We start from the raw sequence: 72089 nt of genomic DNA on the forward strand, positions 1-72089 counted from the left end.
CAAAGGAGAGAGCGAGAGACAAATAGGCGGCTAACGCTCGAGTCCGATTTTCTCCGCAGTACTCAAATGAGCTAAGGAAATACCAGAAAAAATTCCAGCTTTCGTGAGTGAATTCCGACGTACTCCGTTAGCCGCCGCGAAAAGTATAAACAATTTACACATTCGGTGTGTTCGTTTGGCATTTGAATAGTGACACCATAATTTATAATAATAATAATAATAATTTGTTGTTTTTTTTCCTTTTTTGAACGGAAAATAGTAACACCACAATTAAAATTGTACCAAACTATTTTTCTTCATGTATTTTCTTGTTTTTAAAATACAATTCTAGATTTAAGGTTACCTATTTTACTGAAATTAGAGTGGCTAGAGTGTTTGTCCTATAATCTCCAGTCCAACCGTGTGTTACAGTCCTGTTCATTAAGTTTTCATTTTTTTTCTAGTCTATTGATATTTTTCAAAGAAAATTATTCTTCGGAAGCACAGTGGTTAGAGTGTACGACTCCGATGATTGCAGCACCGGTTCGGAGCTGAATTTCCAAGTTTAACTAATTGTGAAAAGTATGTGTGTATAAATAACTTCCAGGTAATTAAGTAGACTAAGTACTACAAAAAAAGGTAAGAAATAAATTTAAACAATCAACAATTTATATTGTTGAATACATTTTTTTTCGGACTTTTTTAAGTCCAGCTTTGCAGAAGAATCGCTCAGACTCTGTCGATGTTGCGGAAACACATAAAATTATGGGTATTAAACTTTTTAAACTTTTTTTTTCAAAATGGTATAGAGTTGAAGAGGATCTACTTTTTCACCCGACTGCTTTAAATTAAAGTATTGTCGAAGGTCAACAATTGCATCTACCCTTTTTGTATAGGGCCATTCATCAATATTTTTTTTAAACAAACTGAAATAGAGTTTGGCGGTTTTAATGTGGTGGCTTTACTGCATGGAGTAAGGAATCATCTAAGGATCTTTTGAAGACGGTCAACTCATTTTCTAATAACTTTTAGGCATGCGCAGCGTGATATCGTCACTCATGTTATAGGAGATACTTGTTTCGTAGCAGTCTTAAACGAAGCAAGCAACATTGAAAGATGTGATAAGATGTCTAATTCTTCCACAGTAAATGGTTGTGGTGATGTTGTAGTAATTAGGAAGACTTTGCCAATAGCCTCATGCGTTTTAGAATCCTCTATCATGAGGTATGCGCGGTTCCATCGAGTATGAACTTGCCGTTTCAGACCGTCTTCTGTCTTTCAGCTTTATATATGATGACGCCTTGGTTTTAGAATATGCCACGGTGCTTTTACATTTTGTAAGTATAGGGATCAAACAATCTAGGTTTAGACGGCCCCTAAATCTAGTAGTATTTATAGAATGTTTTTAAGGCAATTCCCACACGCTTTTATCATTTAGCTAGCATTATCGGTAACTACTGCAACAATTTTGGAAGATATGTCCCACTTGTCGAAAACGGCTTCTAATGTTTCTTTTGTATTATGTGCACGTTCACAAAGCAACTTATATGTTGACTAAAAGGCAGCTTGCTGTTTAAAATCGTTTAAAACGAAAGCACATGTCACAGATATACATTTTTCGTTAGCCTGCGATGTCCATAGATCCGTGGTTATAGCGCAAAACTCAATTTTTTTTAAATATTTCGATCAATTCAATTATTTTTTCCTCGTATTACTCTGCCACTTACACATTTTGCAATGTCTTACAAGATGGTAATTAACGCAATCCAGTGTCTTCCACAACTGAAAACGGACGACTTTATGTATGTGGCTATGTATCGCATGTCAACTTTATCAAGTTCAGTTTTTCGACGAGAATTCGAGTCATATATTGTATTTAAAAAGGAATCAATATTTTATAAAGACGCCGCCAAATATTCCTCGTTCAATGTTGGATGTACATGCTTTAGATGGTCGAAGATATTTGATGTGTTTCAGCTTGTTTTGTATACTTTTTCGCAAGAGGTACACCTCGCAGTCTTACCGTCATCAAATTTAACAGAATAAGTCCTCACTTTCGACTTTCCAACTGCTTGGTAAGATGTAGTGGTTTAGCTTCTACATATTGTGTGGATCATTCTCAACTTAAAAAAAGATATTACAAAATATTGGTAAGTGTGTTAAGTGTTGGTTTAGCTTGTACAGATTGTGTGGATCATACTCAACTTAATAAAAGATATTACAAAATATTGGTAAGTGTGTTAAGTGTTGGCCCCATTTGCTTTGAAGAATTCGCAGCTTTAATTGTTTAATTAGTTAATTTTAAACAAGAGGAGAGGAAAAAAACATTTTGTTTGGGAATTGTAAACAGATAAACATATATGCTAGCATGGTTGGGTTAAGGCACTTTTTCTACTGCCTGAAGCAAAAATTTAATTTGCTAGAATGCAGAAGGCCAATATATCCATTTTGTTTTCTAGGAGACGCCTTTGCGTTCCTTTTGTTGTTTTATTTTAAAAATTTCAAATAATCGGCACAGGGAAGCCATTGCTTCAAAATGAGTTTTATTTTGATCAAAGAACAATAAATCAGAAATAATCTTTATTATATATCAGAAATAATTATTATGTTTGATTTTTATTTTTTTCGCTTAGGAATAATTATTTTTGATTTTTATCACTGTGGACGGCAGTACACGTAGTGGCGAAGCGCGCAAGAGAGCGTGCGAAGACAACTACTATATATAGCCGCAGAATTAAAACTTTTGCTATTATGGTCCGATTGAACGAGTGATACACCAATCGAAAGGTATCGCAAAAACTAAGAAGATTGCATACCAAGACTTTCGAAATATAGATTTTTATGGGAGAAAAGGCGGTGAAAGCCCAAAATGAAAATGTTTGTCCCTTTGTTTGTGGGTTTGTATGCATCCCATCTTAGTTTTAGGGTTTTAAAAACTCTATGGGTGTATAAAGTAGCTTGAAATAGAAAAACCCGCTAGTTTAGCGGAAAATAAAAAAAAGGGCCAGATTTAAAATCTCTGATAAGATAATTTAATTGTCTAAATATAATAGATTTAGAGTTATGACAAAAATTAATTTATTAAAACCACTTTTTGACTATTTTCTCAAAATTGAGTCGAACGATTTCTTTTTAAATATAAAACCTATAGCCCTTGAGATTCCTCAACTTTTGATATGTAACACTTTTTGCCCTAAAAATTACCGTTTGGAAGATATTAAGCGATAAAAAGTGCAACTCGTTTCAGCTCCGTATACGAAATATTTCATACCTTTTGGAATAAACAAGAAAAAAACCAATTTGATGAAAAATATTCTTATTCGATTTTTTTAAACGGAAAATCTGTTATGGTTTTAGGGTCCTTTACTTGCATGAAGCTAATCGAAATAGGAATCTTGATCTATTTGTTCTACCACTTTGGGAAAACCCGCTGGTTCGGCGGGAAATGTAAGAAACGACAGATTTCTCTTGGAATCTGAAACTATACAACCCTTGAGGTACCAAACTTGTGCTATTAAAATAGGTAATTGGAGCGATACAGATTTGTTGTGCCTAATTTAAGGTGGCGTTCAGCTAAGATTAGGGGTAGAATCTGTGTGTTTGGTTTTTTAATAGCCAAGCAATATGTTGACGACTTCTAGTCATGGTATTGGGGTACTTAAACTCTTGAGCAAAAAAAACTTCTGATATCAAACAAAAACACCTCTTAACGAGGTAAAAAGTAGTGGCAAACGCGCCTTTTACAAAAGTTTCTGATATCAACAATTGTGACGAAAAATGATATTACATTCGATAAAATAAATAAACTATATTAAATTTATGTATTCGGCACGTTACAACAGAAAATTTACGTGTAGGTAAATAAATATTTACTGTTTCGGGACGAAATCATCACCTATCGATTTACCCAAAAAAATTTGCCACGCCCACTGCAACGTCCATAACGCTTAAATCTGTCTACCGCACACATAACCATATATTGAGATCACGGGTAGGTGGCTCATTTCAATCTCGCTTTGTTGCTTGCATATCTCGATTTCCCGTGTAACTGGCAGAAGGAAGCTTTTCCGACCCCATGAAGTATTTATTTTCTTGATCAGGATCACTACCCGAGTCGATCTAGCCATGTCTGTCTGTCTGTCCGTATGAACGCTGAAATCTCGGAGACTATAAGAGCTAGGCTATTGGGACTTAGCATGCAGATTCCTGAGCTTCCTGCGCGGCGCAAGTTTGTTTCAGCAAGGTGCCACGCCCACTGTAACGCCCACAAGCCGCCCAAAACTGTGGCTCCTACAGTTTTGATACTAAAATAAAACTTTTATCTGAAATGTATTGTCCTCATCAATACCTATCGATTGGCCCAAACCAAACTTCAAAAAATCGTATATATGAACGCGGATATATCGGAAACTATAAAATATAGAGAATTTGGATTTCAGGTTTAAATTCCGTAGTCTTGAACGCAGCGCAAATTTGTTTCAACAAGGTGCCACGCCCACTCTAACGCCCACAAACCGCCCAAAGCTGTGGCTTCTACAGTGTTAATGCTAGAATACAAATTTCAACTGAAATGTATTGTTCTTATCAATACCCATCGATTGACTCAAAAAAAGCTTGCCACGCCCACTCTAACGTCCACAACGCTTAAATCTGTCTACCGCCGGTAGGCGCATTTCAATTTCGCTTCGCTGCTTGCATATCTGCATTTTCCTTTGGTCCCTTTAGCTGAGTAACGGGTATCTGATAGTCGAGGAACTCGACTATAGCGTTCTTCTTCCTTGTTTAATTTTGTTTTCTTGAAACATTTTTATTTCATTCAAAAGTAATCTGAAAAAATAAATAGCTTTTGCTCGTCGGTATCGTTATAATCGATGGTTCAGACTTTCACCATCGAAAACATTGAGTGGAGGCACTATCCAGTATTAACACCTCTACTATGATCCAACCGTAGAGTGCCGCCATGATTGTTCAACATCCGTCGTTAAAACAAGAAAGAAAGTTAGCTTCGGCAAGCCGAAGTTTGTATACCCTTGCAGTTATAAGAAATAATCAATGTTAGTAACACCATGTTAAATTTTATAGGATTGTTGCTAGCTTCAGTGATATTTGTGTAAAATTAAATTCGTAATGCTGAAAAGTTAAAATATTCTATATCATAGAGTAAAAGAATATACGATCGAAACCAACAAAGCAACATTTTTTAAAAAATAATTATTTCATTATTTCTCTGACCGTTGCTTTGACAGCTATATGTTAGAGTCGTCCGATTTTTATAATTGATAAGATAATTGTCGATAAGATAATATGTCAAAAGACACAGAAGCTATAATTTGTTTCATATTATTTTCCCACCAATTTTCCGATCGGCAGCTATATGATATAGTCGTCCGATTTTGATAAAATTAAATTCGAAATTCAGAACTAATTATAAAATGTTATTTCCAAGCGTTGTTGAAAAACACCAAAGAAATAATTAAAACAAATTTTTTTTTCGACTATTCCTATGGAAGCTATAAGATATAGAAGTCCGATGCGGCTGGTTCCACCTTATACACTACCTGCAAAAGAAAATAATATTTTCGGAAAGTTTCTGCCCGATAGCTTTAAAACTGAGAGACTAGTTTGCGTAGAAACGGAAGGACAGACGGACATGGCTAGATTGACTCGTCTAATGATTAAGAATATATATACTTTATGGGGTCGGAAACGTCTCCTTCACTGCGTTGCAAACTTCTGACTGAACCCTCTGCAAGGGTATAATCGCACAAAAGGCATGGTACCCCTTGTGGGACTACGCGAGGGACGTTTGGCTAGCTTTTGGGTAACAAAAAATCGAATTTATAAGGTGAAATCCCTTTATATGTATTCCTCGCAAAAGCTTATAGATATTTTTTTTTGAAAGCATTATGGTGCATCCGGGATACAGTTTACAGGCGCATTCTGAATATAAGCATTCTAGAATGTGTTTAATTGGTGTATACAAGATAAGGTATTATATAATGCAGCAAAGTGGTTGTCCACAATATCCTCCGCCTGCACAGCTTTCGCAGGAGGTTGGCACCGTGGCACGTCGCTGCTCACGGAGTTGTTGGTTCTGAAAAGGGCGTTGCGGCAAGTTGCTGCCCACAGCGATCGGTCACTTTGTGACTGCCTCGGTAGCCATAGAGTGATACAGAGTGCAGATCGAGACCAGGTGATGGCCACGATCAGTGACGATAGTGCTGCTGACCTCCCTCTTGTAAGCTAATAGCTGAGTCGTAGATTCGGCTGTTATGTTCGCAGCGGTTGACAAAAAATGATAACGCTGGATTTAGAGGAAGTGCCTAATTAACTAATTACCAGAGTAAAAGAGAACTTAATCGTAACCCTAGCTCGCACAGATCACGGCCGACGACCAGCGTCCGTCGTAAGATTTCGTGTGGCGTCCGTTGTCGTGCACTTATTTGTTCTTAGTTCAGTTCACCGTTGTATTGTTAACTACTCCCCTACTTTTCAAAAAAAGGAAGGGTTTGCGTGACCGCTACCGAGGCTCCGCATCGCCGCCTGTAGGTAAGCCTGATAAATCTCTATCTTTATCAATACGCAGAACGCGAAGCAGGTTGACGCTGCTGCAGTTGGCATATGATTCGCCCCACCAAATTTTTATGACGTGACTGCCCCGTAGATCAGTGAGAAAACACGGGGTTCGAATGGTAACAGTGGGTTTTATTCTCGTGTTATTAATAAAGCGGGTGTGTTGTGGGCTGGCCTCGGTATCTCCTCGCGCTGGTTCCGCAGGCTGCTGATGTTCCTCGTCCTGGCTTGTCGACGCGTTGACTCGACGACCGCTGGCTCCTGTGTCTCGTAGTGACCCGCCTCCGATCGTTTGCCGACGCGCTTCCTCGGGGTCGCTTGTCGCGCCCCGGACTCGCAGAGAGTTCGGCCTTGCGGGCTTAGGGAAGCGTCACCGTTCTCAGACTAGGGTGAACAAGCTTGGCTCTCTGGGGCAACGCTTTCGAGGCAATACCTGACCCTGACATTCAAGGCTAACGCCAGGAAGCTGCCTAGCCATTCACTTTGCTTTACGCCTAGCGCAGACGAACGTTCCACCCGGCTTCACCCTAATGCTTGACGTCCGCGACGCGAGCGCAGGCGCTCCCCAATAAGCTCCGCGCGGCGATGGTAACGTGGCTGCCGGAAATGTCTGCTGGCGTCGCTGCCGATGTCCTCTGCGCTGTTTCTTGTCTTGTCATGAAGTATATATATTCTTAATCAGGATCATTGGCAGAGTCGATCAAGCCAAGTTCGTTTGTCCGGATGAATGCTGAGATCTCGGAAACTATAAGAGCTAGGCTATTGAGACTTGGAGTGCATATTCCTGAGCTTCTTACGCAGCGCAAGTTTGTGCCACGCCCACTCTAACTCCCACAAACCGCCCAAAACTGTGGCTCCTACAGATTTGATGCTAGAATAAAAATTTTAACTGAAATTTATTGCTCTCGTCAATACCTATCGAATGACCCAAAAGTTTGCCACGCCCACTTTGACGCCCACATACTTCAAAAAATCGTAAGTTTGAACGTGGATATCTCGGAAACTGTCAAAGATAGATGATGGGATTTTAGATTGAGATTGCGTAGCCTTATACGCAGCGCAAGTTTGTTATGCGAATATGCCACGCCCAGTCCAACGCCCACAAACCGCCCAAGCCTGTGGCGACCACAATTTTCATGCTAGATACAAAATTTTAACTGAAATGTATTGGGCTCTTCAATACCTATCGATTGATCCAAAAAAAATTTGACACGCCTCCTCTAACGCCCATAACACTTAAATCTGTCTACCGGCGGTAGGTGGGCATTTCAATCTCGCCTTGCTGCTTGCATATCTCCATTTCCCTTTGGTCCCTTTAGGCTGAGTAACGGGTATCTGAAAGTCGAGGTACTCGACTATAGCGTTCTTCCTTGTTCCTAAATTATGTTGTGACGAACTGTTTTCGACCGTTCTACGCGCTACTTAAACGGTCACACTAAAAAGAATACGACTTTTTGACTAGTGAAACTCTTAGCCGATCTGAGTACTAGGCTTGAAACGGACAATTTATGGCTGCAAACCAGTGGCTTCTGGACTGATTGAATTATTTCCTTTGTATAACCGAAGAATGATATCTTTTTATACCCGTTAGTCGTAGAGTAAAAGGGTATACTAGATTCGTCGGAAAGTATGTAACAGGCAGAAGGAAGCGTTTCCGACCCCATAAAGTATATATATTCTTGATCAGGATCACTAGCCGAGTCGATCTAGCCATGTCCGTCTGTCCGTCTGTCTGTCCGTCCGGATGAACGTTGAGATATAGATATAAGAGCTAGGCTATTGAGATTTGGCGTGCAGATTCCTGAGCTTCTTACGCACTCTAACGCCCACAAACCGCCCAAAGCTGTGGCTCCTACAGTTTTGATGCTAGAATAAAAATTTTAACTGAAATGTATTGTTCCCATCAATACATATCGATTGACCCAAAAAAAGTTTGCCACGCCCACTGTAACGCCTACAACGCTTTAATCTGTCTACCGCCGGTAGGTGGCGCATTTCAATCTCGCTTTGCTGCTTGCATAGCTCCATTTTCCTTTGGTCCCTTTAGGTGAGTAACGGGTATCTGATAGTCGAGGTACTCGACTATAGCGTTCTTCCTTGTTTTTTCTTGTTAACTGGTGGTGCGATGCGTGTTTCTGTCTTGTGTGTCCAGCTGGATACGGTGTAGATCTGAATTTGCACCGTCCCCCCTTTCCTCGGGTAACAACTAGACGAGCTCTTCCGGCGCATTCCGTATAGAATCTTTGGATGCTACGGTGTGTGTCTGGTCTGCGCGACTTGTGTTGCTTGCCTCCCTCCGCGCATACTCCCTTCTACGTGGAGTAATCGGTTGACTCTGGCTCGCGCCCGACGCTGAAACCGTTGCCTCGTCGTCGTGGTCAACGAACACCCTTTATATCCTATTCTTATGATTTTCCTTTCTGCGTGGCGTGTGGATGACTCTCGCTTAGGCCTGACGCATAATCCTGTGGCCTCGCAGTCTGGATCAATGTGAAATCCTAGTGTATATATTTCCTGCGTTACGCCTGGATGACTCTCGCTTCCGCCTGACGCTTTATCCTGTCGCCTTGTACCTCTTGTTAGTCATCTTTTGTGTCTGCCGTCTGCTCGTTTTGTTGTTGCTTAAGCTTGCCAACGTGAACGGTCAGTTTTTTCTTTGAATGGTGTGGCGTATTTTGCAGATCACAGGAGAGACGAAATCTACAACCTGTAAAGGGTCATCGTACCTCGGGGCTAGTTTCGCAGCTAATCCTTCAGCCGCTTTGGACAGGCGATGTTCCTTGGCCCACACTATGTCGCCCACCGCTGGGGTCCATTGCCTCCTTCTCAGATTATAGTGTCTGGCTAGGTCCTGGGATGCCTCTTCCACATTTCGCGGTACGATCTCAAATACCTCCCTCATTTTGTTGGAGACTTCCTCTGGGGTCTCCGTCGCTCGTCCAGTGCCTAGGGTTTTCTTACCATATAGGCTGCTGGGAAGACGCGGTTCCCTGCCCTGGGTAAGAAATGCGGGTGTATGGCCTGTGGATTCCGATGTGCTCGTGTTTCCTGCTAGCATAATCTCCGGCCACTTCTCGTCCTAGTTTCTTTGGTCCTGCTCTGCGAGTTGCGCAATCATAGTCTTGACTGTTCTGTTTGCTCGTTCGGTCGGATTCTCTTGTGGTGTGTATGGTGCGGTGAATTGTTGTCTGATACCCATCTCAGCCAGGAAAGTTTTGAAGATACGGCCTGCAAACTGCACTCCGTTGTCCGTTATGACCACCTTCGGGACCCCGTACCTTGCGAACTTACGCTCCCTAAACGCCTTCTTGAGCGACTCTGCTGTCGCACTGCGCAGGGGCACCAGTTCCGTCCATTTCGAAACTCTGTCCAGCAGCATTTGGTTGCCGTGCTTAGATCTTGGTAGGGGTCCAACGAAGTCTGCACATACCGTGGCCCATGGTTCCTCCGGCACCTGGGTCAACATCTTTACGGTCACCTGCATTTTATTGGGCTTAAGCCGCATGCATGTCTGGCATTTTCTTAAATGGGTTTGGACGTCTCTCTGCATGCCTGACTAGTAGTATCGGGCTGCCAACCGTGCAATTGTCCTCCGGCTTCCTATGTCTCCCGCCGATGGCGCGTCGTGGTTTTCCCTCAACAATGTTTCTCATAGCGACTTTGGGACGTACATCTTCCATGACGCGACGTCTTCAGTGCCTGCTCGATGTGGTATGTTTCTGTACAGTGTCTCACCTTCCATTACATAGTCCGGGTACTTCTGCGGTTGAGTCCTTATCTTTTCGCCCATGTCATTGATCCAGCTGCACCCTCCTGCAGCTATTGTCGCCGTTTAGTCCTCGTAGCGTCTCTGGTAGAGGTTGCCTTGATAATGCGTTTCTTCCAGTGGGATCTGCCGGTATCCATCCTTCAGGTCCAAACTGCTGATGTACCGCGCTTCCCTTACTTGATATAGGATGTAGTTTATGCGGGGCATTTGGTAGGCATCCTTCACTGACTTCGCGTTGATCTGTCTGAAGTCGACACACAGTTTCCATTTGCCTGTCTTCTTTTTCACCATCACGATGGAGGAGCTGTATGGGCTCTTTGAATTCTCTATGAACCCCATTGCGTTGATTTCCACCTTTGCGTTGATTTCCCCTTGGATTTTTGGGTTCTTGGAGTAGAATCTCTGCTTGATTGGCTTGCCATCCTTCATTTTGATCTGGTGCTCTGACATAATCGATGTTCCCGTCATTGTGCAGAAGTCTGCCAGCTCTGTTTCCAGGAATGCTGTAGTATCGTCCAAATCCTTTACCTGTTGAACGACTGCTACCGAAAGCTTATTCTCGAGCTGGTATTTTTATCTCGTGTCCAGCACACCTTATCTCGGTTCCGACTTGTTTCAGGAAGTTCCATCCCAACACCAACGGATCCACTACTCCGGGTAAAATCAACAGGCTCATAGTCACTTGTTTGTTGCCGAATTTGACCTCCACCTCGAGCTGCGCATTAATTCCGCCGCATCTTCAGTCTGCCAACCTAACTTGCCGTCTCGTCCTTGTAATCCTTCCTAGAGCAGTAATACCGTTGCTCCGGTGTCGATTGTGGCTATGAAGCTGTTCCCACCAATCAAAACAGCTTCGAACAACTGCTGCTCCTCCTCGATTAGCTTGCCCATTAGTTTGGAGAGGTAGCATTGTGCGATCCCCGCTCGCCTCTCTGCGGCTGAGATCGCTGGGCATTTCCCGATATCCAGCAGAACAACAGCCATTGGTCTCGACACTCTCTAGCCTAGTGTCCGTTCCCACCACATTTCCGACAGGCCTCCTGCGGGTCTGTGATGTGGGTGGCATCTTGTGGCCTCTGTGTGTTGCTTGGCGGCCTCCACAAGGTATTGTTTGGCTGTCTCTGTTGCTGTGGGGGTGGTGTCCATTGGCCTCCGCGTGGTGGCTCTATTGCCTGCGGCCGTCTGACTTGGTGTGGTGGTAACCATTGGTCATTTCACCGTGTCTCTCCTCTTCTGCATGTGACCTGCGTTGGTGAGGCTGACTTGGTCTTCGAGAACTTGTTCTCCTGTGCGAACGCTTCCCGTTCCTTTTCGAGTTCTTCGTACTCACCGGCTTAGATCATTTGCGTAACCAGGTCCGACACTTTGTACGCTCTTAGGAAGATCCTTAGACTTGGGGTGCAGTTCTCTTTAATGATCCTTAATGTCTCTTTCGTATAAGCCGCCCCGTCGAACCTGAACGACCATTCGCGGACCTGTTAAGCGACCTTTGCATAGTTTGACTGGCTGGGTCTCGTGGTCAGCGCTGCTGTTTTTTTTATCTTGGCTTGACTCTCTCCTGTGGGCCTCTTTTCAAGTTGTCAATGCTCGGGCTTGCCACCAGGTTGTCCCCTTCAGTGTTCGTTAACGTGATGCTTGGGCCGGCTCTGTAGTGGTATGTTGCTTCCAGCTCAGCCCAGATGTCGACGAGTTGTGGGTAGTGATGTAAAAAAACATCGATGCATCGAGCATCGATGATTTTTTGGCGATGTTTTTCGATGTTTTTCGATGTTTTATGTTATGCCGATGTTTATCGATGCATCGATGTTTAACCAAAACATCGGGCGTCGAGTTGCACAACATTGCAGAACATATGGTTTCAGTGCCGCACAGACAAATTCGCGGTTTTTGTTTTAGTTTACCGTGTTTGCAATGCCAAAGTAAGTATTATGTGAAATATATATGTATATAAATATAGTTATTTGCAATTACAAATGTATTCATTCTAGAATAACAACAAAGACAAGCTTTTGTTGGAGGCACTTTACAAAAGTTGACGGAAATAGCGCAAAATGCAATATTTGTGGCAAAGTTCTGAAGACTGCGGGTAACACGACCAATATGAAGGACCACCTGCGTTCCCTTCATAAAATTGATCAACATGTTGGAGTGCGTGCAGTACCTGATTCTAGTGTTGCGGCACAAGTTTCCATTGCTGAAAGCTTTAGAAATATAGCGGATTATGGCATCGATGGGGATAAGAACAAAAAAATCAACGATGCCATTATATACATGATATCAAAAGATGTTCAACCATTTTCCATAGTCGAAAACCCAGGCTTGTTGTTAGAAATTGATAAGCGTTTGGGTTCAATAGAGCAGGTATGCTTCAAATGTCATTATTCATTTATTTCTTTACATATTTTATTTTAAATTTATGGTTTCAGGTCTCAATTCTGGCAATGGCTACAGTTCTTGACCCAAGATTTAAGAAACTGCATTTTAAAGACCCTCAGGCCTACTCAAACTCTATTATAAAAATCAAGTCTATGGTAAAACCGATGGGCAACGACAACAATAGTAATGATGACCTGACAAGCACAACTAAATCCAATTATTTTTGGGACCACCATCACCAGCTGGCACAATCTCATAAGCCTAAGGGGGATATTGATGTGGAGATGATAGCGTACCTGCGAATGCCATTAGCGTCATTTGAAAGCAACCCTCTACAAGTATGGGAAGGTATGAAAAACACATATCCCAATTTACATAAAATGGCGCTGCAATTTTTACCGGTAGTAGGATCGTCGGTTCCTTCTGAACGGGTTTTTTCAGCGGCATCATATGTCTTAAGTCAGAGAAGAAACAGGTTAAGACCAGACCGACTAAGCCGCATTTTATTTTTGCAAAGCATCGACAAAAAATACTTTTTTGGAAAAATTTAATTACTTATTATAATTATAATAATTAATATTGCTTTAAAAGCATAACAAAAAGACAGCTAAGGAAGCACTTATTGTTACATTATTTTGTTTTTATTATTATTTTTGATTCTGAATGTAATGAAAAATAGTGCTAAGGAAGCATTTATTTTTATATTATTATTTTATTATTTTTGATTCTCAATGTAATGAAAAAGACTGCTGAATGCTCATGAATTGATATAGTTTTAAGTTCGTTTATAAAATTGTTAACAAAACCCTTCAATGAAGAAATAAAAAAGAAAAAACTAAGAAAGCTTTTATTTTTGTAGTCTTAATTCCTTCTTATTTAAATATTAAAAAATCTCAATAAAAAATTTAATAGGCTTCTACAAATTGAATTAACGAAAAATAACGGAATGGGTTGAAAACATCGATGCATCGATGTTTCTAGCCGATGTTTCACAAAACATCGATGTATCATTTTGCAAACAACGATGAAGATCGACATCGATGTTTCGACCCAAATTTACATCACTAGTTGTGGGTCGTTCTCCGTTTCTGAGTAATATTCCGACAGTGCCTTCCTCATTTCGTCTAGCCTGGGACGTGGCGAAGTCCTCCTTTTTAAGGCAGTAAATCCACTTATTTTTCACTTTTGGGACAATTACGTTGGGCGCCAGATGTAAAGGACTGATTTTGATGGTCTGCTCGCTACGAGATCCGTGCGGCTAGCTCAGAAGATAGTGTGTTCGTCCCACCAAACTTATATGACGTGAATGCCCCGTAGATCAGTGAGAAAGCACGGGGCTCGAATGGTAACAGTGTGTTTTATTCTCGTGTTATTAATACAGCGGGTGTGTTGTGGGCTGGCTTCAGTATCTCCTCGCACTGGTTCCGCAGGCTGCTGATGTTCCTCGTCCTGGCTTGTCGACGCGTTGACTTGACGGCCGCTGGCTCCTGTGTCTCGTAGAGACCCGCCTCCGATCGTTTGCTGACGCGCTTCCTCGGGGTCGCTTGTCGCGCCTTGGATTCGCAGAGAGTTCGGCCTTGCGGGCTTAGGGAAGCGTCACCGTTCTCAGACTAGGGTGAACAAGCCTTGCTTTCCAGGGCAACGCCTTTCTAGGCAATGCCTGTCCCTGGCAGTCAAGGCTAACGCCAGGAAGCTGCGTAGCCCTTCACTTTGCCTTACGATTAGCGCAGACGAACGTTCCACCCGGCTTCACCCAAATGCTTGACATTCGCGACGATCCTGCGCTCCCCAATGAGCTCCGCGTGGCGATGGTGACATGGCTGCCGGTGATGTCTGCTGGCGTCGCTGCCGATGTCCTCTGCGCTGTTTCTTGTCTTGCGTGTCCTTGGGCAACCGCTGTTCCGGGACTTGCTGAACCGCTGGGCTTCTCCAACGCCTCTTGAATGCCTCAACGGGTCCATCGCTCGCCTGACTGGTAGTTTGGCGTCCTGGCACTTGGGGCTTTGGGCAGTTGCTGTTCGGAACCTTCGCCGGTAATCGCAGGGCTCTCTAGGACATCGCCTCTTGAAACCGCAAGTCCTGCTTGGTCGGGCAAGGTACGCTGGGTCTTAGACAACTTTCCCCCCAAGCGCACGGTTCCTTGTCGCAAGTCTCTATTGCTTGACTCTGACAGACCCGCCGGGCGATTCGCCGGGGTGTGGTCGTGACAAAATCGGAAACCAAACCCCTTGACTTAGCCGTGTGTTGCCTTCCGGACCTCAGCCAACTGTGTCTCCATTCGGAGATTCCTGATGTCCCAATCCCGAAGTCACATCGCGACCGCTGAAGAGAGCGGACGTGTCTTGTGCGAGCTCCGCGAAAAGTGCAAGAAAGTTGATAAATTAAATGCAAACAAAACACAAAAGCTAAACTGGTTAATTTCAAATAAGCGAAAAGACGCTAAAACCCAAAGAAATTTAGGTTTCAACTCACAAAATCGGTGTAATGACTTTAACTAGCACATAAATTTTTTCATCTTATAATAATAAATAAGTGCCACGCTAATAAAAGCTCAATGAGCTACGAACAGAAAAAAGAGCGACTCAGCTTCGCGAGCCGAAGAGACGGTTACTTTTCGTATGTCTCAACGCGTGATAGCGAAGTGCAAAACAAAGAGCACGAGCTTGCTCACCATGCTTTCTTACGGCTACCCCTACTCCGACGGCGTGGAGTCAACAACGCCAAACCCCCCCACCATCAGTTTCGACCCCTGGCTCACCAACAACATGCAACGGTAAAACTTCTGCATCCGCACTAAATTTGTCAGCAACAACTACAGCTACGGCAAAAAAAACCAACAACAACCACAGCTACGACTATTATTTCGGAATCGACTGCAACCGCAGCTCTAAATACAAGGGCAACAAAAACCACGACAACAAATCAAAACCAAAACAAAATTTAGCAAGCGGGTCCGGCCATACAGACCGGACTAGATCGGTACATCCATATCAAGCGTAAGCTTAGCCCGCAGAACACCGCGGTAGGTAACAAGGCAAAAATAAACCGTGTCCAAATAAAAGATAAATTACCCGGGAGATCCAACAGCAATAGATTTGCGCTTCTAGCGGAAAATGAACCAGAACGGGCTCAGGAGACCCACCCGAAACCTAAGCCCCCACCAATTTACATTAGGGAGAAAATCTCGAACGCCCTGGTCAATAAAATTATTGCGCTGACCGGGGACGGAAACTTTCATGTTGTTCCGGTCACAAAAGGGGATATCCATGAAACCAAGCTTCAGACCAAATCTGAAGAACATTTCCGAGCAGTATCCAAATACCTGGAGGAAGCTAGGAAAAGCTACTACACGTACCAACTAAAAAGCAGCAAGGGCCTGCAAGTAGTACTAAAAAGAATCGAGCCCGAAGTATCCGCCAAGAAAGTTATCGATGCTCTCAAGGAAAAAGGGTTTTCTGCAAAGAACGTCAGTAACATTATAAACAGGAAAAAAGAGCCGCAACCACTCTTCAGGGTCGAGCTGGAGCCAGACAGCAGAGTCTTAAAGAAAAATGAAGTGCACCCCTTTTATAACCTGCAATACTTATTTCACCGAAGAATTAACGTGGAAGAGCCACATAAAAGGAACGGCCCAGTGCAATGCACAAATTGTCAGGAGTATGGACACACCAGGGCATACTGTTCACTTTGAACAGTCTGTGTAGCTTGTGGAGACTTCCACAATTCGGCTAAATGCCCTGCCAACAAAGAAGAATCCAAAAAGAAAAAATGCGTTAACGCCAAGGTAACCACACGGCAAACTACAGGGGCTGTCCGATCTACAAGGAGATGAAGGACCGCATGCGAAAAGTGATAGCAACGCGTCATCAGAATACCCAAAATGCGTACACTTACTCGCGTTCGACGCCGGAAGTATTTTTCGGCACGGCTGCAAGATCCTCATTTGGTCAACTAAATACCCAGAAGGGATTCTCGTACGCCGATGCCCTTCGATCGGGGTCGGAAAACCCACTCCAGTCTAATCTAGGAATCGCTCAGCAGATCCAAGTACAGTCGCAAAGCACTCTGGAAACTATGATGGTCACCATGCAACAAAGTATGATGGAACTCATGTCATTCATAAAAACGACCATGCAAACACTGGTTCAAAACCAGAACATGGTGTTACAGCTACTTGCAACTAATCAGTCCAAATAATCAGATGGAAAATCTGCGAATAACAATGTGGAACGCCAATGGCGATTTACGGCACAACCTTGAAGTAACACAGTTCCTGAATGATAATCATATCGACATTATGCTACTGCTAGAGACGCACCTCACAAACAAATACAACTTCCAAGTAAGAGGCTACACTTTCTACCGCACAGACCATCCAGATATTAAACCCCACGGCGGAACCGGCATCCTAATCAGGGAACGCATCAAGCACCACTTTCACCAAAGGTTTTCAACTAATTACTTGCCAGCCACGTCTATCAAAGTGCAGTCAGGCAACGGAAACCTCACCATAGCCGCTGTCTACTACCCGCCTCGCTTTACAATTTCTGAAGGACAATTCACGGACTTCTACAACTTGCTTGGAGATCGCTTTATAGCCGCAGGGGACTATAATGCCAAACACACGCACTGGGGATCACGCCTTGTGACTCCCAAAGGAAGGCAATTATACAATGCAATCATAAAACCGAACAACAAATTAGACTATGTTTTCCCTGGCAGCCCCACATGCTGGCCAACAGACCCCAGGAAAGTTCCAGACCTAATAGACTTTGCGGTGACAAAAAACATTCCCCGCAATATAATAGCGCCAAAGCGCTTTCGGACCTGTCGTCAGACCATTCGCCAGTGCTAATAACTCTTCTTCAAAGCACAAAAACCACAGATCACCCCCTCAGGCTGACGTCGCACAGAACCAACTGGTTAAAATATAAAAAGTATGTAAGCTCACACATCAAATTAACCCCTCACTTTAACATCGAAGCGGACATCGACTGCTCTACCGATGCTCTTGAAGAAGTATTCGTGGAGGCAACCACTATCTCAACACCACAAGGCAGGGACGTGCAAACCAACCACTTCAAAACTAATCTGCAAATTGAACGGTTAGAAAAGAGGCGCCTGCGACATGCCTGGCAAACCAACAGATCGCCGTCATCAAAACAACGTCTTAAGGAAGCCACTCGCACACTAAATCGAGCTCTAAAGCAAGAAACAGAAAATGCACAGCTGCATTACATTAAAAAACTTTCGCCAACCAGTACAAAAAATTCTCTGTGGAGGGCTCACCCAAATCTGAGCTCTCCAATCGAAACAGTCACTCCGATAAGAAACTCATCTGGCATCTGGGTCCGCAGCGACGAAGATGGAGCCGATTGTTATCCCTGCTCATCAATTTGGATTTCGTCAAAACCATGGAACAATCGAACAAGTTAACAGAATAACATTAGAAATACGCGCAGCCTTTGAGCATCGGGAATACTGCAGCGCAATATTCCTCGATGTATCTCAAGCCTTCGATCGAGTATGGCTAGATGGCGTCATGCACAAAATCAAAACACACTTGCCTGATTACACTCACAAGCTTCTTGAGTCGTATCTATACAACAGGACCTTCGCAGTAAGGTGCAATACAACAACATCCGACGACTACATTATCAAAGCTGGAGTCCCGCAAGGAAGCGCGCTAGGGCCTACTCTGTTCCTCCTATACAAAGGGGATATTCCCGCGAACGAGCAGCTAACAACATCTACAATCGCTGATGACACCGCAATTTTAAGTCGCTCGAGTTGCCCAGGCCGAGCCACAACACAGCTAGCAAACCACCTCCTCGTAGTAGAGAGGTGACTATCTGATTGGCGGATTAAAATAAATGAACAAAAATGTAAACACATAACGTTTACTCTCAACAGGCAAACATGGCCTCCACTATTAATTCCCCAAGTCAACGATGTAACGTATCTCGGCGTCCACCTTGACAGACGACAACCCTGGAGAAGACACATCGAACGCTAGAAAGTACACCTAAAACTAAAGACCAGCAGCTTCCACTGGATTCTTAACGCTCGTTCGCCCCTGCGTCTGGACTACAAGGTTTTGCTCCACAACTCCACTCTCAAGCCCATCTGGACATATGGCTCCCAGCTATGGGGGAACGCCAGCAGAAGCAACATAGACATTATACAGCGCGTTCAATCGAAAATCCTGCGAACTATCACTGGGGCACCATGGTATATTCGCAACCAAAACATCCACAGGGACCTAAGCATTCTTACCGTAAAAGATGAAATAGACAAACAAAAAGCGTCCTACAACGAAAAACTCTCTGTGCACCCCAAACGCCTCGCAAGAGGCTTGACTTGGGTTTCCAGCCGATCCCGTCTACAACGCAACGACCTGTCAAGCCAGCTATAACTTTCGGGCCCCTTTAGCACAACATCAGTCATATGACTGTTAGTTAGTTAAATAAGTCTAAGATTTTATACACTTATTGTTAGTATCCAAAGAGAGAAGATTCAATAAATAAATAGCAAAGCATTTAAAAAAAAAAAAAATCCCGAACGTCTCAACGTAGCTTGCTCCTTTTAGGCATCCCCCGGCGCTGCTTCCGATGACTGGATCTGTTGTTGCTGACTTGCTGCTGGTTGACTTGGTACCTTGACTTTAACAATTCACTAATCCTGGTGAATTGACTCCTCATGATCGACTGATCCAGCTGCCAGTGCTCCGCGTCCTCATATAGGGCCTCTGGGAACCGTTATTTCCCTTTTGCGCACGGCCCGCTGAATCTCTCCACTTCGGGTCCAAGGTCCATGGCTCCTGTTTGACCCACTTGTCCTTTACGCACAGCTTCTAACCGAAGTTCTGGCTAAGGCTGCCGTCCCGTTGGTTCCCGTGATGCATGTGGCACGCCTGTGTGCCGCTACCCTGCCGAGATGTGGCACTTCTTCTCCCGGTCCAAAGTTCACGGCAGAGTCCAAAGTCCGGTGGAGTTCCGTTATTCCCCTTTGCACACGGCACTCTCGCTCTGCCCGCCAAGAGTCAACTCTCTCATTCTCCGCACATTGGTCTCCAAACTCTCTCATTCTCCATCCTTGGTCTTCAACCTCTCTTCCTCTCCATCTGCTTCTCGCCGCGCTGTTACTACGCGAATTCGCGTAGCGATCTGTTGTTGCTGCTGATGAGATTTGTGGGGAGTTATCCAACTCCTCACAAAGGCAGTGGGTTCTGAGAGCGTTTCGTTGCGGTGGCGAGCATGCATGGATGATCGCTGAGTAGCTGCTAATGGTTAATCGTAGCTCGTTCCATGACGTGACAGCGTGTGATATCTGCCTGTTGTGCGCGACTGAAAAAAACTCGTATTTTTTACCATACAAACTAAAACAAAAAATAAGTGTACAAAATTCAATGATTTCTAAATAGCTAGTATATTCATCTTAGCCACATTAAGCAGCTGTCTGTTAACATTTGTGAAACCTTTTCTCAGAATCGCCTCTAAATAATTCACAACATTTGCTTTTGATAGAGTGAGGACAGTTAAGTTATTTTCAATTTAAATTTAACATTTAACGCTTCCGTTGAAAAGAAACTTCATAAATGTCGAGATTCAATCCATTAATTTGTAGTTTCCTTTATAATTTTATTGACTATGGTTGTGTGAGCGTTCTTCTGAGCCTGCATTTCGAAATCGATGGAAAGACTCCACCTTTGCAAGTTTTCTGAGTTAAGGGTACCTACCACAATTTGGTCCAGTAAGCCTAGGAAACAATTTTTTTTTATCGAATATTGTCCTTTTGGACCACATTCCTAATTCCTGCTTTAATGGGTGCCTATTATATATTGCCTTTTGACAAATCCTGCAGCTTAGAACGATTTCGGCCACAATTTTACCCATTTTTGAAAAATATTAGTCAAGCAGCACTTGTTTAATATTATCCTGAGCAGCTCTGTGAGCCCTGTAATGCTCCACAACTAATATTTCTTTATTCGCCCGGTTTGATAACGTCCGCCACCCAAGACTTGCAATGCCAAAATTTAGTGGCGGGGAAGAGCCGAACCAGACTATCTTGAATACGGGCCAAGACTGGAAGCTTACAATGTATGGAATTCACGACGTTGGGCGTTACTACGTCTTTCACAAAGTCCACTAATGTCTCCCAGCGAGTCTTAGTACAAAACACTATAAATAGTCGCTTATTTGGCGTAGAAGCTTCCTCCAATACGATCTGGTTTTGAAAACAGTTAAGTGGCTTTTCCGTGGCCTCAATGACAAGTGTTGATGACTCTTCACTGTGATTAGTGGCTCGATCTGACTCTGCTGAGATTTGCAAAGAGTAAATATCTTGTCGCGACAAAGCGTCCGCCACACAGTTTCCTTTCCCTGGCGTATACATAATCTTTGCACCGCTTTTTTCAATGCGGGCTTTCTTACTTATCAGAGACCGCAAATATCAGGGGCTGATGGTCCGTAAATATGTTTATGTCACTTTTTTCATAGAGGTAGTGACGGAGATTACCCAAGGCCCATACAATTGCTAGTAACTCTCTTTCATTCGTGGCATAATTTAATTCCCTATCTTTCAGCGTTATGGATATCATCGTTATAGACCTATTTCCCTGAGAAAAGACCAAAGGATGATGCCTCAATCTCTCACCGGAGAGACGAAATCTACTACATGGTAAGGGCCATCGTATCTCGGGGCTAGTTTCGCAGCGAATCCTTCAGCCGCTTTGGACAGGTGATGTTCCTTGGCTCACACTACGTCGCCCACCGCTGGCGTCCATAGCCTCCTCCTCAGAGTATAGTGTCCGGCTTGGTCCTGAGATGCCTTTTCACTATTTCGCGGTACGATCCCAAATACCTCTCTCATTTTGTTCGAGATTTCCTCTGGGGTCTCCGTAGCTCGTTGTTGTCTGATACCCATCTCAGCCAGAAGAGTTTTGAAGATACGGCCTGCAAACTGCACTCCGTTGTCCGTTATGACCACCTTCGGGACCCCGTACCTTGCAAATTTACGCTCCCTAAACGCCTTCTTGAGCGACCCTGCTGTCGCACTGCGCAGGGGCACCAGTTCCGTCCATTTCGAAACTCTGTCCAGCAGCATTTGGTTGCCGTGCTTAGATCTTGGTAGGGGTCCAACGAAGTCTGCACATACCGTGGCCCATGGTTCCTCCGGCACTTGGGTCAACATCTTTCCGGTCACCTGCAATTTATTGGGCTTAAGCCGCATGCATGTCTGGCATTTTCTTAAATGGGTTACGTCTCTCTGCATGCCTGACCAGTAGTATCGGGCTGCCAACCGTGCAATTGTCCTCCGGCTTCCTATGTGTCCCGCCGATGGCGCGTCGTGGTTTTCCCTCAACAATGTTTCTCATAGCGACTTTGGGACGCACATCTTCCATGACGCGACGTCTTCAGTGCCTGCTCGGTGTGGTATTTCATTTTGATCTGGTGCTCTGCCATATTCGATGTTCCCGTCATTGTGCAGAAGTCTGCCAGCTCTGTTTCCAGGAATGCTGTAGTATCGTCCAACTCGTTTACCTGTTGAACGACTGCTACCGAAAGCTTCTTCTCGAGCTGGTATTTTTATCTCGTGTCCAGCACACCTTATCTCGGTTCCGACTTGTTTCAGGAAGTTCCATCCCAACACCAACGGATCCACTACTCCGGGTAAAATCAACAGGCTCATGGTCACTTGTTTGTTGCCGAATTTGACCTCCACCTCGAGCTGCGCATTAATTCCGCCGCATCTTCAGTCTGCCAACCTAACTTGCCGTCTCGTCCTTGTAATCCTTCCTAGAGCAGTAATACCGCTGCTCAGGTGTCGATTGTGGCTATGTAGCTGTTCCCACCAATCAAAACAGCTTCGAACAACTGCTGCTCCTCCTCGGTAAGCTTGCCCATTAGTTTGGAGAGGTAGCATTGTGCGATCTCGCACCGCTCGCCTCTCTGCGGCTGAGATCGCTGGCCATTTCCCGATATCCAGCAGAACAACAGCCATTGGTCTCGACACTCTCTAGCCCAGTGTCCGTTCCCACCACATTTCCGACAGGCCTCCTGCGGGTCTGTGATGTGGGTGGCATCTTGTGGCCTCTGTGTGTTGCTTGGCGGCCTCCACAAGGTATTGTTTGGCTGCCTCTGTTGCTGTGGGGGTGGTGTCCATTGGCCTCCGCGTGGTGGCTCTATTGCCTGCGGCCGTCTTACTTGGTGTGGTGGTAACCATTGGTCATTTCCCCGTGTCTCCTGGTTGTCTGTCTCTTCGCATCTTCTGCATGTGACCTGCGTTGGTGAGGCTGACTTGGTCTTCGAGAACTTGTTCTCCTGTGCGAACGCTTCCCGTTCTTTTTCGAGTTCTTCGTACTCATCGGCTTAGATCATTTGCGTATCCAGGTCCGACACTATGTACGCTCTTAGGAAGATCCTTAGACTTGGCGTGCAGTTTTCTTTAATGATCCTTAATGTCTCTTTCGTAGAAGAGCTAAGTGGCCTCACCATCGTGTGCATGTCGATCATATAGTCCTAGAACGACTCGCTAAAGCCCTGCTTCCGTTGCCGGACCTGATCCGCCAGCCTGATGCAGAAATTTCTCGGCAGAAAATAGGTGTGGAAGCTTTCCATGAACTCCGCCCAGGTTTCCCATTGCTTGTTGTTGGCGATGAATCACTTTAAAGCGCTTCCCTTAAGCAATTCTGGCATCGCTTGGGGGATCATGTCTTAATCCAAGCCGTACGTGTTGGCGGACCAATCTATCTGCTCCAGGAACTCCGCCCCGTCGAACCTGAACGACCATTTGCGGACCTGTTAAGCGCCCTTTGCTTTGTCTGACTGGCTAGGTCTCGTGGTCAGCGCTGCTGTTTTTTATCTTGGCTTGACTCTCTCTTGTGGGCCTCTTTTTGCAAGTTGTCAATGCTCAGGCTTGCCACTAGGTTGTCCCCTTCAGCGTTCGTTAACGTGATGCTTGGGCCGGCTCTGTCGTGGTATGTTGCTTCCAGCTCAGCCCAGATGTCGACGAGTTGTGGGTCGTTCTCCGTTTCTGAGTAATATTCCGACAGTGCCTTAATCATTTCGTCTAGCCTGCCGTCCAGGGCGACAGTAATCCTCTGCGCGACATGGGAGAAGTCCTCCTTTTTAAGGCAGTAAATCCACTTCTTTCTCACTTTTGGGACAATTACGTTGGGCGCCAGATGTAAAGGACTGATTTTGTTGGTCTGCTCGCTACGAGATCCGTGCGGCTAGCTCAGAAGATAGTGTGTTCGTCCCACCAAACTTATATGACGTGAATGCCCCGTAGATCAGTGGGAAAACACGGGGTTCGAATGGTAACAGTGTGTTTTATTCTCGTGTTATTAATACAGTGTCTCAATTCGGAGATTCCTGTTGTCCCAATCCCAAGCGTCTCAAAGTAGCGATCTTGCTCCTTGTAGGCTTCCCACGGCGCTGCTTCCGATGACTGGATCTGTTGTTGCTGACTTGCTGCTGGTTGACTTGGTACTTTGACTTTAACAATTCACTAGTCGTGGTGAATTGACACCTCGTGATCGACTGATCCAGCTGCCAGTGCTCCGCGTCCTCACATAGGGCCTCTGGGAACCGTTATTTCCCTTTTGCGCACGGCCCGCTGAATCTCTCCACTCCGGGTCCAAAGTCCATGGCTCCTGTTTGACCCACTTGTTCTTTACGCACAGCTTCTAACAGAAGTTCTGGCTAAGGCTGCCGTCCCGTTGGTTCCCGTGATGCATGTGGCACGCCTGTGTGTCGCTACCCTGTGGCACTTCTTCTCCCGGTCCAAAGTTCACGGCAGAGTCCAAAGTCCGGTGGAGTTCCGTTATTCCCCTTTGCACACGGCACTCTCGCTCTGCCCGCCAAGAGTCAACTCTCTCATTCTCCGCACATTGGTCTCCAAACTCTCTCATTCTCCATCCTTGGTCTCCAACCTCTCTTCCTCTCCAAATGCTCCTCGCCGCGCCGTTACTACGCGAATTCGCGTAGCCATCTGTTGTTGCTGCTGGTGAGATGTGTGGGGTGTTATCCAACTCCTCACAAAGGGAATGGAGTCTGAGAGCGTTTCGTTGCGGTGGTGAGCATGCATGCTCGTTCCATGACGTGACAGCGTGTGATATCTGGCTGTTGTGTGCGACTGAAAAAACTCGTATTTTTTACCATACAAACTAAATATTAAGTGTACAAAATTCAATGATTTCTTACTAGCTAGTATATTCATCTTAGCCATATTAAGCAGCTGTCTGTTAACCTTTGTGAAACCTTTTTTTAGAATCGCCTTTACATTAGTGCCAACTTTAAATGATTCACAACATTTGCTTTTGATTGAGTGAGGACAGCTCAGTTATTTTTAATTTAAGTTTAACATTTAACGCTTCCGCAGAAAAGAAACTGCATAAATGACGAGATTCAATCCATTAATTTGTAGTTTCCTTTATAATTTTATTGACTTTGGTTGTGTGAGCGTTCTTCTGAGCCTGCATTTAGAAATCGATGGTAAAACTCTACCTTTGCAAGTTTTAAGGGTTTAGGGTACCTACCACAATTTAATTCAGTAAGCCTAGGAAACAATTTTTTAGGTTGCCCTTATTTTGTCTATATTGTATATTGTCCTTGTGGACCACCCTCCCCTTAATTAGGACCGTTGTCCCAGTATCAGCATCGACTCTGTTCTCCATAAACAGAGGCGTAAGCTTATCGCCAAATCTCTTGTTGGTTCTTACTACAATTTTCTCACCTACATCAAATAACCTATTCTGCCGAGCTGGATTGTTCCGATCTAACTGCTCCTGCTGTGCCCTTTTAAGGTTCATAATTATATCCGGGGTAAAGTCAGCACTAGCATGGATGATCTCAACAGGTTTCCTGTTTTCAACAAGTTCACCAGCTGAAGGATTGGGATCTTTACATCTAATATAGCACGCGATGCTATTGACTGGATCACCGCAAACTTTCTAAATTTATCGACAGCCGTGAGGAAGAACTTGGCCCCTGTTGAGAAGATGTAACATCTCTCCCACCCGCGATGGTTTTTGTTTAAATTCTAATTCCAGCTTTAATGGGTGCCTATTATATTTTGCCTTCTGACAAATCCTGCAGCTTAGAACGATTTCGGCCGCGATTTTACCCATTTGTGGAAAATAATAGTTAATCAGCACTTGTTTAATATTCTCCTGAGCAGCTCTGTGAGCCCTGTTATGCTCCAAAATTAATATTTATTTTTGTTCGTCCGGCTTGATAACGTTCGCCACCCAAGACTTGCAATGCCAAAATTTAGTGGTGGGGAAGAGCCGAATTAGACTATCTTGAATACGGGCCAAGACTGGAAGCATTGGCATTCACGACGTTGGCGTTACTACGTCTTCACAAAGTCCACTAATGTCTCCCAGTCCGAAAAATCAATTTAATGGCGAGTCTTAGTACCAAACACTATAAATAGTCGCTTATTTGGCGTAGAAGCCTCCTCCAATACGATCTGGTTTTGAAAACAGTTAAGTGGCTTTTCCGTGGCCTCAATGACAAGTGTTGATGACTCTTCACTGTGAATTGTGGCTTGATCTGACTCTGCTGAGCTTTGCAAAGAGTAAATATCTTCTCGCGACAAAGCGTCCGCCACACAGTTTTTCTTTCCCTGGCGTATACATAATCTTTGCCCCGCTTTCTTCAATGTGGGTGTTCGTACCCAAAGGTACTCAACATGACCACACCCAACAAATCAAGCAGTAGCCAAGTTGGGAACAGTACCAGGCGCTCAGTAGCACTCACTGCAGATGAGAATTGCTGGTCAGCATATTATATGTCTCACTAACTCACCATCTCACCGTCACTACGATACGCTGACCCGCCAATGCAGTCAGCACATTTGCGGTGTCAGCCGAGCCAACTACGCAACTGCTACCATAATCAGAATTCCCTGGCCTACTTTAGAATATAGCTTACTTCACTAATCATTACACTTAACTTCCGTGTTCCAAGTAGTATATAATAATGTACAAATGAAGAATAAATCAGTTATCAACACACCTCATAACTCCGCGGTTCTACTTCCTACCTCTAGGAATAGGGCTCGTAATACACTATCTCAACTAGCAGCTAACCACGTTAGCTCACCCTCAGCGCAGTTCAGCATCGCCTGTGGTCCGGCATTGTAGTAACCATCGTTACCATTGCCGCGACGCGATCGTCCTGCAGGTGTCTACTTCGGTTAGGCACAAACATTGGTGACCCCGACGTGATCCTTTAACAACAAAGGATCACACTCAAGCAACCCCCTTCCCACTAAAGGAACTTCAGCTTCATCCAGCTTCAAAGGATACGCTTCGTCTTCCAGCGTCACAGGAACTTCAGCTTAATCCAGCTTCACAGGATACGCTTCGTCTTCCAGCGTCACAGGAACTTCAGCTTTATCCAGCTTCACAGGATTCGCTTCTTCCTCCAGCGTCACAGGAACTTCAGCTTAATCCAGCTTCACAGGATACGCTTCTTCTTCCAGCGTCACAGGAACTTCAGCTTAATCCAGCTTCACAGGATACGCTTCGTCTTCCAGCGTCACAGGAACTTCAGCTTTATCCAGCTTCACAGGATTCGCTTCTTCTTCCAGCGTCACAGGAACTTCAGCTTAATCCAGCTTCACAGGATACGCTTCTTCTTCCAGCGTCACAGGAACTTCAGCTTAATCCAGCTTCACAGGATACGCTTCGTCTTCCAGCGTCACAGGAACTTCAGCTTTATCCAGCTTCACAGGATACGCTTCTTCTTCCAGCGTCACAGGAACTTCAGCTTAATCCAGCTTCACAGGATTCGCTTCTTCTTCCAGCGTCACAGGAACTTCAGCTTCATCCAGCTTCACAGGATACGCTTCTTCTTCCAGCGTCACAGGAACTTCAGCTTCATCCAGCTTAACAGGATACTCAGCTTCATCCAGCTTCACAGGATACTCAGCTTCATCCAGCTTCACAAGATTCTTTGTTTCCAAGACACACAGTATATCTACTTCATTCATTGAGGAAACAAGTCACACAAGAATCGATTTACACAATCGATTACTAGACACCCAAAACGAGCTACAAGGGAAAATCCAACAGCTCATTAAGAATTATGGCAAGGATTCTGCCGACCGACGCCACCGAGACGGATATTATTCCGGTAAACTAACTCAGTTAAACGATCTCTGGCAGCAGTTTTGCGACCTAGATGAAGAGGTCCAGCAAGCGGCACTACCCACTGGAAGTGAGTACTCTTCACGACTAGTAGCACTTAAAGAGCTGGTCGAAAAATATCAGAATATCTTTCTGGACAACATGCCGACTGGAAGCGGGCTTCCGAAGGCCCCCAGACGAACTTCGGCCAACATCAAGCTCGCAACAAGAGATCAAGTCAAAGGAGATTCCACAATTGACACGGTGATCCGACAGTTGCAGAGAAGATGCAACGAATTGGAGTCATCATTAACATTAGCCTCGAACGCTCCAACTGTCACCCCAGCCCTACAAAGGCACCTGGATCTCCATTGGGCGTTACTAAGGCAAGCCCACGACGAATTGGATAGCACACCTGGGGCCGCAGCTCTGGCAGAAGCAGAGCTAGCCCAATTCCACACATTATACGAGGAATACGAAATGAACCTGCTACGAGAAAACGACGCGCCAATGAGCCTAAACTTGGCACTTCCGCCAATTAGCATTCCGGAGTTCAACGGCGAGTATCTAGACTGGCCACGGTTCCATGATCTCTTTGTGGAATTGGTACATAACAAACCATATTCGGCCAGTCAAAAACTACATATTCTACAGAGTTCGCTTCGTGGTGAAGCGAGAAACGTCTTGACAGACACAGCCTTCTCACAGGGTGGCTATGACGACACCTGGTTGCGTTTAAAGGCCAGGTACCAGAACGGAAAAATACTAGTATTCGCCGCCATTGCAAAAATTATTGACCATAAGCCTATAGACGGCTCCTCGCGCCAACTAAGGGCCTTGCATGACACTATAAAAAATTCAATGAGTACTCTTAAAAACCTTGATATCAGCACAAAATCCTGGGATCCAATCCTATGTTTTCTTATCAGAAGAAAACTAGACCAGCAGTCTCTAGCTGCTCTTGAAAATTCAGCGGATGCACCAACGGAAATTCCAACGTTATGGAGTGTACTGACGTTTATTGAGCGGCGCGCTTGCATGCTGGAGACGATAAGCGTTCACAACGAAGAGAGCTGTAAGATTTGTCATCTAGGACCACATCATATTAGAGCATGCAGCCGTTTCCAGGAAATGGACCCCAAAACACGGCGCCAAGCCATTATTCAAGTAGGAGCATGCACAAATTGTTTGTCTACAGCTCATAAGGTTGAAAACTGTGGATCACCGACCACTTGTCGAATCTGCCAGCAACGGCATCATTCACTGTTACACCAAGGACCGACTAGCAATCCAGTGGCCGGCGCAGTAACCGTTGCAGGCTACGACCACGAAGGAGGATATACTTTGCTCGCGACCGCCAAGGTCTCATTACAAGGGCCAAACGGTCAATTACAAACATGTCGCGCTGTAATAGATGGTGGATCACAGGTGAATCTTATTTCAAGGAGAATGGCAGATCTGCTATCTCTTAAACAAAGGTCACCGATTGAAATATCTGGAATCGGAGGAAAGATATCAACAGCAATTAGATCAACACTAAAGCTCTCATCCTGTACATCAGGGTTTGAAAAACTATTAGAGGTATTTATTATGCCCACAGTCATTACAGACCAACCGTCAGTACCGATTACAACCGATCTTAATATTCCCGAGGGACTGCCGTTAGCAGATCCTGACTTTCGGCAACCAGGACCCATTGACCTAACTTTAGGGGCTGAAGTATTTTCTCGTGTAATTACCGGTGAATGTCTTGAACTAGGACCTAATAAACCTTTGGCACAAGGCACAAGGCTTGGTTATGTAATCACAGGTTATTTCAATAAAGAAACCTCATCTGATACGGAAATCAACCCCAATCTAATAGAAAACAGAGATGATTTTGCAGGACCGAACGCTGCTTATGAGCCAACGAAAGATAAAAATCCGATGAATATAGAACCGACGTCTCATCAATTCAAAACCTACAAGAAGGCTGACTTTGGTTCAACATTTCTAAACTTAACCAAGAAAGATCTTAGTTTTGTTGCAGAACGTCCACATACCATAGACGTGCCAAATGATCAAATTCTACGAGGGCACAATTTCAGTCCCCACGGTAATGTAAATTTTATCGCAAAGGGGAGTGTTCAGCAGCATCAAGAAGATGTGAAGGACCTGAATCACAAACCGGAACCGCCGCAGTTGAAGGAAAGATCCCCCGTGGTCAATGATTTGTTAGGTGCTTTCTATACAATGCGGCCAAGGGCTGACCGACATCACGCCTTTAATTGAGGGTACCCCTCAATGGGGGGGAGAATGTTCGTACCCAAAGGTACTCAACATGACCACACCCAACAAATCAAGCAGTAGCCAAGTTGGGAACAGTACCAGGCGCTCAGTAGCACTCACTGCAGATGAGAATTGCTGGTCAGCATATTATATGTCTCACTAACTCACCATCTCACCGTCACTACGATACGCTGACCCGCCAATGCAGTCAGCACATTTGCGGTGTCAGCCGAGCCAACTACGCAACTGCTACCATAATAAGAATTCCCTGGCCTACTTTAGAATATAGCTTACTTCACTAATCATTACACTTAACTTCCGTGTTCCAAGTATTATATAATAATGTACAAATGAAGAATAAATCAGTTATCAACACACCTCATAACTCCGCGGTTCTACTTCCTACCTCTAGGAATAGGGCTCGTAATACACTATCTCAACTAGCAGCTAACCACGTTAGCTCACCCTCAGCGCAGTTCAGCATCGCCTGTGGTCCGGCATTGTAGTAACCATCGTTACCATTGCCGCGACGCGATCGTCCTGCAGGTGTCTACTTCGGTTAGGCACAAACAGTGGGCTTTCCAACGCTTAAGTTTTCAATTTGGATTCTTATCAGAGACCGAAAATATAAGGGGCTGATGGTCCGTAAATATGTTTATGTCACTTTTTTCATAGAGGTAGTGACGGAGACTAACCAAGGCCCATACAATTGCTAGTAACTCCCTTTCATTCGTGGCATAATTTAATTCCCTATCTTTCAGCGTTATGGATATCACTGTGGACGGCAGTACACGTAATGACGAAGCGCGCAAAAGAGCGTGCGAAGGTAAAAAGTAGTGGCGAACGCGCCTTTAACAAAAAATTCTGATATCGACAATTGTGACGAAAAATGATATTACATTCGATAAAATAAATAAACTATATTAAATTTATGTATTCGGCACGCTACAACAGAAAAATTACGTGTAGGTAAATAAATATGTACTGTTGCGGGCCGAAATCATAAATTGAATGTAGTTTATTTATTTTATCGAATGTAATATCATTTTTCGTCACAATTGTTGATATCAGAAATTTTTGTTAAAGGCGCGTTCGCCACTACTTTCTACCTCGTTAAGAGGTGTTTTTGTTTGATCATCGTTATAGGCCTATTTCCCTGAGACAAGACCAAAGGATGATGCCTCAATCTCTCACCGGAGAGACGAAATCTACAACCTGGTAGGGGCCATCGTATCTCGGGGCTAGTTTCGCAGCGAATCCTTCAGCCGCTTTGGATAGGTGATGTTCCTTGGCTCACACTACGTCGGCCCACCGCTGGCGTCCATAGCCTCTTCCTCAGATTATAGTGTCCGGCTTGGTCCTGGGATGCCTTTTCACTATTTCGTGGTACGATCTCAAATACCTCCGTCATTTTGTTGGAGACTTCCTCTGGGGTCTCCGTAGCTCGTCCAGTGCCTAGGGTTTCCATACCATATAGGCTGCTGGGTAGACGCAGTTCCCTGCCCTGGGTAAGAAATGCGGGTGTATGGCCTGTGGACTCCGATGTGCTCGTGTTTCCTGCTAGCATAATCTCCGGCCACTTCTCGTCCTAGTTTCTCTAGTCCTGCTCTGCGAGTTGTCATAGTCATAGTCATCATAGTCTTGACTGTTCTGTTTGCTCGTTCGGTCGGATTCTCTTGTGGTGTGTATGGTGCGGTGAATTGTTGTCTGATACCCATCTCAGACAGGAAAGTTTTGAAGATACGGCCTGCAAACTGCACTCCGTTGTCCGTTATGACCACCTTCGGGACCCCTTACCTTGCGAATTTACGCTCCCTAAACGCCTTCTTGAGCGACCCTGCTGTCGCACTGCGCAGGGGCACCAGTTCCGTCCATTTCGAAACTCTGTCCAGCAGCATTTGGTTGCCGTGCTTAGATCTTGGTAGGGGTCCAACGAAGTCTGCACATACCGTGGCCCATGGTTCCTCCGGCACTTGGGTCAACATCTTTCCGGTCACCTGCATTTTATTGGGCTTAAGCCGCATGCATGTCTGGCATTTTCTTAAATGGGTTACGTCTTTCAGCATGCCTGACCAGTAGTATCGGGCTGCCAACATGCAATTGTCCTCCGGCTTCCTATGTGTCCCGCCGATGGCGCGTCGTGGTTTTCCCTCAACAATGTTTCTCATAGCGACTTTGGGACGCACATCTTCCATGACGCGACGTCTTCAGTGCCTGCTCGGTGTGGTATTTCATTTTGATCTGGTGCTCTGCCATATTCGATGTTCCCGTCATTGTGCAGAAGTCTGCCAGCTCTGTTTCCAGGAATGCTGTAGTATGGTCCAACTCGTTTACCTGTTGAACGACTGCTACCGAAAGCTTCTTCTCGAGCTGGTATTTTCATCTCGTGTCCAGCACACCTTATCTCGGTTCCGACTTGTTTCAGGAAGTTCCATCCCAACACCAACGGATCCACTACTCCGGGTAAAATCAACAGGCTCATAGTCATTTGTTTGTTGCCGAATTTGACCTCCACCTCGAGCTGCGCATTAATTCCGCCGCATCTTCAGTCTGCCAACCTAACTTGCCGTCTCGTCCTTGTAATCCTTCCTAGAGCAGTAATACCGCTGCTCCGGTGTCGATTGTGGCTATGTAGCTGTTCCCACCAATCAAAACAGCTTCGAACAACTGCTGCTCCTCCTCGATAAGCTTGCCCATTAGTTTGGAGAGGTAGCATTGTGCGATCCCCGCTCGCCTCTCTGCGGCTGAGATCGCTGGCCATTTCCCGATATCCAGCAGAACAACAGCCATTGGTCTCGACACTCTCTAGCCCAGTGTCCGTTCCCACCACATTTCCGACAGGCCTCCTGCGGGTCTGTGATGTGGGTGGCATCTTGTGGCCTCTGTGTGTTGCTTGGCGGCCTCCACAAGGTATTGTTTGGCTGCCTCTGTTGCTGTGGGGGTGGTGTCCATTGGCCTCCGCGTGGTGGCTCTATTGCCTGCGGCCGTCTGACTTGGTGTGGTGGTAACCATTGGTCATTTCCCCGTGTCTCTCCTATTCTGCATGTGACCTGCGTTGGTGAGGCTGACTTGGTCTTCGAGAACTTGTTCTCCTGTGCGAACGCTTCCAGTTCTTTTTCGAGTTCTTCGTACTCATCGGCTTAGATCATTTGCGTATCCAGGTCCGACAGTTTGTACGCTCTTAGGAAGATCCTTAGACTTGGCGTGCAGTTTTCTTTAATGATCCTAAATGTCTCTTTCGTAGAAGAGCTAAGTGGCCTCACCATCGTCTGCATGTCGATCATATAGTCCTAGAACGACTAGCTGAAGCCCTGCTTCCGTTGCCGGACCTGATCCGCCAGCCTGATGAAGAAATTTCTCGCCAGAAAATCTGTGTGGAAGCTTTCCATGAACTCCGCCCAGGTTCCCCATTGCTTGTTGTTGGCGATGAATCACTTTAAAGCGCTTCCCTTAAGCAATTCTGGCATCGCTTGGGGGATCATGTCTTAATCCAAGCCGTACGTGCTGGCGGACCAATCTACCTGCTCCAGGAACTCAAATGGTTTTTCCGCCCCGTCGAACCTGAACGACCATTCGCGGACCTGTTAAGCGCCCTTTGCTTTGTCTGACTGGCTAGGTCTCGTGGTCAGCGCTGCTGTTTTTTATCTTGGCTTGACTCTCTCTTGTGGGCCTCTTTTTGCAAGTTGTCAATGCTCAGGCTTGCCACTAGGTTGTCCCCTTCAGCGTTCGTTAACGTGATGCTTGGGCCGGCTCTGTCGTGGTATGTTGCTTCCAGCTCAGCCCAGATGTCGACGAGTTGTGGGTCGTTCTCCGTTTCTGAGTAATATTCCGACAGTGCCTTAATCATTTCGTCTAGCCTGCCGTCCAGGGCGACAGTAATCCTCTGCGCGACATGGGAGAAGTCCTCCTTTTTAAGGCAGTAAATCCACTTCTTTCTCACTTTTGGGACAATTACGTTGGGCGCCAGATGTAAAGGACTGATTTTGTTGGTCTGCTCGCTACGAGATCCGTGCGGCTAGCTCAGAAGATAGTGTGTTCGTCCCACCAAACTTATATGACGTGAATGCCCCGTAGATCAGTGGGAAAACACGGGGTTCGAATGGTAACAGTGTGTTTTATTCTCGTGTTATTAATACAGCGGGTGTGTTGTGGGCTGGCTTCAGTATCTCCTCGCGCTGGTTCCGCAGGCTGTTGATGTTCCTCGTCCTGGCTTGTCGACGCGTTGACTTGACGGCCGCTGGCTCCTGTGTCTCGTAGAGACCCGCCTCCGATCGTTTGCCGACGCTTTTCCTCGGGGTCGCTGGTCGCGCCTTGGACTCGCAGAGAGTTCGGCCTTGCGGGCATAGGTAAGCGTCACCGTTCTCAGACTAGGGTGAACAAGCCTTGCTCTCCAGGGCAACGCCTTTCTAGGCAATACCTGTCCCTGACTGTCAAGGCTAACTCCAGGAAGCTGCCTAGCCATTCACTTTGCTTTACGACTAGCGCAGACGAATGTTCCACCCGGCTTCACCCTAATGCTTGACGTCCGCGACTTTCCTGCGCTCCCCAATGAGCTCCGCGCGGCGATGGTGACGTGGCTGCCGGTGATGTCTGCTGGCGTCGCTGCCGATGTCCTCTGCCCTGTTTCTTGTCTTGCGTGTCCTTGGGCAACCGCTGGGTTGGGTTGGGTTCCTTGTCGCAGGTCTCTATTGCTTGACTCTGACAGACCCGCCGGTCGATTCGCCAGGGTGTGGTCGTGACAAAATCGGAAACCAAACCCCTTGACTTAGCCGTGTGATGTTTTCCGGACCTCAGCCACCTGTGTCTCAATTCGGAGATTCCTGTTGTCCCAATCCCAAACGTCTCAAAGTAGCGATCTTGCTCCTTGTAGGCTTCCCGCGGCGCTGCTTCCGATGACTGGATCTGTTGTTGCTGACTTGCTGCTGGTTGACTTGGTACTTTGACTTTAACAATTCACTAATCGTGGTGAATTGACACCTCGTGATCGACTGATCCAGCTGCCAGTGCTCCGCGTCCTCCCATGCCTCTGGGAACCGTTATTTCCCTTTTGCGCACGGCCCGCTGTATCTCTCCACTCCGGGTCCAAAGTCCATGGCTCCTGTTTGACCCACTTGTTCTTTACGCACAGTTTCTAACAGAAGTTCTGGCTAAGGCTGCCGTCCCGTTGGTTCCCGTGATGCATGTGGCACGCCTGTGTGTCGCTACCCTGTGGCACTTCTTCTCCCGGTCCAAAGTTCACGGCAGAGTCCAAAGTCCGGTGGAGTTCCGTTATTCCCCTTTGCACACGGCACTCTCGCTCTGCCCGCCAAGAGTCAACTCTCTCATTCTCCGCACATTGGTCTCCAAACTCTCTCATTCTCCATCCTTGGTCTCCAACCTCTCTTCCTCTCCAACTGCTCCTCGCCGTGCCGTTACTACGCGAATTCGCGTAGCCATCTGTTGTTGCTGCTGGTGAGATGTGTGGGGTGTTATCCAACTCCTCACAAAGGGAATGGAGTCTGAGAGCGTTTCGTTGCGGTGGTGAGCATGCATGCTCGTTCCATGACGTGACAGCGTGTGATATCTGGCTGTTGTGTGCGACTGAAAAAACTCGTATTTTTTACCATACAAACTAAATATTAAGTGTACATCACCGCAAATTTTCTAAATTTATCGACAGCCGTGAGGAAGAACTTGGCCCCTGTTGAGAATATGTAACATCTCTCCCACCCGCGATGGTTTTTGTTTAAATTCTAATTCCTGCTTTAATGGGTGCCTGTTATATTTTGCCTTCTGACAAATCCTGCTGCTTAGAACGATTTCGGCCGCGATTTTACCCATTTGTGGAACATAATAGTTAATCAGCACTTGTTTAATATTCTCCTGAGCAGCTCTGTGAGCCCTGTTATGCTCCAAAATTAATATTTATTTTTGTTCGTCCGGCTTGATAACGTTCGCCACCGAAGACTTGCAATGCCAAAATTTAGTGGCGGGGAAGAGCCGAACCAGACTATCTTGAATACGGGCCAAGACTGGAAGCATTGGCATTCACGACGTTGGGCGTTACTACGTCTTCACAAAGTCCACTAATGTCTCCCAGTCCCAAAAATCAATTTAATGGCGAGTCTTAGTACCAAACACTATAAATAGTCGCTTATTTGGCGTAGAAGCCTCCTCCAATACGATCTGGTTTTGAAAACAGTTAAGTGGCTTTTCCGTGGCCTCAATGACAAGTGTTGATGACTCTTCACTGTGAATTGTGGCTTGATCTGACTCTGCTGAGCTTTGCAAAGAGTAAATATCTTGTCGCGACAAAGCGTCCGCCACACAGTTTCCTTTCCCTGGCGTATACATAATCTTTGCCCCGCTTTCTTCAATGTGGGCTTTCCAACGCTTAAGTTTTCAATTTGGATTCTTATCGGAGACCGAAAATATAAGGGGCTGATGGTCCGTAAATATGTTTATGTCACTTTTTTCATAGAGGTAGTGACGGAGACTAACCAAGGCCCATACAATTGCTAGTAACTCCCTTTCATTCGTGGCATAATTTAATTCCCTATCTTTCAGCGTTATGGATATCACTGTGGACGGCAGTGCACGTAATGGCGAAGCGCGCAAAAGAGCGTGCGAAGGTAAAAAGTAGTGGCAAACGCGCCTTTAACAAAAATTTCTGATATCAACAATTGTGACGAAAAATGATATTACATTCGATAAAATAAATAAACTATATTAAATTTATGTATTCGGCACGCTACAACAGAAAAATTACGTGTAGGTAAATAAATATGTACTGTTGCGGGCCGAAATCATAAATTGAATGTAGTTTATTTATTTTATCGAATGTAATATCATTTTTCGTCACAATTGTTGATATCAGAAATTTTTGTTAAAGGCGCGTTCGCCACTACTTTCTACCTCGTTAAGAGGTGTTTTTGTTTGATCATCGGCCTATTTCCCTGAGACAAGACCAAAGGATGATGCCTCAATCTCTCACCGGAGAGACGAAATCTACAACCTGGTAGGGGTCATCGTATCTCGGGGCTAGTTTCGCAGCGAATCCTTCAGCCGCTTTGGATAGGTGATGTTCCTTGGCTCACACTACGTCGCCCACCGCTGGCGTCCATAGCCTCTTCCTCAGATTATAGTGTCCGGCTTGGTCCTGGGATGCCTTTTCACTATTTCGCGGTACGATCTCAAATACCTCCCTCATTTTGTTGGAGACTTCCTCTGGGGTCTCCGTAGCTCGTCCAGTGACTAGGGTTTCCATACCATATAGGCTGCTGGGTAGACGCAGTTCCCTGCCCTGGGTAAGAAATGCGGGTGTATGGCCTGTGGACTCCGATGTGCTCGTGTTTCCTGCTAGCATAATCTCCGGCCACTTCTCGTCCTGGTTTCTCTAGTCCTGCTCTGCGAGTTGCGCAATCATAGTCTTGACTGTTCTGTTTGCTCGTTCGGTCGGATTCTCTTGTGGTGTGTATGGTGCGGTGAATTGTTGTCTGATACCCATCTCAGCCAGGAAAGTTTTGAAGATACGGCCTGCAAACTGCACTCCGTTGTCCGTTATGACCACCTTCGGGACCCCGTACCTTGCGAATTTACGCTCCCTAAACGCCTTCTTGAGCGACTCTGCTGTCGCACTGCGCAGGGGCAGCAGCATTTGGTTGCCGTGCTTAGATCTTGGTAGGAGTCCAACGAAGTCTGCACATACCGTGGCCCATGGTTCCTCCGGCACTTGGGTCAACATCTTTCCGGTCACCTGCATTTTATTGGGCTTAAGCCGCATGCATGTCTGGCATTTTCTTAAATGGGTTACGTCTCTCAGCATGCATGACCAGTAGTATCGGGCTGCCAACCGTGCAATTGTCCTCCGGCTTCCTATGTGTCCCGCCGATGGCGCGTCGTGGTTTTCCCTCAACAATGTTTCTCATAGCGACTTTGGGACGCACATCTTCCATGACGCGACGTCTTCAGTGCCTGCTCGGTGTGGTATTTCATTTTGATCTGGTGCTCTGCCATATTCGATGTTCCCGTCATTGTGCAGAAGTCTGCCAGCTCTGTTTCCAGGAATGCTGTAGTATCGTCCAACTCGTTTACCTGTTGAACGACTGCTACCGAAAGCTTCTTCTCGAGCTGGTATTTTTATCTCGTGTCCAGCACACCTTATCTCGGTTCCGACTTGTTTCAGGAAGTTCCATCCCAACACCAACGGATCCACTACTCCGGGTAAAATCAACAGGCTCATGGTCACTTGTTTGTTGCCGAATTTGACCTCCACCTCGAGCTGCGCATTAATTCCGCCGCATCTTCAGTCTGCCAACCTAACTTGCCGTCTCGTCCTTGTAATCCTTCCTAGAGCATTAATACCGCTGCTCAGGTGTCGATTGTGGCTATGTAGCTGTTCCCACCAATCAAAACAGCTTCGAACAACTGCTGCTCCTCCTCGGTAAGCTTGCCCATTAGTTTGGAGAGGTAGCATTGTGCGATCTCGCACCGCTCGCCTCTCTGCGGCTGAGATCGCTGGCCATTTCCCGATATCCAGCAGAACAACAGCCATTGGTCTCGACACTCTCTAGCCCAGTGTCCGTTCCCACCACATTTCCGACAGGCCTCCTGCGGGTCTGTGATGTGGGTGGCATCTTGTGGCCTCTGTGTGTTGCTTGGCGGCCTCCACAAGGTATTGTTTGGCTGCCTCTGTTGCTGTGGGGGTGGTGTCCATTGGCCTCCGCGTGGTGGCTCTATTGCCTGCGGCCGTCTGACTTGGTGTGGTGGTAACCATTGGTCATTTCCCCGTGTCTCCTGGTTGTCTGTCTCTTCGCATCTTCTGCATGTGACCTGCGTTGGTGAGGCTGACTTGGTCTTCGAGAACTTGTTCTCCTGTGCGAACGCTTCCCGTTCTTTTTCGAGTTCTTCGTACTCATCGGCTTAGATCATTTGCGTATCCAGGTCCGACACTATGTACGCTCTTAGGAAGATCCTTAGACTTGGCGTGCAGTTTTCTTTAATGATCCTTAATGTCTCTTTCGTAGAAGAGCTAAGTGGCCTCACCATCGTGTGCATGTCGATCATATAGTCCTAGAACGACTCGCTAAAGCCCTGCTTCCGTTGCCGGACCTGATCCGCCAGCCTGATGCAGAAATTTCTCGGCAGAAAATAGGTGTGGAAGCTTTCCATGAACTCCGCCCAGGTTTCCCATTGCTTGTTGTTGGCGATGAATCACTTTAAAGCGCTTCCCTTAAGCAATTCTGGCATCGCTTGGGGGATCATGTCTAAATCCAAGCCGTACGTGTTGGCGGACCAATCTACCTGCTCCAGGAACTCAAATGGTTTTTCCGCCCCGTCGAACCTGAACGACCATTCGCGGACCTGTTAAGCGACCTTTGCATAGTCTGACTGGCTGTGGGCCTCTTTTCAAGTTGTCAATGCTCAGGCTTGCCACTAGGTTGTCCCCTTCAGCGTTTGTTAGCGTGATGCTTGGGCCGGCTCTGTCGTGGTATGTTGCTTCCAGCTCAGCCCAGATGACGACGAGTTGTGGGTCGTTCTCCGTTTCCGAGTAATATTCCGACAGTGCCTTCCTCATTTCGTCTAGCCTGCCGTCCAGGGCGACAGTAATCCTCTGCGCGACATGGGCGAAGTCGTTGGGCGCCAGATGCAACGAACTGATTTTATTGGTCTGCTCGCTACGAGATTCGTGCGGCTAGCTCAGAAGATAGTGTGTTCGTCCCACCAAACTTATATGACGTGAATGCCCCGTAGATCAGTGAGAAAACACGGGGTTCGAATGGTAACAGTGTGTTTTATTCTCGTGTTATTAACAGAGCGGGTGTGTTGTGGGCTGGCCTCAGTATCTCCTCGCGCTGGTTCCGCAGGCTGCTGATGTTCCTCGTCCTGGCTTGTCGACGCGTTGACTTGACGGCCGCTGGCTCCTGTGTCTCGTAGAGACCCGCCTCCGATCGTTTGCCGACGCTTTTCCTCGGGGTCGCTGGTCGCGCCTTGGACTCGCAGAGAGTTCGGCCTTGCGGGCATAGGTAAGCGTCACCGTTCTCAGACTAGGGTGAACAAGCCTTGCTCTCCAGGGCAACGCCTTTCTAGGCAATACCTGTCCCTGACTGTCAAGGCTAACTCCAGGAAGCTGCCTAGCCATTCACTTTGCTTTACGACTAGCGCAGACGAACGTTCCACCCGGCTTCACCCTAATGCTTGACGTCCGCGACTTTCCTGCGCTCCCCAATGAGCTCCGAGCTGCCAGTGCTCCGCTTCCTCATATAGGGCCTCTGGGAACCGTTATTTCCCTTTTGCGCACGGCCCGCTGAATCTCTCCACTCCGGGTCCAAAGTCCATGGCTCCTGTTTGACCCACTTGTCCTTTACGCACAGCTTCTAACCGAAGTTCTGGCTAAGACTGCCGTCCCGTTGGTTCCCCTGATGCATGTGGCACGCCTGTGTGCCGCTACCCTGCCGAGATGTGGCACTTCTTCTCCCGGTCCAAAGTTGACGGCAGAGTCCAAAGTCCGGTGGAGTTCCGTTATTCCCCTTTGCACACTTCACTCTCGCTCTGCCCGCCAAGAGTCAACTCTCTCATTCTCCGCACATTGGTCTCCAAACTCTCTCATTCTCCATCCTTGGTCTCCAACCTCTCTTTCTCTCCAACTGCTCCTCGCCGCGCCGTTACTACGCGAATTCGCGTAGCCATCTGTTGTTGCTGCTGGTGAGATGTGGGGGTGTTATCCAACTCCTCACAAAGGGAGTGGAGTCTGAGAGCGTTTCGTTGCGGTGGCGAGCATGCATGGATGATCGCCGAGTCGCTCGTTCATCGTAGCTCGTTCCATGACGTGACAGCGTGTGATATCTGGCTGTTGTGTGCGACCATACAATCTAAATATTAAGTGTACAAAATTCAATGATTTCTAACTAGCTAGTATATTCATCTTAGTCATATTAAGCAGCTGTCTGTTAACCTTTGTGAAACCTTTTTTCAGAATCGGCTTTACATTAGTGCCAACTTTAAATGATTCACAGCATTTGCTTTTGATAGAGTGAGGACAGTTCAGTTATTTTTAATTTAAGTTTAACATTTAACGCTTCCGCTGAAAAGAAACTGCATAAATTACGAGATTCAATCCATTAATTTGTAGTTTCCTTTATAATTTTATTGACTTTGGTTGTGTGAGCGTTCTTCTGAGCCTGCATTTCGAAATCGATGGTAAGACTCTACCTTTGCAAGTTTTCAGGGTTTAGGGTACCTACCACAATTTAATTCAGTAAGCCTAGGAAACAATTTTTTAGGTAGCCCTTATTTTGTCTATATTGTATATTGTCCTAGTGGACCACCCTCCCCTTAATTAGGACACGTTGTCCCAGTATCAGCATCGACTCTGTTCTCCATAAACAAAGGCGTAAGCTTATCGCCAAATCTCTTGTTGGTTTTTACTACAATTTTCTCACCTACATCAAATAACCTATTCTGCCGAGCTGGATTGTTCCGATCCAACTGCTCCTGCTGTGCCTTTTTAAGGTTCATAATTATATCCGGGGTAAAGTCAGCACTAGCAAGGATGATCTCAACAGGTTTCCTGTTTTCAACAGGTTCACCAGCTGAAGGGTTGGGATTTTTACATCTAATATAGCACGCAATGCTATTGACTGGATCACCGCAAACTTTCTAAATTTATCGACAGCCGTGAGGAAGAACTTGGCCCCTGTTGAGAATATGTAACATCTCTCCCACCCGCGATGGTTTTTGTTTTGCCTTCTGACAAATCCTGCAGCTTAGAACGAATTTCGGTCGCGATTTTACCCATTTGTGGAAAATAATAGTTAATCAGCACTTGTTTAATATTCTCCTGAGCAGCTCCTATGCTCCAAAACTAATATTTATTTTTGTTCGTCCGGCTTGATAACGTCCGCCACCCAAGACTTGCAATGCCAAAATTTAGTGGCAAAAAAGAGTCGAACCAGACTATCTTGAATACGGGCCAAGACTGGAAGCTTACAATGTATGGCATTCACGACGTTGGGCGTTACTAAGTCTTTCACAAAGTCCACTAATGTCTCCCAGTCAGAAAAATCAATTTGATGGTGAGTTTTAGTACCAAGCACTATAAATAGTCATTTATTTGGCGTGGACGCCTTCTCCAATACGATCTGGTTTTGACAACAGTTAAGTGGCTATTCCGTGGCCTCAATGACATGTGTTGATGACTCTTCACTGTGAATAGTGGCTCGACCTGACTCTGCTGAGCTTTGCAAAGAGTAAATATCTTGTCGCGACAAAGCGTCCGCCACAAAGTTTTCTTTCTCTGGCGTATACATAATCTTTGCACCGCTTTTTTCAATGCGGGCTTTCTTACTTATCAGAGACCGCAAGTATCAGGGGCTGATGGTCCGTAAATATGTTTATGTCACTTTTTTCATAGAGGTAGTGACGGAGATTACCCAAGGCCCATACAATTGCTAGTAACTCCCTTTCATTCGTGGCATAATTTAACTCCCTATCTTTCAGCGTTATGGATATTATCGTTATAGGCCTATTTCCCTGAGACAAGACTGCACCTATGCCAGAGGATGAAGCATCAGTTGTCAAATCAAATGGTCGCGTAAAATCTGGCTAATGAAGGATAACGTCCTCTGAAACAAGGATATTTCTAATCTTGTCAAATGCGCTTAACTGGGGCTTATCAAAGCTCGCCGAAATGCCTTTTGAATGGTATTCGCTAACCGTGCCACCTTCACCCTTCAGTATATTTGTCAAAGGTCTCGTTATTGATGCGAAATCTTTGATGAAGCATCAAAAGTAACTTGCTAAGCCCAAGAACTATCTCAGCTCGAACAAATTACTTGACTGTCTGAACTCCTTGATGGCTTTTACATTGTCCGGGCTTGTCCTAGTACCCTCCTTTGTGACAACAAAAGCAAGGAAGTCGACACTTTCTTTAAAAAAATGTGACTATTGCCTGGGGCTCTTACCCAATTTATAAACAACTTTTAGCCGAGAGCTAATTTCCAAATAACTCTGACAGACCCGAGATAATTCCTTGGTTAGCTATTACTTTCAACCAGGCCTCCAAATCATTCCCACCCAGATCAGATTTACGCAGTCCGCATCAAATGGATGCTGTAAACATCCAAGCCGATATTGTAAACATCGGAGTCCCAGAGCGAGCCCCGAGTCCGCTAACGTAAACGAAAAGATCCCCAAAGCGAGCCCTGAGTCCGCTAACGTTAACATAAAGATCCTCAAAGCGATCCCTAAAGTCCGCCAATGTAAAAACCAATTTCCGGCCAAGTTTTTACTTCAAATTTAATTGGCAAATTGCATCATCCTATTTTCCGAATCTCTTGAGTCATTCCCTTTATAAATATTTGGGGATAAATCTCTTAAGCCGAGGTTTGATTATTGATCATTGAACTAGAGAGCAGGCAGTCCGTTCTTGAGATCCGAATCAAGCAGTAGAGTAAATCGAGAAAAAGTAAAAGCGCAGTGAATAAAATATGTTTGATCTATTGAAAAATTGTAATAATGAATAAGTGTTTATAAAAAACAAAACAATTCACAAATTCTAAATCAAAGCCTTAAAATCTCGGCTGAAGAACTTGTGAGATGGTTCCAAGGTCACCTAGCTAGGGCAACCCAGCGGGTCGCAGGTTGCGGATAGCGGACGACCTCTTTCGAGGCCAACTGTGAATAAGCTGGTGGGAGAAGTCAAACGCGGATTCGTGGACGGAAACCCCAGTAAATAAGCAGACCCGGACAGCCTGGGGGTATATTGCAACGAAGCAATACCGACGATGCGAGTTGTTCAGCCGCATCTAAATAGTTGCTTTACACAAACCCACTCCCAACACAACACCTATCCATCTCCCATGGCGACCCCCTGTTCTAACTATCGCCTTATCCGGGCATCGCGGATCTCTGCCCGGGCGGACTTTTCCCCTTCTCCGCAACTCGCGGGACCAATTATGGAACATAAAAAGAAAATTAACAACACAACACAAAACACAGAGACGGGAACTCTCAAAAAACCCTCGGATAAGCTGAACACTAGTTCCACCATCCGCACCAGCACGGTCTCGAAAGGGCCGCATACCAAACTGGGGATGACGGGTGGCAGAAAGCCTGCCGCGAACGCCTCCGCCACGGGCGCATCTGCGCCTAAAGCAGCGGTAGGCACTGCAAATGCGCTCGGGCCACCCGCTGGAGCAAACAAATACTGGTACCAGGGCAGCGTCAAGGTGGTGGCCTGCGACAGTCAGCGGTCGGCTGACTTGTATAAACAGGCGACGAGCAAGCTCGGTGAGGTCTACGAAGGGGCGAACATCGTCGCGCTAGACTAGTGCGATGTCCCCAGTAGGCCCCGAGCCAGGATCTGGCTTCCAGCAGCGATCAAGGCGCCGGAGGACATCCTCTTCATGTTGCAAGAATGCAACCCGCACCTCTTCACAAAGGACTGGAATGTCGTCAAGGTAGAGGAGCATGAAGAGGATGTCAACCAGGCGGTGTTGGTCCTGAACAAGGAGTCAGTAGCTCCGATCGAGACTGCTCGAGGAGTGCTGAACTTCGGGCTCAGTGCGATCCTCATCAAGGTGTACAAGGGCGACTCCAACGCCGCTAGCAGCTCTGCCGGCAACCCAGTCGAGCAGGTGCTTGCTGAGGAGTGGGAGGCACCTGGTGGGCCGGAGGACGGCTACTCTACCGATTCCTCGCTAAGCAGATAGATGCGAGCGCTCGGACCGGCTATCGAGGACGTAGACCTCAGGGACACAGAGGAGGCCGACGTCACTGTGGTGGAGGTTGTAGCTGTAGATGTCACTAAGACATCTACAAATAAACAAAGGAATACAAGCTAATGCTTGACCCTAAAGAAGGTAAAATTCGAAACTGCATATTAGCCAAAAGGCATCTTAGTATATTTCTACTTCGCAATTACAGCAACGGAGACAACACCGCAGTAAGCCTGGAGTTGCAAAGTGGCTCTTTAAAGGTCCTATCGGCCTACTTGGCCTTTGAAAAGGAAAGCCCCCAGATGCGCTGGTCAGAGGACTGGCAGAGGAATGCGAATAGTTCAGGAAAGGTTTGGTAATAGACTGTGACGCAAACGCCCATCACACCCCCACACCCAGCCCAAACAACAACGACAGAGGTGAGTCTCTTTTTGATTTTATTCTAAATTCGAACCTATTCTTATGCAATAGTGGCAGTGCCCCTACATTCATAACTAAAGCTTGCCAAACGATCATAGACCTAACTTTGGTATCAGACTCACTCGTAGGCGCAGTCAAAAGCTGGGCAGACTCTGACGAGCACTGCTTTTCGGACCATAGATTCATAGAAACCGTATTGTCCCTTGATTCGCCCTTGCCGGTCAGCTTCGCTAACCCCAGACGAGCCGACTGGCACAGGTACAAAGAAGTTCTGACGAATATCCTCCCCATGGAACCGTCAAAAAGCATCACAAACCCACAGGAGCAAGACAGAACAGTAAATAAATTCACACAAGCATGCAACACTGCCTTCAAAGTTGCATGCCCCTCAAGGAAACCAAGGGGAAGGAAAAAACCCCCTTGGTGGACCCAATAACTATCAATCCTCAGAACCAACTGCAGATGTCTGTTTAACAGAGCAAAGACGGGAAATGAGGACACTAACTGGCAGAACTACAAGTAAGAACTAGCCTCTTTTAAAAATGCCATTAGAAAAGCGAAGCGAACTGCATGGCAGACCTTCTGCTCAGACATAGAAAAAACGACTGATGGCACAAGGCTCAGGAAAATACTCTCTAAGACAGCCGCGCCGTTGTGCTATCTTCAGAAAGCAAATGGATCATGGTCAGACTCCACTAAAGAGTCCTTGGACCTGCTCCTAGACACTCAATTCCCGGGGAGCCAACAAAAAGGTCATCCTCCAGAAAGAGGAGGAGGAGAGGGAATCGAATTAGATCCACTCCTATCAGACCGTAACATGAAATGGTTTATTCATAGTTTCAAACCATACATATCGCCGGGACCGGACGGGATAACACCGGCTCTCATCCAGCAAGCAGGACAAACAGCCATAAACTGGTTGAAGAAAACCATCCACTCCATCCTGGCGGTAGGAGAATTACCAACAGCATGGCAAGAAACGAAGGTGGTTTTCATTCCCAAGGCAGGGAAGGCCACTCACACCACAGCAAAGGATTTTAGGCCAATAAGCCTAACATCATTATTGCTTAAGAGCTTTGAAAGAATGATAAGCCTACACATAAGGGCCACCATAGACCCGACACAAATATCAGAGGCACAATACGCTTATACCAAAGGTAAGTCAACCGAATCGGCGCTACACTTGGTGGTAAGCAGCATCGAGTAATCACTCAGCATCAAGTAATACACGCTGTTCGCGTTCCTTGACATAGAGGGAGCCTTCAATAACGTGCTTCCCATTGATATAACATAATCTCTCACAGAACTAGGGGTTGAGCCGCCAATGGTGGGGTTGATCCATAAATTGCTGATAAGCAGAATGGTCACAGCCACACTAGGGACCTCTACCCAGACTAGACTAGTGAGCAGAGGCACCCCGCAAGGAGGTGTACTATCACCCCTCCTGTGGAAAATCGCAGTAAACAAACTACTGCGGATTCTGGAAGGAGGAGGTTGTGGCATACGCAGATGACGTCGCCATCATCTTTAATGGAAACAAGGAAGAACGCTAAAGTCGAGGACCTCGACTATCAGATACCCGTTACTCAGCTAAAGGGACCAAAGGGAAATGGAGATATGCAAGCAGCAAAGCGTGATTGAAATGCGGCACCTACCGGCGGTAGACAAGCCTACTGAATCTAAATCTGAAATCCCATTTCTCTATCTTTGATATTTTCCGAGATATCCGCCTTCATATTTACGATATTTTGAAGTTTGTGGGCGGTTTGTGGGCGCTAAAGTGGGCGTGGCAAACTTTTTTTGGGTCAATCGATAGGTATTGATAAGAACCATACATTTCTGTCAAAATTTTTATTCTAGCATCAAAACTGTAGAAGCCACAGTTTTTGGCGGTTTGTGGGCGTTAGAGTGGGCGTGGCACTCTGCTGAAACAAGCTTGCGCTGCGCAGGAATCTCAGAAATCTGCATGCCTAATCCCAGTATTGTAGCTTTTATAGTTTCCGCGATCTCAGCGTTCATACGGACAGACGGACATGGCTAGATCGACACGGCTTGTGATCCTGATCAAGAATATATATACTTTATGGGGTCGGATACGCTTCCTTCTGCCTGTTATATATTTTCCTACGAATCTAGTATAGCCTTTTACTCTACGAGTAACGGGTATAAATATCCACAACCACTTTGGGATCTTATGACCGCTAAACTTAAAATACTATCGGAATGGACGATAGAGAACGGACTCGGGGTAAATCCCTCGAAAACGGAACTTGTTCTATCACTGGGGACGGCAGTACACGCAGTGGCGAAGAATTGAAAATCTGCGATTATGGTTCTATCGAAACGAGTGATATACCAATCGAAAGTTATCGCAAAACCTAAGAAGATTGCATACCAAGACTTTCGAAATATAGATTTGTTTGGGAGAAAATGCGGTGAAAGTGTAAAAGTAAAGATTTTGAAAATTGGAGCTGCTGGATACGGTGGGGATAAAGGCCCCCGGCTGTTTAGATAGTTTTATTTTTACTGAGAATACGCGTCGAATGACACCTCATTTGTTGAAATCCGATGTCCCGTTCAAAAGTAATGCAAAAAACAAGATTTTCTTCATCTTCCCAAAATGAAAATGTTTGTCCCTTTGTTTGTGGGTTTGTATGCATCCCTTCTTAGTTTTAGGGTTTTGGAAACCCTATGAGTGTATAAAGTATCTTGAATTAGAAAACGTTTGTTCTACGACTTTTGGAAAAACCCTCTAGTTTAGCGGAAAATCAAAAAAAAAAGCCAGATTTAAAATGCTTATAGTATCTAAACAACTAATGCTACAGAAACGTGCTATATATCTCTGAAACATAATTTAATTTGCTAAATACTCTTCATATAGTAAAATTGTCTGAATAAAACAGATTTAGAGTTACGACAAAAATTTATTTCTTAAAACCACTTTTTGACTATTTTCTCAAATTTGAGTCGAACGATTTCTTTTTAAATATTAATTTTTTCAATTTTAAATCATATAGCCCTTGAAATTCCTCAACTTTTGATATGTAACACTTTTTGCCCTAAAAATTATCGTTTAGAAGATATTAAGCGATAAAAAGTGCAACTCGTTTTAGCTCCGTATACGAAATATTTCAAACTTATTGGAATAAACAAGAAAAAAACCAATTTGATGAAAAATATTCTTATTAGATTTTTTCAAACGGAAAATCTGTTATGGTTTTAGGGTCCTTTACTTGCATGAAGCTAATCGAAATAGGAAACTTGATCTATTTGTTCTACCACATTGGGAAAACCCGCTATTTCGGCGGGAAATGTAAGAAACGATAGATTTCTTTTGGAATCTGAAACTATACAGCCCTTGAGATTCCAAACATGTGCTATTAAAATAGGTAATTGGAGCGATAAAAATTTGTTGTGCCTAATTTAAGGTGGCGTTCAGCTAAGATTAGGGGTCGAATCTGTGTGTTTGGTTTTTCAATAGCCAAGCAATATGGTGACGACTCCTAGTCATGGTATTGGGGTACTTAAACTCTTGAGCAAAAAAAACTTCTGATATCAAACAAAAACACCTCTTAACGAGGTAAAAAGAAGTGGCGAACGCGCCTTTAACAAAAATTTATGATATCAACAATTGTGACGAAAAATGGTATTACATTCGATAAAATAAATAAACTATATTAAATTTATCTATTCGGAACGTTACAACAGAAAATTTACGTGTAGGTAAATAAATTTTTACTGTTGCGGGCCGAAATCATAAATTTAATATAGTTTATTTATTTTATCGAATGTAATATCATTTTTCGTCACAATTGTTGATATCAGAAATTTTTGTTAAAGGCGCGTTCGCCACTACTTTTTACCTCGTTAAGAGGTGTTTTTGTTTCATTTACAAATAGATACAAAATTCCACAACTCAACCCACCCATTCTAAGCAATTGTAATCTCTCTTTTAGCAATCACGCCAGATACTTGGGGTTAGTATTAGATAAGCGCCTCAAATGGGGCTTAAATAACCAAGAGAGAACCAAGAAAGCGACCATTGCACTTTACTCCTATAAAAAAAGCAATTGGGCTAAGATGGGGAATGTCCCCTGGAATAGTCAACTGCATATACACAGCGGTAGTCAAGCCAATCCTACTATACGGAGTGGCTCTGTGGTGGACCGCTCTGCACAAACAATGCATACTGACTCGTCTAAACAAATTAAAGCGAATGTATTAGTGGAGCCCTTCGAACCACTCCAAATGAAGCGCTGAATGCGATCTTGAACCTCCCTAGCCTGGACTTAGCAGGCATGGAAAGGGCCAAATCGGCAGATATTCGACTGAGGGACACCGGGCAGTGGAAAGCCCAATTTTATGGCCATGCTAAAATTCTCCAGCATGAGAAAATCGATTCCGAAGATAACGGATCTATGCAAATCCATTGAACATAGTCACACACCCTTTGACGCCCTGATTCCAGATAGAGAAAAATGGGAGCAGGGCCGACCGGGCACGACGGACGCAATCTGCTTCTATACAGATGGCTCCAAATTAGAAGGACACGTTGGCGGAGGTGTGTACTCCGAACAATTAGATATCAGGAAGTCATTCAGGCTCCCGGACCACTGTAGCGGCTTTCAGGCGGAGGTCCACGCTATGAAAGAAGCACTAACCTGTTTAGGGAACTTTAGCCTCCAAAGAGGACACCTAAACATATATAAGTTAACCCGACTACGGTCATCGATCTTGGGCCAGCACCGGATGCACGCGTAAGCGGGAATCCAGCCGGCGAAATCCGATCCGGCCCATACAAGCGCTGAGTGATCACGGTCACGAGGCGCAGCGTCAACAAAGTTCGGCCAGCAACGGAGTTGCGGGCCGCCAGCAGCGGCTGCCCAAAAGTGCGGCATCAGCATCTTAGCCGGACGATGGAGTGGCGAGCTGCAGTCTCTTTTCAAATTGTACTTTTAGTTTCTAAACAGAGCTCAAGCTGCCCAAACGGGTTACCAATAAATCAAATCAAATATAATGAAATAACTTTTGTTATAATTGGCGCTCAACCGTGGAAAGTTCCGCGACTCCGAATTAAAAAAAACGAATTCGTGGAGAAAAATCCGTTTAAAGTCGTTTAAAAGAAATAAACGCAATCGTTTTGAAGATAAATAATTCAATAATTTTTGTTGATGTGCAAGAATATTTTTTCTGTGCAAAATATAGAAAATTGTTCGTGGAGAATAAACCGTTTAAAGTTGTTTAATAGAAATAATAAACGCGATCGTCTTGAAGAAAATTAGCTGAATAATTTTTTTATATGCAGAAATGATTTTTTTATATGTGCAAAATATAGAAAATATTGCAAAGAAGTAAAAACAACAACAAATAAATTTCCAGCTAAAGTGGAAAAATTAAAGTGCAAAACAATTCTTCCGGAAGTGTTTTTTCAAGTGCAAAACATTGGAATTGTTTAAACGCAACGAAATAAAAAGTTTTAAAGAAAAATCAACAAATAAGAAGGAGAAAAGTGAAAACAATAAGACTAGTTTACAAAATAATATTCTTGGAGAGCTCCAAAGCAATTGATGCGGAACCAAATCCTTTAAAGCAGAAATTTTTTTTTTCGAGTGAAATAAAATATAAACTGCAAATACATCGAAATTTCAAAACAAACTACTGGAGGATAAAGAAGCAGCGAATATTCAACAACTGAATTCAACGTTTCGCCCCCGCAGGAGAACAATACAGTTTTTTTTATTATTTAAAAAAATATATTGTGTTTCCACTGGACAAAATGTAAGTAAGGCGATTGTTTATTATCTCTTTAGTGAATCAAACAAAAAAAAAAAAAAAAAAAAAAACAAGAAAGATTTTTCCAGTTCAGGGATTATTCTAAGTAAAATTAAATGAACTATAGAGGTGAAAAAATACAGAAAGCTCAGGATAAGACCCTAGACCACGTAAACAAAGACAGGGTTTACAAAAAATTTCAAGCAGGGGATAGAGTTTGGTTAAAAACAAATAAACGGCTAGGAAACAAATTATCACCACTTTGTTCCGAGGAAACCGTTGAGGCGGACCTGGGGACAACGGTTTTAATAAAAGGGAGAGTGGTCCATAAGGACAACCTAAGATAAACTAGTATTAACCATTTTCCTTTTGTTCCTTTTAGGCAAAACCACGTCGCCATATTCCTCCTGACAATACTGACCACGAACGCGACATTCCGACTTAGTGACTATTCACACGCTGATTACATACCGGTGACCGACGATGAGGTAACTATCTGGGACGAGTACGGATACCTTGGACACACAGCTAATATAACATTTTACGAGACTTATGCGGACGAAACATCATCATTAACGACGAAGTTCCCAAGAAAACATATGGAACTAGTAGTACTCTCCGACGTCGAAAAAATTCGTACACTAGTAGACACAATTAAAATACACCATAGACAGGGTCGTAGTATTAACATGTTAGGATCCGCATTAAAGGTAATAGCAGGGACTCCAGACTTTGAAGACGGGGAACAAATAAAATTCAGACAATTGCAGTTAATACAGGCTGAAAATAATCAGATAGACATCAATAGCAAGATTCAAACCCAATTTAATCTTCTGTCCCAGCAAGTAAATTCCATTAGCAAGTCAGATAAGATAGACTCCGACCACCTGTACGAGACAGTTCTTGCAAAAAATAGAGCAGTAATAACTGAATTGGAAAACTTAATAACATCCATAACTCTAGCTAAAGTAAATCTGTTAAGTCCGGTTATTTTAGATAACATTGATGTGAAAGAGATAACGAATGAACACCTTACAAATGTCAGTGTGGCTGATGTGCTGGCGGTGTCTAAAGTAAAAATATTTCAAAATAATAACCTTTTGTATTTTCTAGTTAAGTTCCCAAAACCGAAAGTAGTTTGCAAAAAATTAATGATTTATCCCGTTCAGCACAATAACGTAATATTAGATTTAGATCAACACAACACTATAGCCGACTGCGGGGAGCGAATTTTGGCCGTCTCTAACTGCGACATAGCCGTGGGAACAACCTTCTGCAAAACTTTGGAGAGTTCAACATGCGCTCAACAGCTGATGACCGGCGCTCTCGCTCACTGCGACACAAAATCCAGCCATCTCCAGACCGTGGTTATGGTGGACGAAGGCATGCTAATCATCAACGACGCTGCTGCAAACATAACAAGCGGCAGTACTCATCAAAACATTGCCGGCACGTTCCTTGTAACCTTCGACGACCAAATAAGCTTGAATGGTACCCCATACATCAATCATCATGGGGTTCTAAGGAAAGCACCAGCAGTGCCAGCCATGGCTAGAATCAACATTACTGAGCACCACCAACTCCTCAGTCTACCGTTTCTGCACGAGATAAGTCAGCGCAATCTGCAGCGAATCGGCGATCTTGGAGGCCAAATTACATATGGCTCCGTCTTCAGCTGTGGGGCTACCACTGCCCTACTATTAGGATGCTTTGCCCTGTTCCTCCTTATCCGTCGCCGAAATGACAAGAAGAACCGAAGCAAGCTGCTGGCTGACATACTTGGAAAGACCGAGGGCGGCCTTAACTTAAAACTGGGAGGAGTTAACCCGACTACGGTCATCGATCTTGGGCCAGCACCGGATGCACGCGTAAGCGGGAATCCAGCCGGCGAAATCCGATCCGGCCCATACAAGCGCTGAGTGATCACGGTCACGAGGCGCAGCGTCAACAAAGTTCGGCCAGCAACGGAGTTGCGGGCCGCCAGCAGCGGCTGCCCAAAAGTGCGGCATCAGCATCTTAGCCGGACGATGGAGTGGCGAGCTGCAGTCTCTTTTCAAATTGTACTTTTAGTTTCTAAACAGAGCTCAAGCTGCCCAAACGGGTTACCAATAAATCAAATCAAATATAATGAAATAACTTTTGTTATAATTTATAGTGACAGCCAAGCGGCTATTAAATCGATCTACTCGACAAACACCAACTCCCGTACAATAGCAGACTCTCGCAGATCTCTCCACGAGATGGCAAATCAGTTTACTATCAGCCTAATATGGGTTCCGGGTCACCGGGACATCGTAGGCAACTGCATAGCGGACGAATTAGCCAGGCAGGGCACCACCAAGCCTTTCCTCCCAGGAGAGGAGTATGTCGGTATGCCCATGGCTACTTGCAAGCTAAATATAAAAAACTACTTCAACACACTAGCCAACACCCACTGGCAAAACGCACCACAGTGTCGTATCTTTTACCAGACATGGCCTGTGATAAACGACAAAAAACCTCGGAGTTACTCAAACTCAGCCGCACAGAGTGTGGCATGTTGATTCGAGCTCTTACAGGCCACTGGCCTTTGGGCGCACATGCCGGCAGGCTAAAAGGCCTGCAAAATGATTTCTGCAGAAGCTGTAGGGATGAGGAAGAAGTGGAAACTGTAGAACACCTTCTCTGCTTCTGCCCAGCCCTATGCAGACTCAGACTGAAACACTTAAGAAGTCCCTTCATCGACGATCTTACCGAAATATCGGAGATTAATCTCAAAAACATGAGTGCCTATATTAAATCTTCCGGGTGGAAGACATGCTGATCAGCTTACCACAGGCTGAAACTACTAGAAACGGGACCCTAGAGAAGGAAAAAACGAGATCATGCGGTATCACAATGGACCCATTGAGGTCTAAGTGTGTCGGACTATAGTCCGACAGCCGCCCTAACCTAACCTAACCTAAACCTTAAAATAAACGGTAAGAAAATTTTAAAGTGAAAACGGAATTTAGCGCGGTCAAAAACCCGATACAACCGACGAATATATAAGGCCTATGTTGATAAAAATAAGGTGGAAATTAATACTCTAAATTAACTCTGTACAACCGGCAAAAAATAAAAAGTTTGTGTTGATCAAAAAAAAACTAAGGTGGAAAATAATTAATGAAATAATCCCCTTAAATCTCAAATTACAAAATAGTGATCGTAACATAAATTCACTGCTCGCACAATATAAAAATTTAAAAGTGACAAAAAAATTCATCGAAACCAATAACCATTGGAAAAAAACAATTTAATTTAACAAATTTTTTAAAAACAACAATTAACAAAAAAATCTTCGAAATCACCAACGAAAAGACATTCAAAGAAAACAGGCTGAAGGGCAATCCCTCGCCACAAAATAACACTGAAAAAGAAGGAAGACCCCAAGCTAAAATCTGAAAACCAAAAAAAGAACGAAGACCCCAAGTTAAAATCTGAAAATCAAGAAAGATCATCAAGCAAGAAATGGACGACCCCAAAAGGATCAGAAAACAACGAGATGAAAAATAAGGAGGACGATTCGTGAGCGATACTATCCTTTTTTATTATTATTATTATGTAAGAAATTTGTAAAAAAGAAATATAAAAATAAAGTGGAACAATTAATTTCTGATTTCAAAAAAATTCTCAAAATGTCAGAACCTTTAACAAGCCAGACTGGAGCAAATAAAAGACTCCACAAGAACATTACAACCATCAGGCGCCTACAAATAATACAATGTTAAATGTAGGAGATTTAATTAAAGAAATTGTAAATTTTGAATTAAATCCATTAAAGGAAGAGATCGTGAACTTAAGATCGCAGCTTTCTCATAAAATAAAATCGGTTGAGGATTATTAGATAGAGATTATAGATCCAAATATCAGAATAAAAATAATTCTTGGAACCAGGGCAGATTTAATAATAACCAACAAAATCTGTGGAACACTTATAGGCAGCCACAAAATAAGCCAGAACCAATGGAGGTAGACTAGTCTATCCAGGTTCAGAACAGGGCTAACAACGGCTATTATCAAAGCTATAATAAATATCAAAATAATAATTATAGCCAGAACAAGTGGGAACAAACTAAAAAATTTGAGACCCAGAGCACTCAGCAAGGCCAAGCCCAAAATAAAAGGGTACAACTGGAACTGTAAACCAACCGGCTAACAAGACGATGAGACTTAATAATATTGAGGAGAACCATTTTTTAGACAAAAGTCAGGAGTAGGCTTACCCTACTTAATTAGAAATGACCCGAAAATAAATACAAAATTAACAAGAAAGGAAGTTAACTTCGGCAAGCCGAATCTTGTATACCCTTGCAGCTATAATTATTAAATTTAAAAACACAAAAAATTATATTCCCAATAGTAAAAGATAATATGCCAAATAACACCGAAGCTATAATTTGTTTCATATTATTTTCCTACCAATTTTCCGATCGTTCCTATGGCAGCTATATGATATAGTCGACCGATTTTGATAAAAATTAAATTCGAAATTAAGAACTAATTAAAAAATGTTATTTCCAAGCGTAGGAGGTTATATGTTAAAAAACATCGAAGCTATAATTTGTTTCATATTATTTTCCCACCAATTTTCCGATCGTTCCTATGGCGCTATATGATATAGTCGTCTGATTTCGATAAAATTTTATTCGAAATTCAAAACTAATTAAAAAATGTTATTTCCAAGCTTAGGAGGTTATAAGCTGAAAAACACCAAAGATATAATTTTTTTTATTTTTTTTTTCGATTGTTCCTATGGGAGCTATAAGATATAGTTGTCCGATCCGGCTGGTTCTGACTTATATACTACCTGCAAAAGAAAGAAGACTTTTGGGAAAGTTTTAGCCCGATAGCTTTAAAACTGAGAGACTAGTTTGCGTAGAAACGGACGGACAGACGGACATGGCTAGATCGACTCGTCTAGTCATGCTGATCAAGAATATATATACTTTATGGGGTCGGAAACGTTTCCTTCAATGCGTTGCAAACTTCTGACTGAAATCAATATACCCTCTGCAAGGGTATAAAAATATTTATTGACACTGGGGCAACCTCGTGTTATATTAGAACAGGATTTTTTTATGAAATAGAAGGGCTAGACTCAGATTTACTGTTCTGCTATAACCTATTGAAAAAAATAAGAGCTGTAATTGATACAGCTAAGGGAGTAATTAAATATAATGGAAAAGAAGAAAAATTAAATTATTATAACGGAAACATTTTAAACTAATGTGGGAATAGGTCTGGCATCCTTGTTAGCTGAACCCACCACAGATGAACAGCACTACTAATGATGGGCGAGGTGAAAAAGGAAGTCTTTGACGAGCACTCAGAACGAGAGAGACGAAGAAGAAAGACGTGAAATATCTACGAAGTAAAAGAACGACGCGAGTAATAATCTAAAACGCTGTTAAAATCCCTATTCAATACCTAAAACTATATTCAGAACTACTTATCACTATTCCTTTTAAATAAAACTATAAACATATTATAATAAAATCACAATCAGTGGGACTTTTCATTTAAAACAGAATAACCAATCCCACAAATATGGGGGCTCAACCTACGTGAAAAGTGAAAAGTAAAACGACGAAAAGTGTGCTTAAGAAAAGATTTAAAACGACAAAAACTGTGGAAAACGAGGAAAAACTTAAAAAACGACGTACGACGAGTGTGTGAAAACGACGCTACAACCACCACTGTGATCTGCCATATACATATATAACGACGCGTATGTGTATATAAACGACGGGTAAAGAACGTGAGTGAAAACGACGAATACGAGTGTAAGGAAAAACAACGAGTACGAGCGAATATTTACAAAAACTATTTCTGCAAACATGTCCAATCTATCTGATTTTGAGTCGGTTTTTCAGGCACTGAAATCTGAAAAAAAGAAGAATGTCGACCTGCTGCATAAGTTTGTCTACGAAAATCAAGGCGATCGGCATAACCGAAAGCGACTACGAGGTTTCGATGGGTTTGACTTTTCGGAATCTGATGGACTCTTCAACCAGAAAGTGTCTTACGTTGCGCAAAATTTATCAAACAGCGACCTTGCCATAATTTGCAACATTTTGGGCTTGCAACACGACAAAAGTGATCTCATGCTTCACATTTTCCGAAATTTGCGCGCAGGAAAACTGCTGGAAGATGCAGATGAAGAGGACTCCGAAGATGATGAAATAGACGAACGAGAAGAGAATGATGAAGATAACGACGAGAAAAGTTCTAACGGTGACGACGACGAGTTTCGCTCTGTGCGAAGCAACGCAGAGAAGCAGAAGAAACTGAAAAACGCACGGGCTGGCACAGGGGCGTCCAACAATAACGATTCCGCCTCTGTACGAAATTTCGCTGTGAATTCGCCGCGTTTTTCTGTAAACTTCCGCGATGTAGAAGACTCTATTCGACCGTTCAGTGGAGATGACACCCTTGCAGTTGAGGTGTGGATTTCCGATTTCGAGGACATGGCTTCCATTATGTATTGGGATGACCTGCAAAAACTCATCTTCGCGAAACGTTCTCTAAAAGGTCTCGCTAAAGTCTTTATTATGAGTGAGCGTGGTATCAAAAATTGGCAAATGTTAAAAAACGCGTTGATCAAAGAGTTCAAGGCCGAAGTAAATAGCGCTCAATTGCATAAGTTGCTATCCGAAATGAAAATCAAAAACAATGAAAGTGTTCAAGAATATCTTCTCAAAATGAAAGAAATTGCTTCTCGTGGCAGTGTAGACAACTGTGCACTCATGCAATATGTGATCGATGGCATCAATGACTTAAGTGTAAACAAATCGATTTTGTACAATGCCAAAGACTTGAAGGAGTTCAAGGAAAAATTGAAGTGCTACTAGAAAATTCGCGAAAAATCCGGAAAGCCTAAAATTTACGAAGACAAGTCGAAGTACCCGATAGGTAAAGAAGGTCATAAGGAAGTGTCAATGCAAAGAAAGGTACATTGCTTCAACTGTGGTGCCGGTGGCCATACATCAAATCAGTGCCCCAATCGAAACAGTGGTCGAAAGTGCTTTAACTGCAACAATTTTGGACACATATCGAAAGACTGCCCCACAGGCAAGACAGAAACGGTTGAAACTCCGAAAAATACGCGCAAAGTATCCGATGATAAGCTTTCGATGTGTAAAGACATTTATATGAAGAGCAACAAGTACACAGCCCTTATTGATACAGGCAGCAAACACAACATTGTAAGTGAAACAACGTACGTAAGCTTGAACAAGCCAAAACTAAGTGCTGTGAACATTTTTCTTGTCGGTTTCGGGAACAACAACCGGGTAAAACCATTTGGTTCTTTTAAAGAAGGATTCGAAGTTGACGATCAAGTGTTTGAAGAACACTTTCTTGTTGTCTCATCTGACTTTCTAGACGTGCAAGTTGTGTTAGGTGCCGAATTTTGTAAAAACGCTGAAATAACAATTAATCGTGACGGAATAAAAATACAAAGCCAAGAAAAGCATGCCGAAACTGAATTAGGTGCTCTAATGAAAATCAACGTTGAAAATGCCGAAAATGTAAACATAAACATTGACGAGAGAGCAACAACTGAGGCAAAACGCGAAGTTTACGATCTAATTAAGAACTATAAGCCGACAAGTACAAAAACAACAAACGTTTCAATGCGTATCGTTTTAAGGGACGACACTCCCGTACATTCGCGCCCGCGTAGATTCGCGTTTTCCGAGCGGTGTATTATAGACGATCAAATCGAACAAATGCTCAAGGACGGAATCATCGAGCATTCTGAGTCCGAGTACAGCAGTCCGGTCGTCCTGGTAAAGAAACGCGATAACACACCTCGACTCTGCATTGACTATAGGAGGATTAACAAGGTAATAGTACGAGATATGTTTCCCCTTCCCTTGATCGAAGACCAATTAGACCGTCTGCAAGATGCCCATGTATTCAGCACGCTGGACCTCAAAAACGGATTTTTTTACGTTAATGTCGATGAAGAAAGCCGCAAGTTCAAATCCTTTGTAACTCACAATGTCCAGTACCAGTTCCTGAAAGTCCCTTTTGGCCTCACGAATTCTCCAGGCGTATTTCAAAGACACGTTAACGCCATTTTCCGAGACTTGACCCGATCTGGTATTGAGATTCCCTACGTCGACGATATCATTGTCCCAGCTGCAGACGAAGGCGAAGCAGTAGCCAATCTCAAGACAGTCGTCAAGCGATGTGAGGAGTACGGTTTAGTTATCAACCTGAAGAAATGCTGCTTCCTAAAAAAGAAAATCGAGTTTCTAGGCCATTGTATTGAAAACCAATCGATCAGCATCTCAGACGACAAGACGAAAGCTGTGACGAAGTTTCCTCTCCCGACAAACCAGAAGCAATTACAAAGCTTTCTGGGTCTGGTTGGATATTTTCGCAAATTCATCCTGAGCTTTTCGATCATCGCCAAACCTTTGACCGATCTTATGAAGCATGACACCAAGTTTTGTTTTTCTGGCAGAGAGATTGACGCTTTTAACAAGCTTAAGAGTTTGATTACCCAAAAACCTGTGCTCAAAATTTTTCATCCACAGCACGAAACAGAACTTCATACAGATGCTTCGATTGACGGATTTGGGGCAGTTTTACTCCAAAAATCTCCTAAGGATAACCAAGTTCATCCTGTGTATTACATGAGTTAGAAAACTACAGACGCAGAAAGAAAGTTTTCTAGCTACGAGTTGGAGATCCTTGCAGTGGTAGAAGCTATTAGAAAGTTCCGAGTATACCTGTTGGGTATGCACTTCAAGCTGATCAGCGATTGCAATGCTTTCACGAAGACGATTGAGAAAAGAGAAGTCTGCACCAGAGTCGCACGTTGGAACCTCGAACTTCAGGAGTTTGACTTTGAAGTCGAACACAGATCAGGCACACGCATACGCCATGCTGATGCTCCAAGCCGTTACCCTGTAATGATGATCTCCGACGAAAGTTTGCACAGCAAATTGAATTCTGTTCAATCGCAAGACGATGAATTAAAAGCCATAATTGACATCCTTGCTGAAAAATCTATCCATAACAATTTCTTTTTACGATCTGGATTGCTGTACAAATAGGTGAACGACGACGAGCTTATAGTTGTACCACCGATCCTTCAACGGGAAATCATTCGGCAGGCTCATGAAAAAGGAAATTTTTCTGTAAAGAAAACCAAGGAGATCATCGGAAAGAAATATTACATTCCGAAACTTGAAGACAAGATCCAAAGACAGATCAAATGCTGCATTCCGTGTATCGTATCCAACCGCAAACTTGGGAAAAAAGAAGGAGAGTTGCACCCATTGCCCAAGGAAGCGGAGCCTTTTCAAACATTCCACATTGATTTTTTGGGACCTCTCGAATCAACCCACAAGGCGTACAAGCACATTCTTGCTGTCATTGACGGATTCACCAAATCTTGTTGGCTATATCCTACGAAATCAACGTCCTCTAAGGACGTCATCACTAGTCTAGAGGCTCAGAGCGCAATATTTGGAAATCCTGCTCAAATAATATCCGATCGAGGCACAGCGTTCACTTCAGACGAGTTCAAGAAGTATTGCGAGAACGAGGGAATTGAACTTCACGCAGTAACAACTGGAGTTCCGAGAGCAAACGGTCAAGTCGAACGCCTCAACGCCACAATTGTATCTGTACTGTCCAAACTGTCTTTAGATGATCCCAGCAAGTGGTATAAGTTCGTAAACCAGGTGCAGCAGACAATTAATTCGACGTACTGCAGAAGTACACACACAACTCCATTCGAACTTCTTGTAGGCATCAAGATGCGCACTAAAACAGACGTCCAGTTGAAAGAAATGATTGAGCAAGAGTTGATACAAATGTTTCAGGACAATAGAGACGAGATCCGCAAAGCTGCAAAGCAACAGATCCTGGCTATGCAGAATGAAAACAAGCACTCATACAACCTCAGACGTAGACCAGCAGCAACATACAAAGTTGGCGATATTGTCGCTATCAAACGCACGCAACTTGGTGGTGGACTTAAGTTAAAGCCTAAGTACTTGGGTCCCTGCCGCGTTACAAAAGTCAAGCCGAAGGACACTTACGATGTTGTAAAAGAATACTAACTACGGACGGACCAAGATACACAACCTCTTGCGCTGAGTATATGAAGCCATGGATGAAAATATCTTCCGAGGACGACGAGGATACATTCGTGACGAATGTTTAGAAGGATGGCCGAGTTGTGGGAATAGGTCTGGCATCCTTGTTAGCTGAACCCACCACAGATGAACAGCACTACTAATGATGGGCCAGGTGAAAAAGGAAGTCTTTGACGAGCACTCAGAACGAGAGAGACGAAGAAGAAAGACGTGAAATATCTACGAAGTAAAAGAACGACGCGAGTAATAATCTAAAACGCTGTTAAAATCCCTATTCAATACTTAAAACTATATTCAGAACTACTTATCACTATTCCTTTTAAATAAAACTATAAACATATTATAATAAAATCACAATCAGTGGGACTTTTCATTTAAAACAGAATAACCAATCCCACAAATATGGGGGCTCAACCTACGTGAAAAGTGAAAAGTAAAACGACGAAAAGTGTGCTTAAGAAAAGATTTAAAACGACGAAAACTGTGGAAAACGAGGAAAAACTTAAAAAACGACGTACGACGAGTGTGTGAAAACGACGCTACAACCACCACTGTGATCTGCCATATACATATATAACGACGCGTATGTGTATATAAACGACGGGTAAAGAACGTGAGTGAAAACGACGAATACGAGTGTAAGGAAAAACAACGAGTACGAGCGAATATTTACAAAAACTATTTCTGCAAACATGTCCAATCTATCTGATTTTGAGTCGGTTTTTCAGGCACTGAAATCTGAAAAAAAGAAGAATGTCGACCTGCTGCATAAGTTTGTCTACGAAAATCAAGGCGATCGGCATAACCGAAAGCGACTACGAGGTTTCGACTTTTCGGAATCTGATGGACTCTTCAACCAGAAAGTGTCTTACGTTGCGCAAAATTTATCAAGCAGCGACCTTGCCATAATTTGCAACATTTTGGGGTTGCAACACGACAAAAGTGATCTCATGCTTCACATTTTCCGAAATTTGCGCGCAGGAAAACTGCTGGAAGATGCAGATGAAGAGGACTCCGAAGATGATGAAATAGACGAACGAGAAGAGAATGATGAAGATAACGACGAGAAAAGTTCTAACGGTGACGACGACGAGTTTCGCTCTGTGCGAAGCAACGCAGAGAAGCAGAAGAAACTGAAAAACGCACGGGCTGGCACAGGGGCGTCCAACAATAACGATTCCGCCTCTGTACGAAATTTCGCTGTGAATTCGCCGCGTTTTTCTGTAAACTTCCGCGATGTAGAAGACTCTATTCGACCGTTCAGTGGAGATGACACCCTTGCAGTTGAGGTGTGGATTTCCGATTTCGAGGACATGGCTTCCATTATGTATTGGGATGACCTGCAAAAACTCATCTTCGCGAAACGTTCTCTAAAAGGTCTCGCTAAAGTCTTTATTATGAGTGAGCGTGGTATCAAAAATTGGCAAATGTTAAAAAACGCGTTGATCAAAGAGTTCAAGGCCGAAGTAAATAGCGCTCAATTGCATAAGTTGCTATCCGAAATGAAAATCAAAAACAATGAAAGTGTTCAAGAATATCTTCTCAAAATGAAAGAAATTGCTTCTCGTGGCAGTGTAGACAACTGTGCACTCATGCAATATGTGATCGATGGCATCAATGACTTAAGTGTAAACAAATCGATTTTGTACAATGCCAAAGACTTGAAGGAGTTCAAGGAAAAATTGAAGTGCTACTAGAAAATTCGCGAAAAATCCGGAAAGCCTAAAATTTACGAAGACAAGTCGAAGTACCCGATAGGTAAAGAAGGTCATAAGGAAGTGTCAATGCAAAGAAAGGTACATTGCTTCAACTGTGGTGCCGGTGGCCATACATCAAATCAGTGCCCCAATCGAAACAGTGGTCGAAAGTGCTTTAACTGCAACAATTTTGGACACATATCGAAAGACTGCCCCACAGGCAAGACAGAAACGGTTGAAACTCCGAAAAATACGCGCAAAGTATCCGATGATAAGCTTTCGATGTGTAAAGACATTTATATGAAGAGCAACAAGTACACAGCCCTTATTGATACAGGCAGCAAACACAACATTGTAAGTGAAACAACGTACGTAAGCTTGAACAAGCCAAAACTAAGTGCTGTGAACATTTTTCTTGTCGGTTTCGGGAACAACAACCGGGTAAAACCATTCGGTTCTTTTAAAGAAGGATTCGAAGTTGACGATCAAGTGTTTGAAGAACACTTTCTTGTTGTCTCATCTGACTTTCTAGACGTGCAAGTTGTGTTAGGTGCCGAATTTTGTAACAACGCTGAAATAACAATTAATCGTGACGGAATAAAAATACAAAGCCAAGAAAAGCATGCCGAAACTGAATTAGGTGCTCTAATGAAAATCAACGTTGAAAATGCCGAAAATGTAAACATAAACATTGACGAGAGAGCAACAACTGAGGCAAAACGCGAAGTTTACGATCTAAATAAGAACTATAAGCCGACAAGTACAAAAACAACAAACGTTTCAATGCGTATCGTTTTAAGGGACGACACTCCCGTACATTCGCGCCCGCGTAGATTCGCGTTTTCCGAGCGGTGTATTATAGACGATCAAATCGAACAAATGCTCAAGGACGGAATCATCGAGCATTCTGAGTCCGAGTACAGCAGTCCGGTCGTCCTGGTAAAGAAACGCGATAACACACCTCGACTCTGCATTGACTATAGGAGGATTAACAAGGTAATAGTACGAGATATGTTTCCCCTTCCCTTGATCGAAGACCAATTAGACCGTCTGCAAGATGCCCATGTATTCAGCACGCTGGACCTCAAAAACGGAGTTTTTTACGTTAATGTCGATGAAGAAAGCCGCAAGTTCAAATCCTTTGTAACTCACAATGTCCAGTACCAGTTCCTGAAAGTCCCTTTTGGCCTCACGAATTCTCCAGGCGTATTTCAAAGACACGTTAACGCCATTTTCCGAGACTTGACCCGATCTGGTATTGAGATTCCCTACGTCGACGATATCATTGTCCCAGCTGCAGACGAAGGCGAAGCAGTAGCCAATCTCAAGACAGTCGTCAAGCGATGTGAGGAGTACGGTTTAGTTATCAACCTGAAGAAATGCTGCTTCCTAAAAAAGAAAATCGAGTTTCTAGGCCATTGTATTGAAAATCAATCGATCAGCATCTCAGACGACAAGACGAAAGCTGTGACGAAGTTTCCTCTCCCGACAAACCAGAAGCAATTACAAAGCTTTCTGGGTCTGGTTGGATATTTTCGCAAATTCATCCTGAGCTTTTCGATCATCGCCAAACCTTTGACCGATCTTATGAAGCATGACACCAAGTTTTGTTTTTCTGGCAGAGAGATTGACGCTTTTAACAAGCTTAAGAGTTTGATTACCCAAAAACCTGTGCTCAAAATTTTTCATCCACAGCACGAAACAGAACTTCATACAGATGCTTCGATTGACGGATTTGGGGCAGTTTTACTCCAAAAATCTCCTAAGGATAACCAAGTTCATCCTGTGTATTACATGAGTAAGAAAACTACAGACGCAGAAAGAAAGTTTTCTAGCTACGAGTTGGAGATCCTTGCAGTGGTAGAAGCTATTAGAAAGTTCCGAGTATACCTGTTGGGTATGCACTTCAAGCTGATCAGCGATTGCAATGCTTTCACGAAGACGATTGAGAAAAGAGAAGTCTGCACCAGAGTCGCACGTTGGAACCTCGAACTTCAGGAGTTTGACTTTGAAGTCGAACACAGATCAGGCACACGCATACGCCATGCTGATGCTCCAAGCCGTTACCCTGTAATGATGATCTCCGACGAAAGTTTGCACAGCAAATTGAAGTCTGTTCAATCGCAAGACGATGAATTAAAAGCCATAATTGACATCCTTGCTGAAAAATCTATCCATAACAATTTCTTTTTACGATCTGGATTGCTGTACAAATTGGTGAACGACGACGAGCTTATAGTTGTACCACCGATCCTTCAACGGGAAATCATTCGGCAGGCTCATGAAAAAGGAAATTTTTCTGTAAAGAAAACCAAGGAGATCATCGGAAAGAAATATTACATTCCGAAACTTGAAGACAAGATCCAAAGACAGATCAAATGCTGCATTCCGTGTATCGTATCCAACCGCAAACTTGGGAAAAAAGAAGGAGAGTTGCACCCATTGCCCAAGGAAGCGGAGCCTTTTCAAACATTCCACATTGATTTTTTGGGACCTCTCGAATCAACCCACAAGGCGTACAAGCACATTCTTGCTGTCATTGACGTATTCACCAAATCTTGTTGGCTATATCCTACGAAATCAACGTCCTCTAAGGACGTCATCACTAGACTAGAGGCTCAGAGCGCAATATTTGGAAATCCTGCTCAAATAATATCCGATCGAGGCACAGCGTTCACTTCAGACGAGTTCAAGAAGTATTGCGAGAACGAGGGAATTGAACTTCACGCAGTAACAACTGGAGTTCCGAGAGCAAACGGTCAAGTCGAACGCCTCAACGCCACAATTGTATCTGTACTGTCCAAACTGTCTTTAGATGATCCCAGCAAGTGGTATAAGTTCGTAAACCAGGTGCAGCAGACAATTAATTCGACGTACTGCAGAAGTACACACACAACTCCATTCGAACTTCTTGTAGGCATCAAGATGCGCACTAAAACAGACGTCCAGTTGAAAGAAATGATTGAGCAAGAGTTGATACAAATGTTTCAGGACAATAGAGACGAGATCCGCAAAGCTGCAAAGCAACAGATCCTGGCTATGCAGAATGAAAACAAGCACTCATACAACCTCAGACGTAGACCAGCAGCAACATACAAAGTTGGCGATATTGTCGCTATCAAACGCACGCAACTTGGTGGTGGACTTAAGTTAAAGCCTAAGTACTTGGGTCCCTACCGCGTTACAAAAGTCAAGCCGAAGGACACTTACGATGTTGTAAAAGAATACTAACTACGGACGGACCAAGATACACAACCTCTTGCGCTGGCTTCATACATGGATGAAAATATCTTCCGAGGACGACGAGGATACATTCGTGACGAATGTTTAGAAGGATGGCCGAGTTGTGGGAATAGGTCTGGCATCCTTGTTAGCTGAACCCACCACAGATGAACAGCACTATTAATGATGGGCGAGGTGAAAAAGGAAGTCTTTGACGAGCATTCAGAACGAGAGAGACGAAGAAGAAAGACGTGAAATATCTACGAAGTAAAAGAACGACGCGAGTAATAATCTAAAACGCTGTTAAAATCCCTATTCAATACCTAAAACTATATTCAGAACTACTTATCACTATTCCTTTTAAATAAAACTATAAACATATTATAATAAAATCACAATCAGTGGGACTTTTCATTTAAAACAGAATAACCAATCCCACACTAATTTTCTTTAACAGAAGAAAACACCATTCTTCCATTAAAGGAATTTATATTAAATAAAATACTTTGATGAAAAGTCTCAAATCAGATCCGAATCTGAAATGGGAAATCAAAGCGAATTTTTGTTTGGGATATACATATCCTGAACACGCCGTCGTTGAAAAATCCGACAAAAATAAAAGTTTGGTAATTAAAAATCCTGAACGTGCCGTCGTTAAAGAATCCGACAAAAATAAAAGTTTGGAATTTAAAAATTCTGAGCACGCCGTCGTTGAATTATCTGACAATCAAAAAATAAACAACATAAAAATATCATCTGCAGATCGAAGAAAAGATTTGGAGAACGAAATATTAAATATTATATTATATATAATAGTATATCAAACAAAAACACCTCTTAACGAGGTAAAAAGTAGTGGCGAACGCGCTCTTATCAAAAATTTCTGATATCAACAATTGTGACGAAAAATGATATTACATTCGATAAAATAAATAAACTATATTAAATTTATGATTTCGGCCCGCAACAGTAAAAATTTATTTACCTACACGTAAATTTTCTGTTGTAACGTGCCGAATAAGCTTCATGCAGTAAAGGACCCCAAAACCATAACAGATTTTCCGTTTGAAAAAATCTAATAAGAATATTTTTCATCAAATTGGTTTTATACTTGTTTATTCCAATAAGTTTGAAATATTTCGTATACGGAGCTAAAACGAGTTGCACTTTTTATCGCTTAATATCTTCCAAACGATAATTTTTAGGGCAAAAAGTGTTACATATCAAAAGTTGAGGAATCTCAAGGGCTATATGATTTAAAATTTGAAAAGAAATCGTTAGACTCAAATTTGAGAAAATAGTCAAAAAGTGGTTTTAACTCATAACTCTAATCATCAATCAATCACTCAATCTAAGTCATAACTCTAAATCTGTTATATTCAGACAATTTTACTATATGAAGAGTATTTAGCAAATTAAATTATCTTTTCAGAGATATATAGCACGTTTCTGTAGCATTAGTTGTTTAGATACTATAAGCATTTTAAATCTGGCTTTTTTTTTTGACTTTCCGCTAAACTAGCGGGTTTTTCAAAAGTCGTAGAACAAACGTTTTCTAATTCAAGATACTTTATACACTTATAGGGTTTCCAAGACCCTAAAACTAAGATGGGGTGCATACAAACCCACAAACAAAGGGACAAACATTTTCATTTTGGGAAGAAGAAGAAAATCTTGTTTTTTAAATTACTTTTGAACGGGACATCGGATTTCAACAAATGAGGTGTCATTCGACGCGTATTCTCAGTAAAAATAAAACTAGCTAAAGAGCCGGGGGCTTTTATCCCCACCGTATCCAGCAGCTTCAATTTTCAAAATTTTTACTTTTACACTTTCACCGCATTTTCTCCCAAACAAATCTATATTTCGAAAGTCTTGGTAAGCAATCTTCTTAGTTTTTGCGATACCTTTCGATTGGTATATGACTCGTTTCGATCGGACCATAATCGCAGATTTTCAATTCTGCGGCTATATATAGTAGTTGTCTTCGCACGCTCTCTTGCGCGCTTCGCTACTACGTGTACTGCCGTCCACAGTGATTAAAAAAAACACCGTATTTGATAGGGCCATTTACAGCAAACCATACCCTTATGCTCTATCAGATTCAGATTTTGTAAATTCTGAAATAAGTCGAATGCTAAAAAAAGAAATTATAAGGCCTTATAATTCCCCTGTACTAGTGGTACCAAAAAAGGGTTTCAATGAAAACGGAACTCCAAAACTCAGACTCGTAATTGATTATAAAAAACTTAATGAATATACTATACCTGATAGATAGCCAATGCAGGACCCTTCAGTGATTTTGTCAAGTCTTGGAAAAGCCAAATACTTTTCAACAATTGACTTGGAATCTCGATTTCATCAGGTTCTCATGATTGATCCAGACATTCAGAAAACCTAATTTTCAATAATCAATGGGAAATACGAATTCCTAAGAAAGCCTTTCGGTTTGACAAACGCCCCAAGAGTATTCCAACGAGCGATGGATGATATTTTAAGAGAACAAGTGGGTAAAACATGTCATGTTTATATGGATGACATTATAATATTTTCAAAAACAATCGAACAACATTACAAAGATTTAATTGTCATAATAAAAATTTTGCTGAACGCAAATATGAAAATTTCGATTGAAAAATCAAAGTTCTTTAAATTAGAAACAAACTTTCTCGGTTACGTTGTTTCTCACAATGTGATCAAAACCGATTCCGAATAAATTTCTACAATTGTAAAATATCCGATCCCTAAAAATATTCAGGAGCTAAGAATCTCCCTAGGCCTTACAGGATATTGCAGAAAATTAGTGCAAAATTACGCAAAGATAGCTTAGCCTTTAAGAAAATATTTAGAAGGCCAAAACGGCAAAGTATCTAAAAAAGCATCACGTAAAATATTGATACAGTTTGATGATTCAGCTGTAAGAGCTTTTCACGAGCTCAAAGAAAATTTAATTGCACAAGTAGAATAAGTACAATCGGTCTATAATAAAAAATTTACCCTAACAACTGACGCGTCTGACTTAGCAATTGGTGCTGTTCTTTCTCAAGAAGGAAAACCAATAAAATTTATTTCAAAAACTCAAACCAAAACCGAACAATTATACGCAACAAATAAAAAGGAACTTTTAGCCGTAGTATGGGCATTTAAAAACCTTCAAAATTACTTATATGGGGCTAGCAACATCGAGTACTATAACGATCACCAAACTCTTTAATTCTCCATTTCTCAAAAAAATCCAATTATGAAGATGAACAAATGGTATTCCTTTATTGAAAGCTATTCATCCAAAATTATTTATAAGCCAGGAGCAACAAATGTTGTTGCGGACGCTTTATTAAGGATCCAAATTAATAACTTAAGGGAAAGTAATGAATCGGTCTCAGATCAAACTGCAGAAAATTTAGTATCAATCTAAAAAAAATATATTCCACCCAATATAACAATAGGAGTTCACTGTACTCTAGAAGATTTTTATAGAATTCAAAAACCACTTAAAGACAATTTTATAAATACATTTTTATACACAAAGACATTTGTCCAGGATGTCGAAAATAAATAATGATTTCAATAATGTACTTATTATCGCTGGTAGCTACAACCAAATCCGAAACTATGGATTACACGAACCATGATTTCCGTCTTTACAAGGATACCAAAGATGTTCTTATTTATGAATCAAACGCAGATTTATTTCATATAACTAATATAAGTCTTTATAAAGATATAATTAATCTTGAAACAGAGTTTCTAAAGAGTCAAGACAGCAATTTTCTTTGTGAAATATCCCACGATTTAAAAATTATAAAAATACTTATCTCTCAAATAATAATAATATTTAATACTAAAATTCTAAACAATGATGATATACAAGAAATTTATAAGCACGAAAATAGACCAGTAATTATAACAGACCTTTTGAATTTAAAATCGCTTTGCACCAAGATCTTATTATAATTTACATAAAATACCCTATTATTACCGATCGTTGTGACGTTTACAAAGATCCATTTGACATAATGATGGAAAATAATTAATTGATAACCACGTTGCAAAATGCAAATAAGTACTATGTAATGTCTATTTTTAAGACAGAAATATTTCATAATTATTGCACACTTCACCTAGAAGGTTCTTCTTCTAAATGGAGAAAAATCCGAGAAACAAACAAAAATGTAGATGTAATCCAAGATGGCTATTTTTGTAAATGGAGAAAATATAGTTAATAACACTCATTTAAATGACAGATTAAAAGACAGATCAAATGCTGCATTCCGTGTATCGTATCCAACCGCAAACTTGGGAAAAAAGAAGGAGAGTTGCACCCATTGCCCAAGGAAGCGGAGCCACTTCAAACATTCCACATTGATTTTTTGGGACCTCTCGAATCAACCCACAAGGCGTACAAGCACATTCTTGCTGTCATTGACGGATTCACCAAATCTTGTTGGCTATATCCTACGAAATCAACGTCCTCTAAGGACGTCATCACTAGACTAGAGGCTCAGAGCGCAATATTTGGAAATCCTGCTCAAATAATATCCGATCGAGGCACAGCGTTCACTTCAGACGAGTTCAAGAAGTATTGCGAGAACGAGGGAATTGAACTTCACGCAGTAACAACTGGAGTTCCGAGAGCAAACGGTCAAGTCGAACGCCTCAACGCCACAATTGTATCTGTACTGTCCAAACTGTCTTTAGATGATCCCAGCGAGTGGTATAAGTTCGTAAACCAGGTGCAGCAGACAATTAATTCGACGTACTGCAGAAGTACACACACAACTCCATTCGAACTTCTTGTAGGCATCAAGATGCGCACTAAAACAGACGTCCAGTTGAAAGAAATGATTGAGCAAGAGTTGATACAAATGTTTCAGGACAATAGAGACGAGATCCGCAAAGCTGCAAAGCAACAGATCCTGGCTATGCAGAATGAAAACAAGCACTCATACAACCTCAGACGTAGACCAGCAGCAACATACAAAGTTGGCGATAGTGTCGCTATCAAACGCACGCAACTTGGTGGTGGACTTAAGTTAAAGCCTAAGTACTTGGGTCCCTACCGCGTTACAAAAGTCAAGCCGAAGGACACTTACGATGTTGTAAAAGAATCGCTAACTACGGACGGACCAAGATACACAACCTCTTGCGCTGAGTATATGAAGCCATGGATGAAAATATCTTCCGAGGACGACGAGGATACATTCGGGACGAATGTTTAGAGGGATGGCCGAGTTGTGGGAATAGGTCTGGCATCCTTGTTAGCTGAACCCACCACAGATGAACAGCACTACTAATGATGGGCGAGGTGAAAAAGGAAGTCTTTGACGAGCACTCAGAACGAGAGAGACGAAGAAGAAAGACGTGAAATATCTACGAAGTAAAAGAACGACGCGAGTAATAATCTAAAACGCTGTTAAAATCCCTATTCAATACCTAAAACTATATTCAGAACTACTTATCACTATTCCTTTTAAATAAAACTATAAACATATTATAATAAAATCACAATCAGTGGGACTTTTCATTTAAAACAGAATAACCAATCCCACACTAATTTTCTTTAACAGAAGAAAACACCATTCTTCCATTAAAGGAATTTATATTAAATAAAATACTTTGATGAAAAGTCCCAAATCAGATCCGAATCTGAAATGGGAAATCAAAGCGAATTTTTGTTTGGGATATACATATCCTGAACACGCCGTCGTTGAAAAATCCGACAAAAATAAAAGTTTGGTAATTAAAAATCCTGAACGTGCCGTCGTTAAAGAATCCGACAAAAATAAAAGCTTGGAATTTAAAAATTCTGAGCACGCCGTCGTTGAATTATCTGACAATCAAAAAATAAACAACATAAAAATATCATCTGCAGATCGAAGAAAAGATTTGGAGAACGAAATATTAAATATTATATTATATATTTACATGAGTCGTTCTTCGCCCGAATAAAAAAATCAGGAGATTTTTTTATATTGGTTGGTTATTCTTTATTAGAACGTTGGAAAAAAACTAATTGTATGTTACAGAATTGGTTAGAAT

Source organism: Drosophila subpulchrella, unplaced genomic scaffold (genome assembly GCF_014743375.2).
Source record: "Drosophila subpulchrella strain 33 F10 #4 breed RU33 unplaced genomic scaffold, RU_Dsub_v1.1 Primary Assembly Seq45, whole genome shotgun sequence".
NCBI lineage: Eukaryota > Metazoa > Arthropoda > Insecta > Diptera > Drosophilidae > Drosophila > Drosophila subpulchrella.